Source organism: Ochlerotatus camptorhynchus, unplaced genomic scaffold (genome assembly GCF_037179485.1).
Source record: "Ochlerotatus camptorhynchus isolate MF236.1 unplaced genomic scaffold, CSIRO-AGI_Acam_v1.1 ptg000187l, whole genome shotgun sequence".
NCBI classification, from domain to species: Eukaryota; Metazoa; Arthropoda; class Insecta; order Diptera; family Culicidae; genus Ochlerotatus; species Ochlerotatus camptorhynchus.
In genome coordinates this window covers 157,892-229,980 of record NW_027040677.1, presented here as the reverse complement: position 1 = coordinate 229,980, position 72,089 = coordinate 157,892, and the positions used below count along the sequence as shown (strand labels likewise).

At 39.7% G+C, this 72,089-nt stretch overlaps 2 protein-coding genes across 2 annotated transcripts; both read right to left on the bottom strand.

Annotated features, from left to right (window-relative positions):
- Window positions 1-40,843: 40,843 nt before the first annotated feature.
- On the bottom strand, window positions 40,844-41,314 carry LOC135702207 (uncharacterized). The gene has a single exon (XM_065223231.1). It carries the CDS (start codon window positions 41,312-41,314, stop codon window positions 40,844-40,846), a length of 471 nt encoding a protein of 156 aa, XP_065079303.1.
- An 11,078-nt stretch (window positions 41,315-52,392) lies between these two features.
- LOC135702206 (salivary glue protein Sgs-3-like) lies at window positions 52,393-63,697 on the bottom strand. The gene is made up of 2 exons (XM_065223230.1): window positions 63,556-63,697; window positions 52,393-52,811 (listed from the first exon to the last, which is right to left on the bottom strand). The coding sequence occupies exons 1-2, from the start codon at window positions 63,695-63,697 to the stop codon at window positions 52,393-52,395; spliced, it is 561 nt and encodes a 186-aa protein (XP_065079302.1).
- Window positions 63,698-72,089: the final 8,392 nt, after the last annotated feature.

Sequence of the window (72,089 nt, the reverse complement as noted above, 5' to 3'; positions counted from 1 at the left end):
ACAACAAACGCACCGAGAAATGTTAATCCAAGGGAGTTATATCAAAAGAGAAAATCGACGAAGAGAATCGATCATCGCGCTTACGCCCTTATGCATGCTCACTGTCAAAATGTTTCATACAACTGCGTAGAAGTTACTTCTTCTTCTATTATCTGTGACCGTGCAGCGCTTGCTGCCAGCTGATGGCGAAGAATATTACTGCCAACATTGAAAAGAAGACACATCACATCACCCAGCTTTTAAGCTAGTTAATAACTCGGCTCAAAAACCATGTGCGGCTGTTCTTATCATAAAATACTCTTAGTAATACTTTCTTTTAACAGACTTTGTAGAAAAAGTAGTCTGAAATATCAATGCAGCCAAGCTACTAACGAAAGAAAGAGTCGATGAAAAGAATCTATTTGAAAAGGGACGCGAGAAATGCTCTCTAAACTTTTGAAAAACACTCGATAACTGCGGAATGGCAAATCATAGTAGGCCCCGTGGAGAATAGAATAACTATGAAAGTGATGATGGTTTTAAAATTTTGCACGATGAAAATTTAAAATGAATTTAGGGTTTTTGATCTAATTTCCGTCCTACTAAGCACACCCCGCGCTTCACTTCACTCTTCTGAACGAGTTTAAACAAAAAATGGAATATTTCTGTCAAAAATGACTTCTAAATTTATTCACCTTTCCATAAGTACCGTTGGATTTGATAAAGAGTCACCAATTGTTGAGATATTGATTAAAATCTAACACTGCTTCTTGATTCTAAATTCGTTCTACGAGTTTCAATTCCGTCCTAACGCATTGAAACGCCATTAGATTTTCTTCGTCCTACGGAAAAACGTAGAAAAAGGGGATTCGCAGGGAGTGCTTCTTTTGTTTTGAGAACAATGAGCGTAAATATTCATACAATGCGCTCTAACCAGGTTTATGTTGTAGCTAATCAACTAACGCATCGGAACAAACATATTATTTATTTGTGCACGGTGAAATAATTGATATTATTGATCTTTTCTGATCGATAGAACGGAAATGGGCGATTACGACGAAGTAGCGCTCTACCCTATCTTGCGAACAAATTATTTAAATAAATTCTGGTTGATGCCTTCCATTGAAAACGCACATGATTTTCATCCATAATCAAAATTAATGGAATTCATCTGAATTACACATAACATTAATGCAATCACATTATTTGTATGTGATTTTTCATATGAATTTCATCGACCTCATAATATTCATGTGATTTTGTGGTGGGATTTGCTGCTATGTGATCACAGAAAAGCTATGTGAAATTCACATGGATTTCATCCATTAGATATGTGATAAATTTTTTGAGTGTACGTTAATAAAAAACTTATATGTCCTCGCGGAATATATACGTCCTTGCGGAAAATTTCTAAATGATCATCACTTTCATAGTTCTACTATTCTACACGGAAGTCAACTTTGAGTGTTCGCTTTGAGAATCGTTCGAGAACGGTTGTGTGTTTGCTCTGCTGCGTGCTTTTATTTTATTTTATTTTTTTAGTTCGGGCTGTCTATGTGCTAGCGTGGAGTTTTTCGGTGCTCGCATTTGAATAGTTTTGTGTCCCGGGCGCGATAATCTGATTATTTCCTGGTGTGCTCTCACTTCCCTTTGTTGCCGGTGTGACTCGACCGCGCTAATCTATTGTTAGGTTTTTGCGATGTGCATTGCTTTTGTGCACAGAGTGAGATTAAAGAGAAAAGTGATATTTAACTATTGTGTGGAATTAGTTAAACATGACAAAAGAAAAATAAGCATCGAAAATGCGCTCCCGGATACATTGATTTGGTGAGTACGTTCCAGTTGAACATTGTCTTTCATATTTCTCGATTACATTTTCAAGGGGACGCGTCCGTCCGGATGTGTGTCTGCTTTTGTGGGCAGTGCGTTTGATGGTTGGTTTGATGTGGCTGGTGGCTCACCCATGCGTGCTGGCGCCACTATCGGATAGGGGAAAATGCGTGGGCGGGATGCCGGTTGCGCCGGATTGTGGATCGGATGCATTTTTTTCGGAAGCGAATGTGTCCCTTCGGGGGAGTAATCAAGATTTATTTAAATCGTTTCCCATTTGCCATACACCCAACCGTGGGATGTAAGATTCGCTTACAATTATGTGGGATTCATCGTCAGAGGATGTTAGTGGAGACTGCATGAACCAAGGATGCGATCTACCGAGCTGCGTTTCAATGCAAGGAAATTGGGAATAAAAAATGTGGAATTTATTGGTGAGTGAAATTAATCATGTCGAATAAAAAGGTTCCCGACTGTGGGGACCTCGAACCACGAACGTTGCGATTACTAGACCTGTGCCTTCTCCACTGCTCTCTCTATCCTTTGGGATATGGATAGGCTAAAAGCAATGAAGATGCGCTCATTTCGTCGCATACTCAACTTCGTTTGATTTTTCAACTGGAAAGAATCGAGGCAACTGTATGCGTCGTTCTACCATGTTATACATAACAATCAAGGCAAATGTTTGCTTGTGTAGGTTAAAGCATCTACAAAACACGGAATAAAAAAAAGATTAAAAATCATTGCATCATCTGCAAGGTCAACTTCTAACATTCGCTGCAATGTTCATGAACAGAGGATGATAGTAAATGGAACTAACATTCATTGTAATATTTTTTTGGTTTACGTGTAGCTCCATTATTAAATTTCATTGCATTGCTTTACAATATTGATGTATAAAGGTGAATACAGTCAGCAAAATAGCTCTTATACCACTATGCGTCCATGTTTTGATTGCATGCTTTGTAAATCTTCTATATATATATATATATATATATATATATATATATATATATATATATATAAATAAATTTCTGTCTGTCTGTCTGTCTGTCTGACCCTTTTAAAACTCGGAATCTACCCGGCAGAGAATGAACACAAAATGAAAACTAAATTTTATATTTTGATATAAGCGTTCGTGATAACATATTTTGCCTACTCTACTGTCGAGTTAACAGTAATCATAACAAAAATGAAATCTAAATGGTTTATGAAGGATATTAAAAATATAACAAATCGTGTTTTTTGATACAAACCCATGTATGCGTTTTGATATTAGTAATTTCGTCAATAATAAACAAATTAAGTAATCAATATGTTATTATAACTATGGTAGCAAAACAAAAAAATTAAAAACAAACTTGATTAGTTATAATTTTGATATAATGATATAAAATTTAGTAATCTGAATGTTTTGAAATCTGTTGATTCAAAATCAAAAAAAGTTGTCAAGAAAGAACGAATGGTGCCATATTAAAGTACAGTACAGAACGAATGGTGCCATATTGAAGTAAAGAACAGAAATAATCATCTAATGGAACAAATTACAAGAAAGTGTATAATGAATCGCTTTTGCATGCATTAATTATGTCACGCTAAATCGAGCAAAAAATTACCCCCCCCCCCCTACGTGACGTTTTTCCTATACCTAATGCATTGCTTGTCACACAATCTTAGACCCCCCTCCCTCCTTAAGAGCGTGACATAATATATGCATCAACCCTCATAGACAAATAAAAAAAGTTAAAATATGACGAACGATTGAAGTTTATTAGATCCAATAGCATTGAAATAGACGATGTGAAGTTTTTACATTTGAGCGGTTCCATATCATTAAAGCAACGGGTAATTTTCATCTTTTTTGATTTGCATGAAACCTTGGTTTTTGTGTTTTGAACTAAAATATAAATTTTCCCCTTAAAGTGACATGTCAATAATTTTATTATCCTTATGTTATAGCTGACTGAAAATGCTATCTAGTGCACAGCAGGTTGTTCTGGAGAAAAAATTGTTTTTTAAAAAAATACAATTTTCAAAAAAGCTATTAAGAAAAGTCAAAAAAGTTTGTCACCCTAATTTTATGAAAGTACATCAAATTTGCAAACAAAAAGTACTTAGTTAACATTTTTCTAAGATGCACCGTTTAGAAGATATTACTGATTTAATATTGTTTTTTTTGATAACTTAATAAGTTTTGGCCCTTTTCGGATGTACTCCGTGTTTTTCCAGTTTCAAAGGTATTTTTTTCGGAAAGATTGGAAAATTTTGAGTTAAAATGACACTGACAGATTAAAGATTCGAGTGAAATTCTCTGCCTTAAAAGTATTTTGAAAAACAAGTTACAAAATCCCACTATCAGGAACAATGATTTCTTCAAGTGATTTTTGGTGCGTTGTGCTGAAAATGTGCATTCAACTCTTGCATATCGCCTAATGATGAAAACCCTATTTTTACATTGACGTACATTTCATTAAAGCGATTAAAAGCTTCTCTCAATGTCATCATTAACAATCATCTAACAATCAAATCCAATTGATTTTAGTTTTTGGATGATACCATCCGTGAGATATCGCAGCTCTTTCGAACACTGAATGTCTTTGAATGGGCGAATACATCTTATTTTACTCATTTTGTAATCTGTAACATAGAAAATATTTTCCAATTGTTAGTTTTGTACGAAAATATCACAAAACATATAATTAAAATGTGTATTTAAAACTTACCTTTGCACCAAAACGTGTTACACTTTCCTTTACAATTATTATGTTATCAAACAACACTGGATCTCGTTCAAAAACACAGGATTATGAGCTGAAATTACTATAATCACTATGCTACTAGCAACCTTTCTGCATTTACTGTTTGGTTTTCCCTAGTAGATACTGGATGAATTCAGAACCGAGTCAGACATTATTATACAGCTCACGGGTAGAAATCATAGAATGCTGGGTAAAGACTGTTGGAAGATAGGTAGAGTTGAACGCTCAGGTATCGTCGAACCTTCAGGTACGAGTTTGGAGAGTTGGAGAGAGGTAGATTTGCTGGCGTAGGTATATTGTTATTGAAAAAGATTGTAAATTGTATATACCTGGAATGAATAAAGAGTGCGGCGGTTGTTGATTGAGGTATCAGTCGGCAGCCCTCTAGTTTGATGGAAGGTGACTACTGCGTTCTTTTTATTTATTATTAAGGAACGGTCAACGACGGAGCTAGCCTCGTTATGGCCAGCGTGGCCATGGTGGACTAGTTCCAACAAAGACCATGTTTACAATCACCAACTGTACGTAGTACAGCTAACTGGTATCTGATTACCTGGATCTAATACTTGTTAGCACGTTTTCAGCACAACGCACCAAAAATCATTTGAAGAAATCATTGTTCCTGATAGTGGAATTTTGTAACTTGTTTTTCAAAATACTTTTAAGGCAGAGAATTTCACTCGAATCTTTAAGCTGTCAGTGTCATTTTAACTCAAAATTTTCCAATATTTCCGAAAAAAATACTTTTGAAACTGGAAAAACACGGAGTACATCCGAAAAGGGCCAAAACTTATTAAGTTATAAAAAAAAACAATATTAAATCAGTAATATCTTCTAAACGGTGCATTTAGAAAAATGTTACCGAAGTACTTTTTGTTTGCAAATTTGATGTACTTTCATAAAATTAGGGTGACAAACTTTTTTGACTTTTCTTAATAGCTTTTTTGAAAATTGTATTTTTTTAAAAAACAATTTTTTTCATCGTAACCTATTTTTCTCCAGAACAACCTACTGTGCACTAGATAGCATTTTCAGTCAGCTATAACATAAGGATAATAAAAAAATTATTGACATGTCACTTTAAAGGGAAAATTTATATTTTAGTTCAAAACACAAATACCAAACTTTTTTTTACCGTGCATATTTTTTCCATATAACACCAACAATTGTCTAAAACTTAGCTCAAGACACCAAACCAATCGGACAAACCGTTTCCGAGATACAATTTTTTGAAGATATCATGTGCATTTTTCATAGGCCCTTCTCATAAGTAAGGCTAGATTCAAAATGGCGAACCAAGTATGCAAAACGGCGTTTTTCTTCCCCAAAAACTTGTATGCAAGGTTTCATGCAAATCAAAAAATACAAAAAATAAAAACTGGAAAAATTTCCCACTTGTTCGTGGAACCGCTCATTTAGAGTTTCGTTTTCATGACAAATTCTAGTGGAATTATCTTCAATATAGGACACACGAATCATGTAAAAATTAGTCAACGATGACTCTTATATTATTAAGAATGATCAGTTCTTTCGCATCGAACATATTTTAACAGACATGAATGATGATATTTATTTTGTTGGGAGAGAACTGATACTTAATGAGATTTATGACAACATGTTTGAATATGAGCTAAGAAATTGACTAAGCCTACGAAAGTTAAATTACAATATTTGACAATGTATTAGTATAAGTATTACAGACGAACAGGACGAAATCGATTTTATATCGATTTGTAAATACAATTCGCTGGTAGATCAATATCAATAAATGATGTAAAACAACACTATTAAAATCATAATTGTCTTTGTGATGTTCATAAAGAAAACAGCAAGCATCCTGATTGACTTGTAAGAAGAAAAAATATAAATAAATGTAGATTTATAGTGATAAATGTGGATGCTCTTTTTATAAAATATCAAATTTTGTTTTAATTATATTTTTACAAATATCAAAATAATATCAAAATATGAATTCAACCTAAATTAAAAAATAGCATATCGAAATATGTTATCAACATGATTTCAAAAACAAAATTAGATAGTTGAAGATGCTAATTTCAAATAACAGACTGTAGTGGTAATTTTTATACGATAGATGGAGTAGATGAAAGCATAGAGTTGATAGTTCCGTTAGAGTACGGCAGTGTGAAGATTGTATATAGATATTAGAGAAGCGAGCTAGGACAACTTTTAAGGAAGGTACAAATCGGTTTTTTCATCTCTCTTTACCAAACTCTTCCTTTGGAGAGGGATGGTGAGGGGTGTCCCCCCCCCCGCCACCACTGGCAAAAAGAGATGAAAACCGACCCGCTCAAGTACCAACTGTGTGTTTTTTTGAAACAGTTCTACCGATTTTTTACCGCACTTCAGTTGTTATTTGAAGGAAGGCATCCAGTCGTAGGTTTGGAAATTGCAACTATTGTTTACCCCTACCACGATATGTGCTCCTGTCATCGTCGACTTGACGATCTCGAGGGGACACGGGTGGGGTAGGTGCTGCTACTGTACCTTTCGACCATTGACAGTAATTGATGGTATGCTCCCATCCAGAGTTATGTATTTTGACTATATGTTTTTAGTATTACTTCTACGTGAAGTCAACGATTTACATAGTTGAAGATGCTAATTTCAAATAACAGACTGTAGTGGTAATTTTTAAACGATAGATGGAGTAGATGAAAGATTATTAGATATTATTTTTTATTAGAAATTAGATATCATTTTGATAGTATTTTGATATCCAACTTTGCTCGGGTACTGCACCGATCGGCGTGAAAATTTGTATACAGGAGTTTTCGGGGCAGGGAAAGGTTCTTATGATGGCTCGAGACCCCTCCCCTCTCTTTAAGGGGAGGCTCCCATACAAATGAAACATAAATTTCTGCATAACTCGAGAACTTATCAAGCAAAAGGAACCAAATTTGGCATGTGTAGGTCATAGGGGGTAGCCCCTTAGATAAGAGGGGGGCTACGTACAATATAGCATGCTTTTTTTAAATGGCGCATAAACTCAAGCTAATTTTGAATCCCGAGCAAGGCCGGGCACACTCAGCTAGTGCTTTATAAACGACGTTTTAGATTCATTATTCCACAACACTGGTTCCGTCTAACAACAAGACAAAATCAGTAGAGTAGTGGCTACCGTTTCCGCGTTCCAACTACAAGGTTGCGAGTTCAATCCCAAGCTCAACCCTTTTTATATATTTGTGTTCTAAATGTTAATCATCGATCACATCACTCACGACAACAAATTTATTGATTTCGTTAGATAACCCCCCCTTTTCCTTGAAAATTGGAGGTGTGAAGAGGTAGAATTGGTTTCATGTCACCATGTCATGTTGTTCACATTGGGACGATAGGGAGTGGTGATAGGTATTCAGATTCAAGCAAGCAAGCAACCTGAATATTGAGCAGCCTACACTGAGGCAAATAGACCTTAGAATTTCATAAGGCTCAACTTATGAACAACATAGGGGAATTTACGTATTCTCGTCAATCTAAGCAGCGTCCGAACTTCTATTAGCGATTTCTCAGCGTCACACACATACATGACAGGTTTGTTTGTTGACATTTATCTGCTGCTTCCTGTTCTACCAATTCCAATCGACAGAATTGATCAAAACGGGTTGAACATGTTTTTACAACGCTCCAAACTTCTCAGGTGAGTGAGACTATTGTCGGCAGTCTCTTTTTCTTCGGCATCCTTTCCATTTGAACTGCGTGTTAACCAGCTGTTCTATTATCGGCAACTCGAAATCAGCCGTATTTTGTGGTGTGTATATTTCATTTAAAGAAAAATATGGCATAACAGGATTGCACAGTCGTAAAAATGTAATCAGGTTGAAGCTGAAAAGGTAAGGAATCGGCTTTATACATTCAGCGAAGAGTTTTGATGGGAAAATACAGTGAAATTAACGTTTAAATTTCGGTTGCCGAAAACAGTCAATGGGTGCCGAAGCCATAATTTACCCTATATGAATTTCATAAGAGTAACTTATGAATGACTTTCGGGTAACATGAGGTAGCTCTTATACGCCTTTAACCATTTCATTTTCCCAAGCGTTGAAAGACGAGTGGTGAACACACGGGCCCCCTAACCTCAACGTCCATTTTCCGGTTCCAGTCTGCTGCGATTTATTATTTTTTGTCAACACTATTTTTCATAAGACAAATCAATGACCTTCACACTCATTTCTTATGGCTAAAATTCATAAGTGTTTCATATGGAATTATTACGTTCTTTTACCTGCGCGTAGGATAGCTCAGATGGCAAGGCAAGCGGCTGGTGATCGGGAAGGTGCATGGTTCGGAACCCGTGCAACGGACATGTAAATGTTTGTAATAAACTTTCTAGCATCTGTGTGGTGCGTGCCTCGTCAGAAATAATGAAAACAATCACTAAAAGGGGAAAAACAATGCTTGTCTGTCGGTCTTTACGTTCTTTATTTTCGGGATAATTTTCCTGCAGTTGAATAATCGTTTAAAAAATTATAATAGAGTCTAATTTAAACGTTACTTCAAATGATAATCAAGCGTATAGATCATCGCTATGTAAGGAAGAAGATGTCTAATAAACGCTGAATATTAAAAAAAATGATCAAATAAGCTCTGTTAAAACTCAAGGAAGTCGAATAAAAGCTTCTCAACAACAACAACAAACATACCTTAGCCAACACCATGTTGTGTTTGAATTAGTTCTCCAGATTTGTGTGAACAAAGCCTGAACAGAAGTTATTATTAAAAATTGTCAAGATGTCCTTTCTTCAATAGGCGATTGTTTGTTGGGTATGTTCCTCGGTTTTTACGGTTAGGTGCATACGAATAATGCATTGCGTTTTTTCATGTTGAAGCATGATTCGTTAAGAAAATAAATGTCGCGATCGGACATGCAAGCTCGGCACTTGACCGATTAATTTTTGATGTGTTGTTAGGTATGTGGCGGTCATCACGGCTTGGCTAGAAAAATGCCTCCGAACACTTTCGAGTACTGTTGAAGAATACTTTATTCAATTTTGGAAAGCTTATTTCTACCCTGCTTATTTCGACTACTACGTCTACACATATGCTATGTAATTGTCAGGTGCCTGGACTACTTGATCCCTAGTGTGAGTTCCATGTACATAGTAAGAATGCAACATGTGTGTAAAGTGGTTCTGGTCGCACGGTGGTCTATTGGGCTAGCAAGTCGGTCGGTAATCTGACTCTTTGCTTGCGTTGTTAACTTGGTGCGATGCACTTTGTGTGGTGTCAATGATTTATCGATTGGCACCAAGAAGTGTATTGCAACCATATGTTGGAAGAATTGAAACGTGGGAAAAGGCTGTGCTTGCATTGTCGCACCACAGGTATGTCCTTAACACGATCATAAGGGCCGCGGTTAAAAACTAACGGTAGTTACGGCGGGTCGTGTTTGATTGTGTATTTTTGTGGTTTTGATGCGGTAGTTTGATGCGGTAGTTTGATGCATAATCGGGGCGGTCTAGTGAAATATGCATTGTCACCGTCAGGGCCGGGTTTGAATAGCTGCAATAACAACGCTTGTATGATGTGATATGAGGGGATTAGTGGCCTTAGAGCGATCATTTTTACTTACTGAGTAGAACATCATGAGTCTAATCTCGAGCCCCTCCACATTAAAGATTCGTTAATCGCTTTATTTGTCAATGTGATTACATTGGAATAACGACAAATCGATCATCGGTGTGTTGTAATAAAATAAGCTCGTCTTCCTAGTGGCAAACGTTTTTGCTTATTGAGCAGAAGACCGTGGGTTCAATCCCAAGCTCCTTTGCGTTATTTATTTTTTTTTTATTGAAAAATTCAACTAACAATTATTGTTTAAATTAATAAAACTTAAACTAAATAGTTGCAATCAATGGTACGGAAAAGGCCAAGTAACCGAAACAAGAGTGAATCACGTTTGCTGATAGGTACATTGAAACCTAACATATAAAAGAAGTTGTTGAATTGCCAGATAATTGCTCGAATTGGCCTCTCGGAGACGGCAACGCTCCTCGTACGGTGGCAAGTCTGTTGGGTTACGCCAGTTGAGGAAATGAAGAGCGAATCTCACAAACTTGCGTTGAACGGATTCAATTCTAGTGATCCAGCTAGCATGGAAAGGGCACCAAACAACTAAACTTGACTCCAATAAGGATCGCACAAACGAGCAGTAAAGTGACCTGAGGCATAGCGGGTCACGGAACTCGTCGGCAATTTTGAAAATAAAGCCCACTTGTCGATTAGCTCTGGAGATGATGTCATTGTAGTGGATTCAGGAAGTGAGTCTGCAGTCCAAGGTAACGCCGAGATCCTTTATGTGCTAATCATGAGCAAGACAGCGTCCGTAGAGAACACAGTCAAACATGATTGGTTAGATTTTTCGGTGATAGGAAATAATGTTACATTTTTCGATGCTTAGACTCATAAAATTTCTTGAGCACCAGTCAGCAAAAATACTTAACATATTCTGGAGATCCCAACAGTCCGAGAGACTTTTAATAATTTTGTAGATTTTCGTATCGTCTGCATAGAAAACGCGGCAGCTTGATGGTATCAGAAAGGCGACGTCGTTTAAAAAGATCGAAAACAGTAGCGGTACTAGGTTACTGCCTTGCGGGACTCCTGAGTTGTTTTAGAAAACATCAGATTCCGACGCGCCAATCTTAATCCGTGTATAGCGATTCACCAAGAAAGATCTGAAAAAATCCACAGCCGTTGACGAGACGCCAAGTATCTCCAGCTTGGCAAGCAAGATATTATGGTCCACCGTGTCAAATGCAGCTTTTAGATCCATATACGCAGCATCGCCTTGCCATCCTGAATCCATGCATCTCAAACAGTTAGAAGTAAACTGCATTTATGATAATCTCGAACAGTTTTGAGCAGGCACACAGGGAGGTTATTCCACGATAATTAGCGACATTCCGTTTATCTCCTTTTTTGTAGACTGGGAACAAATAAGAAATTTTCCAGCGGCAGGGGAACTCACATTTGTTTCCGTGCGAGCAAACAAGTCGCATTTTTCCCTTTCGCTATTAGCCGAGTCTTTCCCGAGAAGTAGGATATTGGAACGTTAGGATATTAACCCCATTGGTAAGTGAGTTTCAGAAATTCAGTCAGCTTGGTCATATTTTATTAAAATATAGTGAAGATTTATCTGAATTTAAAATTATGTTCAAACCAGCCCAGGGCTAAAAGTCTCCTAAATAAAAAAAAAATTAAAAAAAAAAATGTTGGAATTGTCCAAATTGATCCATAATAACAAGCTATTGGAAGCGGCGTCGCCCTAACCTCGATCTACCTGTTCAACACCTCTCAAATCGTAAGCTATTGCTGCTAATATTGCTACCAATGCACAGTGGTGCAAAATGTCAAATCCACGAACTTTTGTCATTAGCACCTTTCACAGTGGCTTTTTCAATAGGGTGTTTTCAGAAGATTTTTTTTATAAATGACAAGACCCATTGAATGAAGTTAAATTTTAGTTCGGAACTTCACCACAGGGGGCGCTGAAGACTCTAAATTTTTAGTTTGACCATATAGAGAAATAAAAACTTCAGCTAAGTTGTAGGTTGCTTCATAACTAAAAACTTTGTAGAGGACGCCATGTCTCTATCTGCTTGTGATTTTGAGTTATGAAGCGTTTTTTATAAAAGAACCTCAAAAATATTATTTGTAAATATTTTCAAAATTATTTGTTTTAGATGACTATAATGTACTAGTGTACTACAATGACTATAAATACACAACTTTACTGAAGACAAAAAGGTCCTAACTGCAAAACAGAAAATGTTATAGGCAATATCAGCTCAAAAATAACCTAATTTCAAGCATCAACAAACTTCAAATAGGCAAAAAGGGGCAGACGGCTCCTAAATATTATGAAACAATAGTGAAAATACTATCATTTCATCTAGCAGTCATGTGTATCCCGTTGTACCCACAGGCCGCAGATAAAAAAATTTAATATTGATATTTTATTCCATTGATTATTATTATATTATATTTATTTTCATTACCCTGATAAAGAATCTCCCGTTGAATGAATTATTTTAATATCAACCTTGTTCAATTGGAATCACTATTTTTGTTTGACTCCAAATCAGTGTCTTCCAGCTGGTGAATTGATTGTATATTCAACATATTTCTAGCATCCTCAACCAAATCCATCTATCGCTTGTCGCTAACATGTCTTAAAAAAGAAATGAAAGGATCTGACGATTCTAGGAGCCGATGGATCAAATCTTCATTCACTGTCGTCCTAGATATCTTCCTGGTATGATCGATTCAGTAGCTTTAAAATATGTTCATAATAGTTACGCAATATTAATAGAATATATCTACCTTTATTACTATTTATTTACTGATGGACTCTTTCGTGTAATATCATGCACAATATTCCGCGGAATGGTGTATACCCTCCTCTCTTAGTTTCGTTTTAGTAGCATATGCTAACTCAGCCGTTGGATATTTGTTCCTTAAATCCGATGTCTTCCGTCTTTTTACAACTTCGCTGCTGTCTTCGAATGCCAGTAGCTTTCTGTCACGATTAGCAGATGGATGACGAAGGAATGTCATTACTAGTTTTTGAAGGAACTTTAAACGGGCTGGTAAAGTAATCATTGCTATATACTTCTTCTTCGGTTCGGTTATGTTTTTGCCATAGCTTTTTAAATCTACACATCGATATTATAATTTGTTTAGCTTCTATGGCAGCTGCTACCATAAGCTCAGGTTCAATTCCATAATGAGTGAAAACTTCGTTGCAAACGAAGGCAACCCCTTTTCATCTCCTATAAAGTTTTTCCAAATGGAAAACAGGTTTCGTTTACCGATTTTAACTGAAATAGAGAATCGATAATCTCATTTTATTGTTGTTCAGTATATTTGACTGGCACTTGCTCAAAAACCATTCACCAACAATAAAACACAAAAATTAAATGAATGCAGCATATCTAGAAAACAAAACGCAATACCATTCATATATGTAAAAAAAATTGACTTACCTTCTGTGCAGTAGGACATATTATCACAATTTTCAGAATGTTATTTGCAAATGAATTTTTACTCTGATGAATGCAAATGCAACGAACGTTTTGTACTATAACGCTCGAATGACAGTTGAAAACTAGTAATCATGGGTTGCTTTGGCATGTCAAAAACTAACAAACAAAACATGATTGGTGGTTGGAATGCTGTTGATAAAACCTTGGTCAGCTCACATGGGTACAACGGGATACAAATGGCTACTAGATGAAATGATAGTATTTTGACTATAGTTTCATCATATTGATGAGTCGTCTGCCCCTTTTTGCCTCTTTGAAGTTTGTGGATGCTTGAAATTTGGCTATTTTTGAGCTGATATTGTTTATAACATTTTTTGTTTTGCAGATAGAACGTTTTGTATTGAGTAATGTTGTGTATTTTATTAATTATTAAAAAGTTGCTTAGCTTAGCTGAAGTCTTTATATCTCTATCTATTCAAACTAAAAATTTAGATTCTGCAGTGCCACCTGCGGTGAAGCTCCGAACTAAAATTTAACTTCATTCAATGGGTCTTGTCATTTATAAAAAATCTTCTGAATCCCCTATTGAAAAAAAAAACCAATGTGAAAGGTGCTAATAAAAAAGTGCATGGATTTGGCCTTTTGCATCACTGTGCAATGTATACAAATCAGCTTAAATAGAAGACCCTGTATCTTTTGAAACTGATTAGAATGTTAACATTGCCCTAAATCTCGTTTTCAAAATTACAGGAAAAGTTAAAAAGATTGGTCACGCGCCGCCCGTTGCCTGTTTGTTAGCTATTGTTTGCTTACTTGTAATAGCTGTCATACCGACTTTTTAATAATTATTGTAGCACTACAGAAATTATTTCTGTTTGCCACGATGATGATGATTAGTTTTAAATATTTGATTCAACAGTAGTAGATTTAAAAAAAAAAGTAGACTCCAAAGGTTTGAGCCTCGCACGCGTATCATGGATATAGAGGACTGAATTTAAAATGTGATAAAAAATACAATTTTGAAGCTTATTTGGAAGATACCTTGAGTTAGTTGTAAGTTTTCTGGCAAGTTCGTGAGGTTCGTGAGAATTCCTTACTTTGATGAAAATTATGATAGCATCAGATTGCGGGGTTGCTAGTGTAATATGATGCTTTGTTGATTGTTTATTAACCCTTGATCGCTTGTAATACTTATGAATATTTTAGGTGGACAAAAAGATTAACTTAAAGGTGGACGCCTGAGCTTTTCTGCATTTATATCGCTGTGAAGCAAATGTAAACTCCAGAAGGAATTTATATCTGTAACTCATATTTAATTATCTTAAAAATAAATCGTCCAGCTCAAACCATTGTACGGGTAAGAGGTGGGACCATCATCATCATCATCAAAAATGACTTGAATTTCTAATTATTGAATATATATTCGATCATTCAAATAACTGTTCAACCAAATTAGCAGACGCATTTAAATTTTCTTGAACTAATGTAAATCTCGAAACGGGATCTTACTTTCTTACTTCAAAATCATTTTTTAATTTTACTTCAATTTCAGTCAAAAAAAAAACTGTTTAGGGCAATTGGGCGATGATCATCATTTATTTTCATGGCTACTTTGGTTTTTTCAAGCCATTAGGGTAGTTATTTAATAATTCACTTTGTAAATTTTTTTCATGAAATTTAGGCACTGTCAAACTAGTTAGAAAGCTCTAACCTAGGTCACTTCCTTTGATCGATTTTTGCGTTTTTTGGCTATTTTAAGGTTTCAAGATGGTTATCAGAGCTGTGGTTTTCAAGATAATTTTAGGAGGTGACAGGGTGGTTCAAATATGTTAAGGTAATTTTGACGTTTTAAAAGCTTTTCTTGGCCATTTTAGTAATTTATCACCTTTTTGGAAACAGGCCATTTTAAATGACATTACTTTTTGTGATTTGACGTATTCAAGGCTATTTTTGCGTTTTCAAGATTATATTATAAAATTTCAGTACATATTTAAATGACATTTCGGCGTACAAGATCTTTCTTTTTATGATGTTAGGCCATCCCGAGTAGGTGAGAATAGCAAAATAATAGCAAGTTTTGCTATTAAAAATAGGATATCAGAACATCTCAACTTGTTATTAGTTTGATTGAAATAAGAGTTAAAATATCAAAAATAATAACGGAAACCGTTCGGGAGAAAAACTAGATAATAGCAAATCTTGTTACTGTAATATCAAACTAAGCACAACAAAATCAAAAGTCTAACACATATTTAGCTATTATTGAGATATTGAGAACTTATCAATTGCAAAATTAATAACACAGTAACACACACACTAATAAAAACTAATTAAGAATAAATTGAATTGTTCGGATTGAATAACAAAATAATAGCAGCTTAAGGGGGGAAATACAAGTAAAAATTTTTTTATCGATTTTTTTTTTATATTTTACCTTATTTTTTTTAAATGCTCCGAGTACGAGGAAGGAGTGATTTATGGCCCCGCTATCGCAGATTAACCGAAAATTCCAGAAATCATGTTTTTACACAACTGTAAAGTCCGTACTGGACTTTAACTTCTTGACTGTGATATTTCACGGGCGTACGAAGCAATACGTTTTCTTTGCTGGTTATAGCTGGAATGAGTTTATTGTCTTCTCGAATTTATTACAAACTCCTAGCTGGAGACACTTGAAGCACCGATATGAAAAATGCTATGTACACGATCACCAATCAGCGATCGTTGTCCATGCGGGAAAAGGAAAGATAGAAATCCATCGCTGTACACTCGGTAACAGCATGGTTCAATAAATTAGTAATGCGACACTTCTGTTTGTCGCCATAAACGCTGACAGATATTTTACAGGCATTGAACTGAAGGTTCAATGCCGGGTAGAATTATCCTTCTCAGCATGTTCCCACTAGTGTGGTCTGCTGGGTGCATAATGGAAAAGCATGGGAAATGACATGTGGGATGCACATGTCACACCATTCCCCTACGGGCCAAAATGTTAACGGTAAAGATTCGGTTTAGCTTCAAATGCCTCTCACAATTTTGTTTGCTTTCACTGAATGTATTTATCTGCTTTTTTTTTGTTAATTTGTTGGTATGTAAAATGTCTATTGATTTCACTACTTTCACCCCTTCCTAATAGCGGGGGATGATCATTGTATGTATGTATTTTGATTATTGTTACTTTTTTTCACTTTTTTTTACTAACCTTGTTTTATGTACTTCTGCTCTTTTTCCATTTTGATTTATAATTATAGCATTTGATTCTTTTAGTTGTTCAATCTGATAGGGACCACTATAAATCGGTTGTAATTTATGCCTATTTTCGATTTGTAAATATACTGTATCACCTATTTGTAATTCTGTTGGTGTAATTGTTCTGTTCATACTATTTGTTCTTTTGTCCTTTCTGTTTAATATTGTTTGCATGACATTAGCGTGAGTGATTTGTAATCTGAATTTTAGTTCTTTTTGGTAAGAATCTAGATTATATAATGGGTCTACTTGCTGGTTTTCACAAAAATCAAAAGCGTTAATTTTTTTTCCAAAAATAATTTCAAAGGGAGTGAAGTTATGGTCTGTGCTTGGGGTTGTATTGTAAGCAAAACAATAAAATGGTAACCACTCGTCCCAATCGTCTGTGCGTTCGTTAGCGAACATTCTCAAATACTCGTTTAAGCATTTGTGATTGCGCTCTAACGCACCGATTGTTTGGGGGTGGTATGCCGTCGAACAGGTATGATTTAATTGTAGTAAATTGCATATTTCGTCGAATACTCCTTTGTATTCTGTTCTTTGGTCAGTTTTGATGCATTTCATGGGACCATATATCAGAATGCATTTTTCTACAACTGCTTTGGCAATTGAAACAGCTGTTTTATCTGGTACTGGAATTGCAATCACGTATTTGGAAAGATCACATTGCAGTGTTACTGCATAGCGGTTTCCTTTTTCAGTGAGTGTGAACGGTCCGATGGTGTCAATGGACACTACATCAAAGGTTTTGTTGGGTGTGGTAGTAACGATAACTGGTGTTTTCACCGGTATCGCGTGTTTATTTATTTTGCAAAGTTCGCATGATCTGACATAATCTGAAACTATTTGTTTCATATTAGGCCAGCTGTAAAGGGATTTGAGTTTCTTATATAGCCTTTTTATACCAATATGACCTCCAACTGCAGAGTCATGGTATTGTTTTAATATATTAGTCATTTCTTCCTTTGCTTTGATTTCAACGGGTTTTTCGTAAATTATTATGGCAGCGTTCCTAAGAACAGCGTTACCGAAATTTTTAAATGAATTTAAATCAATATGTTTGAATAAAATGTCGTTTGTTTGTATTGCTAGCTTCTTTGGAAATGTTCCTTCCATATTTGTACTATCGGCAGGCCTGCCATCGATTATTTCAAGCGCTTTTCCTAATTATAATTTAAAATTTTCAGGATTTTCTAATGCGAGTGCTAACGTTGGGGTTAGTCTCTTCCCAAAATTTTTATTATATATTATCAAATTTATAAATGTTTTATCTCTATTATATGAAAACGTTAATTTTGGCAAGTCAAATGCCTCCAAATTACTGACAGCTTCGTACACATGGAGTTGATCAGACTCCTGCGATGGAAGGTCAGGTATTTTGGTTAAATTTTTCCTCGTCATCGATCTTGTTACTATATACATTTGTTTCAGTGTTTCAGTGGTAATTTGTATCCTAGACAATGCATCTGATAGCACGTTGGATTTACCTTTGATATATTCCACTTCAAAATTATATTCTTCTAAATCCCATCGCATACGGGTTAGTTTAGAAGTTGGTTTCTTAAGTGAAAATAAATATATCAATGGGCGGTGGTCGGTACGTATGGTAAATTTCCGACCGTAAATGTATGGCCTGAAATAGTTTACCACCCAGTGGATCGCAGTCAGCTCTTGTTCTATCGTTGACTTGTTCGATTCACCTTTCGTAAATGCTTTGCTAGCAAATGCGACTGGTAACTCGATACCATCGTAAAGCTGAGCTAGTACTGCTCCACAGGCTACTTTTGACGCATCTGTTATAATAATGAATTCTTTTTGATAATCAGGAAACTGCAAAATCTGGGGGGATAGCAATTTCATTTTCAAAGTTTCGAAAGATGATTGACATTTTTCATCCCAGTTGAAAACTGTCTCTTTGCGTAGTAATTTGTTCAGTGGGTAAGTTATATCGGCAAAATTTCTGATGAATCGACGATAATAATTGCAAAAAGCAACGAATCGTCGTACTTCATCTGCATTCTTTGGAACTGGATAGTTCACAATTGCCGAATATTTATTTTTATCGGGCTGTATACCATCCTTCGAGATATGATGTCCTAGGTAGGTTACCTCATTCTTGAAGAAATGGCATTTAGATGGATTTAATTTTAAGTTAAACTTTCGTAATTGTAAAAACACTTTACGTAAATTTTCGATGTGGTGCTTAACAGAACATCCTACAACGATAATGTCGTCTATATAAAGAAATGCGCAATGTGGCGGTAAGCCACTTAACGCGATCGACATCATTCGTTGAAATGAGTTCGGGCTAATATTTAATCCGAACGGGAGTCTATTAAACTGAAAATGACCCTGTTCCGTGGAGAAGGCTGTGTATTGTTTTGAAACTTCATCTAAAGGAATTTGATGAAATCCTGACATGAGGTCGAGTGTTGTAAAGTACTTCGCTCGACCTAAGTGGTCTAAAATTTCATCAATTCGGAGAAGCGGAAATTTGTCGAGAATAATTTGTTTGTTGAGTTGCCTGAAATCAATTACTAAGCGCCATCTTTTCTCATCGCTAAAAGATTTCTTCAGCACTAGCAAAATTGGCGAATTAAATGGGGATATTGAGTGCTCAATGATACCTTCATTCAAGGTTGCAAATACTCATTTCAGCTAAAATAATGTTTTTCGGAATAATAAAACCAAAAGATGGTATGATGGTATGTTTTACTTGTAACTTACAAGAAGAGGCTACAAAGTATGCGTTTGAAATATAAAACCTGTAAATTTTGCTTTCTATGAGTCACAATCAGCGATTTTCTGATCGCTGAGTGAGTGAGTGAGTGAGTTAGTGAGTTTGTGAAAAATCGCTGATTGTGACTCTCATGAAGTGAAATAAGCAGGTTTAATATGTCAAACACATTATTTGCAACCTCCTCTTGTATCCTACCAATTCAAAATATGATCATGACATCTAATTATTTCATAATTTAAAAAAACATTGTTTTATCTGAAATGAGTATTTGCAACCTTGCCTTCATTGAGCATTTTCTCAACTTGAGTGTTTATTTCTGTTTTTTGGGATTCGGGGGTTCGATAATTCTTGATATATACCGGTTTTTGTTGATTTAGTTGTATGTTCTGTTCATAAAAATTGTTATGAGTTAGAACATCGTTTTGTAACGAGAAAATGTCATTAAATTCTACACATAGAGATTCTATATGCTCTTTGATTTTTGGTTCTAAACTCTGCGTATTGATTTCTTCTTTTAATTTTTGTTCTCTTTCTGGGTTATACAATTTTCCGTTAATTGGTTGATAATCATACTTATTTAGTGGGTCATAATTTGGTTTGAAAGTTTTTGGTAATTTAAAATTATTGTCCGTGGTATTTATAAATTTAACAAAACAGTTGTCTTTTTTCACAATTGAATTTGCACAGAAAATTCCTGGTGCCACTTCTTGTGAAAAAATAACACTGTCTTCGGTTAAATTTATATTTGTTATTTGTTTGACAATTTCACATCTGGCTGGAAGTATAATTGGTCTTTCGCCATTATTTATTATTGGTATCTCTAACGTTTCGAAATCTATAGTTACTTTGAGTAACCAAGACTCGTAATCAATTTTGCATCTGTAGTTAATCAAAAAGTCTCTACCGATGATTCCATCGGTAGGGATTGGGAAATTTTCATCTACGATGTGAAATTTATGTGGTATTTTAATACCATTCAGTAGTATGTTCGTGTACGTAGTTCCAATTGTACTAATATTACCTTGTCCTATCCCAAAAATATTACATTTCTCCGAGGGGTAATGAATTTGTGAGCCTTTTATTTTATTGCCTTTTATGATCGATATGTCAGATCCGCAGTCCACAATAAAAAGATTTGGCGTATCTGACATTTCGAGCATAAGTCGAACATAATTTGTGGCAGATACATTTATTGTGTATGCTGCCTGAGCGGTACCCCTAAAGGGTGGATATTTCCATTATTTGGTAAATTTTGAGTTTGCTGCACAAACTGTTGTTGTGGTTGTCCCTGCTGTGGGGGCATTTGATGGTTTATATTTTGTGGAGGATTTTGGTTTTGCACGTAATACGTATTATGGTTCATTCCTCTTCCTCGAGACCTCCCGTTTCCACGGTGGTGGTATGAGTGTTCGCGATTGTAATTTTGGTAATTACCGCGAGAATTGTGACCACGTCTATTATTTCCTCTTCCACGAGACTGATAATTTCCTCTGCCAGGTGTGTAACCGCCTCTTCTGGCATACATGATTTGAGACGTGCTCGAGTTGCTTCCTGCCGATTCATTTTCTGTAATTTTTTCAACTGCAGCTGACAGTGTATTAAACTGTCCTGCTTTCAGTAATAATCGTGTTTCGCTGTTTTTTACCCCACCTGCTAGGGCTTTAACACCTGCCTTAACGGCCATACGTAATGCCGTATCGACTGGTATTTCCTCGCTTATATAAGCTCGTTCTAATTCCATAGTGAGTTTTTCAATTTGCTCAGTGAACTTGACGATATCGCCCGTCTGCTTGGTGGCGTTTAATTTCGCAACGACGGTTTCAGGTGCAATTGTTATTTTGCATTTTCGTTTTAAACTTTCAATGATTGCATCGACTGTCTGTGGGTTGTCTCCCACTGCCGATCTTGCTTTACCTTCAAGGCGCGAAAGCACTATTTGAATCGCTACGGCTCTGTTTGCGTCCGTAATAAGGGTGTTTAATGCCGCCAATGCGGATAATATCGACGGTAATTTATCGCCTGACCCATCATATTGTGGGACCAGAGACGATACAATTTTAATTATTTCGGCAATGCTAGCCATTTTATTTTGTTTGCAAGTAAGTTTATGCTTTAATTTAATGTAGTAAAGTACTGCTAGAGCAGTACTTTTTAGACTAATCGGAGGATCCTTTGCATATACAAGTTTTTGCTCAATGTGTAGTGAAATAATTTCATATTTTTGACGTAGTCCCTTTATGTAAAATGTTAGTTCTGCTGATGTTAGCTTTGTTTCATGTGTTACAAGAATGTTGTTTACTTTTTTATATAAATCTTTTGATTTTTCCTTTAGTTTAAGTAAGAATCTCCTTGTGTAGTTCCTGTTAGGAGCTTTATTGAAGTTCGTTAAGATATTATTTAATTTGGCAATGCAAACATCAATTTCTAGTTTAGCTTGTTCAATATCCATAGAAATGGCTTAGATTTTTAAATTATTTTTTTTTTTTGGCAGTATTCATTACAATTTAATTTAAAATTTAAAAGCAGCATTCATGAAAATATTTATAATTGTAACTGTTACCTTTTCTAAGTAGGACGGCATCCTGGCGTTTGATGTTCTGTTCGATTTCTTGAAGATTCTTGCTGTTCGGCGGGTCTCTATCCTTAGCAACGGTATGCCTTTCGGTTTGACATCTAGGGCTGGTTTCTCTGTTGCTCAATCTCACTGCATACAGCGGAGACCCACTCCTCAACGCTGTTATCCTTATCGATACGCATAAAACTGATTACTGTTGCACTATCATTTTCGTTGCGGTGGTGGCATTGTAGTCTCGCACTCCGGCACTCCGAGATCGAATATTGACAAATTTCGACTGTTTTTGGACACAACACCTAACGGTAGCGATCACACTCTTTCGTAAAAGGTATTTGGATTCTGTGGTTAGTTCTTTTCATGTTATGAGTACACAACTTTTGCATCTGATGTCTTTGAATAGTCACTTAAACAGTGTCTAATTGATTTAGGGATTTTGCTAATTGTAGCGTTTTACGCTTGATCCTCTTTTGAAGGATCTTGTACCCTAGGTACATCACCTGAATGCTCACTAAACACAATATAAGCCAGAGTTTTAGTTCATGTTGCTCATGGTGCTCTGAATGCAACTCTTGTGTGCTTATTATCACCGTATCCTTATCCCCTTGAATTTCTGCACTTGGGGTAGATTTTTTATTTCCCATTTTTTTACTTCTCACTCTGTACAGTTTTACACAACACTATAGAGCACTATCTTTTCGTTGGCGAAATTTTGTCTTTTCCAAGACTAAAGTTTTACTTCGCATCCAACACTATGCATATCGCGGGACACTTAAAGACTTTTCCGAGTCAGCGTATGCAGGTGCCGGCCACTTGGCGCGGTCAGCCATGTAAAGTCCGTACTGGACTTTAACTTCTTGACTGTGATATTTCACGGTCGTACGAAGCAATACGTTTTCTTTGCTGGTTAAAACTGGAATGAGTTTATTGTCTTCTCGAATTTATTACAAACTCCTAGCTGGAGACACTTGAAGCACCGATATGAAAAATGCTATGTACACGATCACCAATCAGCGATCGTTGTCCATGCGGGAAAAGGAAAGATAGAAATCCATCGCTGTACACTCGGTAACAGCATGGTTCAATAAATTAGTAATGCGACACTTCTGTTTGTCGCCATAAACGCTGACAGATATTTTACAGGCATTGAACTGAAGGTTCAATGCCGGGTAGAATTATCCTTCTCAGCATGTTCCCACTAGTGTGGTCTGCTGGAAGTGCATAATGGAAAAGCATGGGAAATGACATGTGGGATGCACATGTCACACAACCCAAAACTTTAAACGCGTTTTTCTCGAAACGGTGCTTTCCAAATTGGCGGTTTGGTTCTCATCCAAATGACTTGAAACCTGGCGCATCTTTAAGAAAATAGATTTTTACTCCATGTGAACACTGATATATCATGAAAAAAATATCAATAAATAATTTTCAGGTCTGCCCAAAGTGAAAAAACAACAGTTTTTTCAGATATATTTTTTAAATTCTTCTCTGAATAAGGTCCAATTGACAATCCGATGTGACCCCAAGGAGCCACAGAGGTCATGAAAAAAATCTCAAATGTAGAGGAAGATTTAAGCAATTTAATGCAGAAAACCCCAAAAATTTGCACACAATTTTTTTTTATTAAAATATGTTTTTTACGCATTTGGAAGGAACATTTTGTTTACAGCTTATTTTCGACACAGTCCTTACTGAAGAGTATCGATTAGTCGTTCAGTTTTTTAGATTATTTTCAAACATTCAAAGCAACATTCTTTTTAATGATGGCAAGCATCATGAAAGGTTTGTTTTTGCTTTTTTTCAGTTAATAAACGGACAATTGTGTAGCTGCCAATGCAAACTACAGTCAACTCTCCGCAACTCGATTTCCACTAACTCAAAATTGAGTTATAGAACTAAAATTAATTCCATGGCTGCTGTGTTAGCTATTTTGTATGGGATTGTTTTTCTATAGCTCGATAATTCTATAACTCGATGGTCCCTTGAATATCGCTTTGTAGAGAGTTCACTGTAATTCATTCGAGGAGCAGCCATATCTGTCAGTGTGTCGTTTTTCATTATTACACAACCCACCTCCCCACTCCCCCTCCCCAAACCAAAAAAAAAAAACGGTCGGGTGGCGCGAGACGTGATCCCAAAAGCTTTCTTAATCCCATTTTTCGCATTCGAATGAACAAGCGTTGATAAGATTTGCCTGCTCTGCGGAATGGATGTTTCTTGTTGACATGGGCTCGACGCAGCAGCAGCGACCTAAGGGTAGGGAATGCCGGCGTCGGTGGACGCGCGTCGTTAGTTGAGAGACGCGCTCTGTAGGCTTCGACAAATACTTTCATTTGTTGTTTTGGTGAACGACAATCAATTTCGTTTCTTATTCGGATGACATGGGTAGCTTTTGCTATCGTTTTTTTTTCTCTCATCCGCAATCTGGAATCAAAAGGCCAGATCAGATCGCGAGGTTCAGGATTGGATTGCGTTGTGGATGTGAACCGTTTGTTTGAGATACCACATGAATCATGTTTATTCCATTTCGAGAACATAACGCAAAAACCAGTCAGCTAGAATATCTGAATTAATTAATTGAAATCATCATTCGTTTGTTGGAATGCTATCTCAACTCATCTACCGACTGCCGTTTGAAAGGTTTAAAGCTATCAATCTATAGTATTTCATGCTAAACAGACAAAATATGGATTGTCAAGGCTGGCTGACGAATCACTGTTTTTAATGGGACAGAATATGTAGTGTTTAGAGTGAAATGTAGCGCCTATCGATACGAATCCCCAGCTGCGTCTATTTAAAAATTCCTGCTTCTAAAGAAATACCCAACAAACAAATTTAGCTGCAGTTTAGCTTATACAGGCAAACATTAGCTGCATAAGGCAAATTTTGGCTGTATAAGCTAATTTGCAGCTAAAATTGTTTGTTGGGTAAGATCTGCTCCAATAGGAGTTTTTGTTTTACTGCGTCGTTTTCGTTCTAGTGAAAATGTTATATATGTACAATTTCATTTTTAAAAAGTGTTAATTTGAAAGTACAGAAGTGATGTTGAAAAGTGCATTAAGTGAAAATTTTCAAATTCTTAACCGTTGCATGTGGTGGCGACTGTTCTAACGTACGCGTAGTTACGCTCAGCTAAGTTTATTTACCTTTTGTTCCTCTGCCCTCGATAGGAAATATCCATCTAATTCAAGAAGATCATTTCAAAACTTACTAAATACGCGTCAATCAAGTATTGCACTACTCTAGGCACTACTGCTTGATTTATTTATTTATTTCTGTATTTATTTATTTGAGAGGGAAAAGCCCACTTCAGATGGACCAAACTTGCCCCTTCACAAGTGGGCGGAAAACCTCTTCTTTTCGTATCAACAGATAACATAAAATCCTACAGATACATATATACTTAAATTTAATCAGGAAACATTTATCTTTACTTAATCAGGATGACAAAACATTATAAAATATATACTTAAGGCTAGCACGGGAAGCATTGAAGTCAAAAAGTTATAACATTTATTGAAAATTTTACACATGCTAGTAATTGGTTCGTTTGCAGCATAGTTTGTGCGAGAAGTCGGGATCGTAAAGAAAGAGTGGGTTCGCAAATTGACTCGTCTTATATTAATGTTAAGCTGTGGACAACAGTCAATGTCCGAACGCAGGAGATCGGCGATGAAGACAGCCTTAGCGACGTCACGGCGAGCACTGAGAAGTTGTAGGCTCAGCAAGTTACAACGACTTTCATAATTAGGGAGGTTTACAGGGTCTCTCCAGGGTAGCCAACGAAGAGCATAGCGAACAAATGTCCTCTGAATAGACTCAAGTCGATTCATGGCATTGTTGTAAAACGGCGCACAGTGGTTTGAATGCTCAATATCACGAGCTTTTTTATTTGCGCCTTCAATGTCGGTTTTTTTCACTATGGTGTCTTTAAAAGAGTTTTTGTATAAAATAAGGCGCAAAGACAAGTTATAGGTTTTAGTTCGGAACTCCACCACAGGCGGCGCTGCAAAATCTAACTTTTTACATTTACAAGATATTAGGTATAAGGTGTCTTCAGCAAAGTTGTAGATAATGTTACTACAAAAATCTTTGCTGAACACACAAATCCTATATATTCCTTTGTTTTTGAGATACGTAGCGTTTAATATGACTGTTCAACAAAATTTAATTTTTTTCAGTTTTTATAACGTATTTCAAAAACTATAGGTTTTAGAAGACTATAATGTTCAACAAATAATTGTATTTTATTACAATAAAAACTTTGTTCAAGACATCCAAAAGGTATCGATTACACAGGCTGAGCTATTCACAAATTTAGTAAAACATTTTTACATATTTTGTGCCCTCACAGACAAAAATCCGGCAAAATCCGGCAGGTGAATCTTGAATAGGATGAAAGCTTGTTCAAAAGTGATCTCAAATTCCATTGAAACATTTGTCCCTTTTAGTATTCTCGTTGATTATTTTGCATTTCAAAAAGGTCTTGACCACGGACATCAGAGTAATTGCCATAATCATAAATCACTGTAGTCTACTTGAAAGTATTATATAATTTTGAGTTAGCTATTATTATATTATAATTAAATGATTTAACGTATTACGTTATACATCATTGTATGTATGTTTATATAAATATTCCATAAATATAAACAAAGGTTACACAATATTGTTATCAAAAACATTTTCATCTTTCTCTTCCACATCAAGCATGTATTTTGCATCGCTACAGAGGTCATTAATCGGCTTGTCTCGGCGAGCCTTAGATGCTGATGAGAGGATCAGAAAATGTTCCCATTTGATTCCAATTTGATCGGCACAATGGATGTAACCAACATATTTGCATCGGATTTAGTTTCGTCATCATCGCCAAGTGCTTGCTTGTGTTCACTTAATCCAGTTGTGTCATCAAATCCCCACTTAATCGTCATTTTCTCCAATTCGTCATCACTAAACTTTTCCAGCATGCACGCATTTGCATCAACAATCCTCATTTCCGTGTGCTCCAAGAGATCCTTTAGTTTCACTTCTGCAGACGTTTCCGAAACTACTAACACTGTATTGGGATAACAGCACTTTTTAGCTTACAGCACTTTGTAGTAGGACGGATACAATGGCACATTCCGATCCAGAGCTCCATTACGAAGCTTTTCGTATTGGTCTTTCGATAAATTAAGATCCAATATTAACGGAAGAGCTTCCGTCTCCGAATAGGGTACAAAGCCATTTTTGGATGATTGCATAGCCGAACCCATTTTCACGGCTCTTGTCGGAGACGTCTTGCGTCTCTTAACAACCTCGCTGCTTTCTTCGAACGCCAAAGATTTTCTTCCACGACGGGAAGATCCAGAAGTACAAGGGAAACGATCAACAACTTTCTGTGATAGTTTGAAGCCCCTATAGAAATAACCACGACTGCTTTCAAGCATAGTCCGGTTGTGGGTTTCCCACAGTTTTTTTTTTAAATATTTGCATGTCGCCTTCACAAAATGGTTGACTTAAGCTGCCACTTGTGTCCAGAGAAGTTTTGACTGCTACGGCATTGATTATGTTTCAATGCCGTAACAGTCAAAAACTTCTCTCGACACAACGTTTGATTTATCAATGTCGTTTCCCTTAAATTCTTTCCACAGTTTAAAAAGCTTTCGCCTGTCGATTTCAACTGAAATTTTATTTGATAACTTATAATTTAAACTATTTTTGAAATTGTCACAAACAAATAACTTGCATAGAGAACTCATTTATATCATGAATTGGAAAATATCGCTAAATACCTTATTAACAACATGGTTGTACTTACCTTCATTGTTGAAAGACATGGTTTTTTCACTTTTGGGATCTGCTACGGAAATGTTGAAAAAATAACCTTCACTTCACTATAAAAGGATTATTTTCTAAGTAATATGCGTTTACTGCTGCAAAACCGATCAATGTGTGACCAAACTTTGGTATATTATCACTGAGCCTACTTTGATTTAGTCTTTGACAAATGCGCGCTGTCGCTGAACTACGGAACGACCTTTTAAAAATACAAAACAATCAACGAGGATACTAAAAGGGACAAATGTTTCAATGGAATTTGAGATCACTTTTGAACAAGCTTTCATCCTATTCAAGATTCACCTGCCGGATTTTGCCGGATTTTTGTCTGTGAGGGCACAAAATATGTAAAAAAAATTACCAAATTTGTGAATAACTCGATACCTTTTGGACGTCTTGAACAAAGTTTTGTATTGTAATGAAATACAAATATTTGTAGAACATTATAGTCTTCTAAAACCTATAGTTTTTTAAATATGTTATAAAAACTGAAAAAAAATTAATTTTGTTGAACAGTCATATTACACGCTACGTATCTCAAAAACTATTTGTATATGTGAGTATTTGTCTGTTGAGCAAAGATTGTTGTAGTAAAATTATCTACAACTTTACTGAAGACACCACATACCTATCTTGTAAATGTAAAAAGTTAGATTTGGCAGCGCCGCCTGTGGTGGAGTTATGAACTAAAACCTATCACTAGTCTTTGCGCCTTATTTTATACAAAAAACTCTTTTAAAGACATCATAGTGAAAAAACTGACATTGAAGGCGCAAATAAAAAAGTTCGTGATATTTAGCATTCAAACCACTGTGCGGCGCCCAAACTACTGAACAGTATTCCAGTGTCGAACGGACTAGTGAACAAAAAAGCGTTTTCAAGCACGAAGTGTCTCTGAAATCTTTAGGAAAGCGAAAAATAAAGCCAAGCTGAGAAGATGCTTTACTGGCGACATATGACACATGCTCCTTGAAGGTTAGTTGACAATCTAACATGACTCCTAAGTCTTTGACTGTAGTCTCCCAATTAAGTGTCTGACCATGAAGGCTGTACGTAAAGCAGGTGGGTGATTTTTTTTCTGCAGAAAGTGATGATGGAACATTTGGAAGCATTCAATACCATCATATTCTTGTGACACCAAGTAGCAAACACGTCCAGGTGTTGTTGAAGGAAAACTGAATCACTACGATCCTTTACGACAAAATACAGTTTAAAATCATCCGCATAAGATAGCTTCGGACACCTGATTGAATAGTGAATGTCATTCAAATACAGCAGAAATACGAACGGCCCAATATGACTACCTTGGGGTACACCAGAAGAAACCGGAAACGACTGAGAAATACGGTCACCTATTTTCACTGACATTTGACGACCGGTGAGGTAAGAACGAAGCCAATTAAGAAGGGGACCATGGAAGCCTAATCGCTCTAATTTGGCAACAGCAATCTTGTGGTTCATTTTATCAAACGCAGCAGAGAGATCCGTGTAGATAGCATCAACTTGTTCGCCTTTTTCAAGCTCGCGAATTATAAAAGATGTGTATTGCACGAGATTTGATGCAGTGGATCTCTTCTGCATAAATCCATGTTGTTCGGAGGCAACGTAACTGGAGCAAGTGTGTTTAAAATAATCCAAAACTATCAGCTCAAAACGTTTTGAAACTGCGCACAGAGCCGCAATGCCTCGATAGTTGATCACTGACTGTTTATCGCCTTTCTTGAAGACAGGAAAAACAAAAGAATTCTTCCAGCCATCAGGGAAGATTCCAGAATTCAACGAGAGGTTGAATATAAATGCTAGTGGTGCGCTCAAGGCTCCTATACAGTTTTTCATCACCACAGGTGGAATTCCATCCGGGCCAATACTGGAAGATTTTTTTAAGCGAAGGCCTGCTGTTTGAACGTTATCTCTCGATAAAGGTGGATGAGATTCAACGACTGAACGCATGGGAGCCTCACTTGCTGCATCTGAAACGTGTTCGTCAGAGAGCTCCTCGTTGACGAAAAAACTGCAGAAATGTGATCTGAATAGATCCGCGATACCATCCACATTAGACATTTCTCGATCCCCGCTGAACATTGTAGAGGGCAGACCCGATTCCTTTCGTTGATCTTTCACGTGATTCCAGCAGCTTTTAGGATTAGTTTTGAGCTTATTTTGTAGTTGACGCTGGATTGAAAGTTTCAGTACATTATGTATTAGAGCGGGGCTTATCATGTGTGAAAGTGGCTTCGGAATGCTTGCGTTCTTGAAATGGGCTATTGTAGCTTCTTGCATTCATAAGAAATGATTGCAGGCAGATTTTTATCCATAATGCCACTGCCAGACAGTGGGAGTTAGGATGTTAAGAGGTAGTAATTAATCACAAATTACTATCTAACAGCAACGGATGAAGGTGGGTCTCCTTCTTAACAACAGTTTGGAGCTCGTACCACCTACGACATTATGCAACCTGGTTTATGCTTTGCTATGCTATGCTAGAAATAAGATCTGCTCCAACAACTTTGGGACAATAAACGTGGTCAAATTGATTGAAAAAGCAGAATATGAACTAAAAAAAAACAAACAATTATGTTCTACAGATTAATAATAAAACTATATGCAAATGAAAATAATCACTGGTTTGATTCTGTTTAGGTTTTTTGAAATCGCTTTAAAAAAGTATCTTCTCCATTCTTGATGTTATAGATTTTCCTGTAATATAATATGTAAACTGCGAGTACAGTTCCTTCACCCTTGGAAGGCAATCGTTTTTAAAATGTTTCGATTATTTATATACAGATAAGTTGAATACAAGATAAACCCACGCTCCCGCAAACTGAACAAACATAGAACACGAAATTCCAGAGGCAAAACCTAAAAAGTCAAGTTCATCTATTGAGATATCCATTTACCATGAGAATGAAAATTCAAAAGATAAGCGAGAAGTATAATGGTTTGGCAAATAATCCCTTATACAGTGCTCACATAAAGCTCGTTCCGTCCAGAATTATCATATTATATCTTTTAAATTGAGATGTACTACACCCAACAAAACATGCACCCTCACGCATGCCTGGGAGACTGGTAAAAGCGGTGAAAGAAAACGAACTCTTTTGTTCAAACGTGAAAAAGAGGAATCGAAGCGATGGTTCCATTAAAAATCAACAAAAGTTTATTATTTTGTACGAGCGAAACTGGTACATAAGCCATTATTATCAATTTTGATTTTTTTTTTTGCATACACGAAGGGAGAATAAGAAACCAATGAAACCAAATCCTATTTGGACATGTAGGGTTAACTACCCCATTTCCGGCCTATTAAGCACAACCCGCACTTAGTCTTTCTTAATATAGCGCAGTTTAGCACCAAACGGAATGTTATTAAAACTTATGGCTTCTAAATTTATTTACCTTTCCGTACGTACCGTAAGATTTGATAAAGTGAAACAAATTGTTGAGATATTGTTAAAAGTCTAACACTGCTTCTTGACGCTAAACTCGGCCTACGGATTCCAAACTCCGCCTAACGCATTGTAACACCATTGAAACGCCAATGAATTCACTTCGGCCTATCGGATGAAGATAAAAATTGATTCGGTAGGAGCGCTTCTTTTGTTTTTGGGAATAATGGGTGCAAACCTCCATATCACGCGTTCTCATTCACTTCGTTCGGTAGCTTATTAACTAAAGTATCGTACCAAACGCATAATTGACTTGTTAACTCTGAAATCATGGATTTATTTGAAGTTTTCTGCTCGATAGACCGAAGTAGTTCTCTACCCTACAATTTTTCCTCGCAACGAAATGGCCATTGTGATGAGTAGCAAAAATTAAATTGTCCATAACATGTGTTTAAATTCAGTGATAACTCGGCTGTCGACAGATGCAGGTCACTCTCGATGCGTGTCAAACGAACTTCTGTTTACTCAGCAGCAAGCATTGTGTGGTCTTCTGCATTGTTCTTCATCACCAGTTCTTTCGGTCGATGCGTCATCGACTTTGAAAACAATCGTTTCGTGATGAGTGTGTGAGAGCTGACCACGTTTTGCGTCCATTGCTGCAATGGAAGCGCTCTGCCCCCTGTTGGCGATACTGCCACTGGAAGTGGATCCCGTTCTGATGGAGGATGGTTTTTGGATAGCGGAAGATAAAGTGTTTATTGTTTTGACTATAAAGGGTGTCCACGATGAAATTGCCACACACAAAATTGATTCGGAAAATTCGAGTTTTCATCCGATTGCCATCAAATTTTCAGGGATTGAAAAATAACTATTAAACTTCATTTTACCATTTTACTCGTATTTTATTTACAGTCCATACGCAAATGCCCGCACCTTGGCCTTAACCCCGGCCATAAGATTCTGCACAACCTGTGAATCAACCGTTTTTTGCATGTAAACCCATACTTTCTTCAGTTCCTCGACTGTCTTCACTACCTTAGGTCGTTTAAGAAGGTGCTGCTTCATAATCGCCCAGTACTTCTCGATGGGGCGGAGCTCCGGAGTGTTGGGAGGGTTGAACATTTTCGGCACGAAATTGACCTTATTGTCCGCATACCACTTCAGCACGTCCTTGGAGTAGTGGCATGAGGCCAAATCCGGCCAGAAGATTGTTGGGACGTTGTGGGCCTTCAGGAGAGGAAGCAGCCGCTTCTGGAGGCACTCTTTTATGTACACCTGTCCGTTCATCGTGTCCTGGGTCACGAAAGGTGCACTCCGCTTCCCGCACGTGCAGATGGCTTGCCAAACCAGGAATTTCTTCGCAAATTTGGACATCTTCTGAGTGCGGACATGCTCCGGAACGCTGAACTTATCCTTGGCCGTGAAAAACAGGTTGCCGGGGATCTGTTTGAAGTCGGCCTTCACATATGTTTCGTCGTCCATGATGCAGCATTCAACTTTCGTCAGCATGTTGAGGTACAACTTCCTGGCACGGGTTTTGGCGGACTTGTTCTGCTTCTCGTCGCGATTAGGGGCCTTTTGTACCTTGAACGTTCGAAGCCCAGCCTTAGTTTTGGCCTTCTGGACAAAACTTCGGCTTAGGTGCAGCTTCTTAGCCACATCCCTAACGGAGGCGTTCGGATTTCGGTTGAAGGCCCCAACTACGCGGTTGTGATTTTTGGTGTTGTACGGAATACTTTTTCCTTCACTTCTGGGCTTCCGATCGGTGGTCAACCGTTCCTCGAACCGCTTAATCACTCGCGACACCGATCGCGATTCCCAACGTTTTAGCGATGGAACGATGCGAGAGATCCTTGTTCTCGTGATGAATGCGCAAGATTTTATCACGCACGAGCTGTTCTTTCGACTCCATTTCCGCGAGTTTTGATCACAGGACTTTAAAACTTGCAGGATGTAAATAATGCACTATGAACTAAATCCACCCAAATTTTCATTAAATTCTACCCAACGGATAAAAAGTTAGAGCAATTTCACAGTGTGGCAATTTCATCGTGGACACCCTTTAGTTTTAAGATGTTTTGTATACACGCAAACCAAAAATTTACTACCAAGAATGTTAGTTCCATTTCCTATCATCCTCTGTTCATGAACATCACAGCGAATGTTAGAAGTTGACCTTACAGATGATGCATTGATTTTTAATATTTTTTTATTCCATGTTCTGTATATGCTTTCATCTACACAAGCAAGCATTTGCCTTGATTTGTATGTATAACATGGTAGAACGGCGCGCACACTAGCCTCGATTCTCTCCAGCATAAAAGCAAACGAAATCGAATTTGCAAGGAAATGAGCGCTTCTTGTTTGCTTTTAGCCTATCCATATCCTGAAGCATGTAGAGAGCAGTGGAGAAAGCACAGGTCTGATAGTCACAATGTTCGTGGTTCGAGTCTCCCATTCTGCAACGTTTTTTTCAACATATTAATTTCACTCACTACTACCAACCGGTGGAAACTAACGATTTTAAATTGGCTCACTACTTGACTAGCCTATTGGTCCCAAGCAAATCGATTAACGTACCCCGTTCTAGTCGAAATTCTATTACTACACTATGTTTGTTTTGATTCACTAAGAAAGTTTGACAGATAAAATGAGGGGTTCGTGGATTTTCCTATGTTTCTAGCAAGGTTGCAAAGACTCATTTCAGCTAAAATAATGTTTTTCGGAATAATAAAACCAAAAGATGGTATGATGGCATGTTTTACTTGTAACTTACAAGAAGAGGTTACAAAGTATGCGTTGGAAACATAAAACCTGTAAATTTTGCTTTCTATGAGTCACAATCAGCGATTTGCTGATCGCTGAGTGAGTGAGTGAGTGAGTGAGTGAGTTTGTGAAAAATCGCTGATTGTGACTCTCATGAAGTGAAATAAACAGGTTTAATATGTCAAACACATTCTTTGCAACCCCTTCTTGTATCCTACCAATTCAAAATTTGATCATGGCATCTAATTATTTCATAATTTAGAAAAACATTGTTTTAGCTGAAATGAGTCTTTGCAACCTTGGTTTCTAGGGGTGCATCGATTAGCTTGGGACCGAAGAGATCCAAAATCATTAAGGGGTTTTCTTAAACATCTGATTGAAGTCAACGAACATATTTAGCAAACAAAAAGCGGTTATACTTTTTGTATCTGATACTATCTGCAAAGATGATTCTTCTGGAGAAGGGATTTTTTTCTCTCGAATACATCCTCAATGCTGCTGCTCTTTCACGTTTGAGCTGTTGGAGATGGCTGTTTGACCATGACGGCGATGGACGAGGGCGTGTTGGTGGGACATGTTCACAGAACAACCGGTGTTAGGTGCTGGAGAACGAATCAACTGCTTCATTAACGTCAACAGACTCATACAACCGGGACCAGTCGACGGAGGAGAGAGCCTGGTTTAGAGCTGCATAGTCAGTTCTACTAAAATTGAAGTCTCTGTCGTCATTTCGTTCCCCAAACCTTGTAGGTGGTGAACATTTCAGTAGAACTTGGTTCTGTTTCCTACATTCTTGATAGCAATCAACTGCTATAAACATAATAGTGTCATACCGTCAAATAAAGCATTACTGGAATGGGCAGATTCGTGACGATTCGTTAAAGCCTCCCAAAGATGTATGCCACATAAGGGAAAACTGATTAAAATCCCCAAATAACCTGTGTAATTCCAGCTCTTTAGCTTAGCTCAGAACTCTGAAACCTGATTCGACAAAATTATTGATATTATTTACGTTCCCTGCTTGATCAAGAGGAATAAAACCACTTCTACGTAAATATGTCGTATTCATGCATCGATAACAATTCAAATCTGTTCTGCAGCTTCATCTACCACACGGAGGCGAACCAGCCATAGGCTGAAAGCCGCTATAATAAAGAAAACATAGCTTAACTTCATCTACCACAAAACATTAATTCTACCACTATACATTGATTCAACTGCAAAAGTGTACCCAAGCAACACGGCTTGTCATAAAGAAGTTGAAAATACATTTTAATGACTTACGTAAAGAATTAATAATACTGTAATATACGTCATTAAATACATTTATATAACCTAAGAAACGCAAGTCGCGGAGCTTATACAACTAAATACTGGTCTTATAACATGTTTTGGAAACATCATAAAAACCGGCGGCAAAAAAAAACATCAAAAAAGAACTTGAGCATGGGATTCGATCACTGGTCCTTGGCGTGGTAGACTTACTACTTCCTAACTAGACCAACTCCGCTTGATGAGAGGTTTGTTACAAGTATCTATCATGTTCTTGCCAATGGCATGAAAATTATATTCTCGTTCAACACGCTTTCAATCCGTCATAAAGATGTTTTGTTAGCAGCAAAGCGTACATCTAATTGCCAGAGTGTTATTTTAAAGTATTTTCAACTCCTTATAAGACAACCTGCACATTTTCAGTTATATTAATTTATGAGATGTAATAAACAAGTGTTTTCAACTTTCTTTATAACAAACCTTCGAATACCTCATAAGAAACTGTCAATCACTGCGTGAAGAGACAGTCCGGCTCAATGGCGCCGTCAATGTTTACGTCAATCTGGAAAGTTCAGAATCTCTTCAAGAACTTTATAAATTCAACTAAGATTGATTTTGTATACGACAAGTTTTATAGTGGTATTAAAACAGTAAGATGCACGTTTAAATAACATTTAAAGATAAAAGCAAAAGAAAACTATTTTGGAAAATGTTGAATCTAGGAAGTATGAAAAAAAAACATCTATAAACCTCATATATAACGTGGGATGTTTTCTGCATCACTTATAATACATTTATATAACAAGCCGTTCTAAATATTTTTCAAAAAGATGTTTTATGTGTTACTTGGGTAGGTTGTTGTTGGCCATCCCTAGTTGGCTGCGCATATCCACAATCAAGCAGGCCCCTCGTTTGATCGAGCGAAGGCAACCCTGGCATGCGATCGCCTGTGACGGATAAATGACAATGAGAATATGGTAGGTCTACCATCGATCGAGGTAAGTGCCAGATAACCAAAAACAAAGGCCATATAGCCAAGTAAATCTAAAAGGCCGTGCGGTATAGGATTTGTGCTTAATACTAAATTATGTACATTTTTTCATAAAAGAGATTAATACTAAATAATAGTTTATACTTACATTACTACCTAATCTAGTGAGTATTATTAAATTAAATTGAACCTATAACTATCCTAAACCTGAATTAATAGCTTCTTGGGTACAACTGCTAAATAAAGCTACTATCTAACTTAAAAACTAGCCTACAGAGTTGGAATTGCGGTAAGAAAATAAATAAAATAGATTTTCTTCTAAATCTAAACGATACAAACATTACAGCTTGTCGCATTCTACTCTCAAAAACAGCTAAAATCAAACAACTACAGAAAGGGGACTAAACGTGAGTTAAAATGTAACACTTATTACAAACCAAATTTACAGCTAGAGCTTACACCGATAATGATCGCATACATGCAAATAAAATTATTATAGAACACACTTATAGATATATACAAAACACATTATAAATTAAACTAAGTTACCTATTTACAGGAAAATTATAATATCTCTACGAATTCCTATATTCTGGGTTCTGGTATTAAATTTGCGGAAGAAATCCCCTGTCCACCCGTTGCCTCTCGCAACAGTTGTCATAAATGAGTTGAAATGATAATTTAGATGACGCTTTTAGTACTTTTCAAAACATCTTTGTGATGAGCAAAACGCATTTGCGCTAGTAGGGGAGATGACGACTTCGGCATGGCAGACTATTTTCGGCAACCCAAATTGAAACGCAAATTTCACTGGATTTTCTTACGAAAACACTTCGCTGAATGCATTCAAACGATTCTTTAGGCATTCAGCTTCAATTTGGTTATATTTCTACCACTGAGAAAAACTAATCTAGCAGGGTTCTCTTGAAATGAAACACACGCACTACAAAATGCTGCTGATTTCGAGTTGCCGTTGAAAGCACAGCTGTTTAACACGCAGCTCACGCAGATTGGAGCTTTGTAAAAGCGTTTGAAAACAGTTTTTGACAATTATTTCGACTGAAATTGTTAGAGCAGCTGGCAGCAAAAGATTTTAAACAAACCAATAATGCATATGTGTGCCTTCCTTAGAGAAAAAGACTATAGAAAGTTGATCGCTGCTTAGGTTGCCGAGAATACGTAAATTCCCCTATATGATTTTTCTGCAATTGACGAGAACATCAAAAGATAGTAAGCCGGGACCCTTGCTTGCCCTAAGAGAAGAGGTGACAATACGGGGGCGAAAATGAACCACTTTTCTGTCAAACGTGAACCAGCTCCTGATTGGCCGATTTCATGTGCGTAAGATAGAGATAGAGATAGAGATAGATAAAGATAGAGATAGAGATAGAGATAGAAATAAATGAGAAAGAAGCCAATTGTCACCTCTTCCTCTTAGGACTTGACAATCGAGCGTCTTATTCTTCTAATGTTTTTGAAGATTGCCCTTCGGAAAGCTGTTCGTGGTATTTGATGGAGTTGACCAATGATGCCAGGAATGTAAAATATTTTTTCTATTTTAATTTGAATTTTATTTGGAGTTTCTACCGCAGTTTAGCAGCTTGTACATCATTTTTGCTCAACACAATAAAAACAACCATATACAAACAGCAATATCCATCGTTTAAAACACGCAGTGCACTAAATTTTTCAACTTACCTTTCGCAAATATAAACAACTAACAATGCCACTGCCCAAGAAACACACATGTTCTATAACAGTTTATAAAATTTTTGTATGACTAGTTTAGGTTGTATAACAGTTTACTCAACATAATTCAATGAATTTGTGTTACTTGAGGGACGGCAACATTGATTCCAGCATCACTGCCAGCCAGATTGATGTGATCTCTCTGTCCTTTTTATTCCACAATTGCAACTGTCAAAGCGACCAATCAGAAACTGGCTCGGATTTGACAGCAAATTGGCTCGAAATCGCTACCCGATTGTCAAGTCCCGTCCCAGATAGTGAGTGTTGCCCACCCCGGGAGCTATTTGATAGCTGTCAATGTGATGTCGGGGTACTCTGGTCCTGTCAAATCGAATAATGGTGGAGTAAATTTACAGTTGGTCTTATTTTTAATCAACTCTTTTTTTAACGTTTCTGAGTTTTTCTTTTTTTTATTAAAAATAATTTTCATATTTATTCTAATAGTCTTCCAATCGACTCAGCTTTTTTTTTCCTTGATTGGTTTTCCGTCGATCTTGTTTTCCATGCTGAGCACCAATGCTATCGACGCCAGGAAGGCAGCTCCCACACCTGGACCCATCGACCCATCAACTCATGAACCGGGGACCGACGGTTTTACTTCTCTTCCGAAGGAAGGCGTGATCAGAGATGTTATACCTCAGAACATCCTAACGGTGCCGACTGGGATTGAACCCAGGCCTGCTGGGGTGAGAGGTAATCACGTTTACCACTACACCACCGGCGCCGTTAATCTACTAAGCTTGACGGGATCGAAAACTATCTGTCTGTGTATGTGTGAATTCAGCGCAACAACCACCAAATGAAAGGCACCATGATTCTATAGAATGTTAATCAATAGATTTTCATTCGATTAACTGGTTCCGGAAATATGAACGGAAGGAGAGCTGAAAATCACGAAATTCGGGAGCTAAGTGGTGTTTGTCGGCAACCACATAACCGAATTAAACGATACACCCAGCAAATAAAAAATATTATTATAACATTGAATGCTGTTGAACAAATTTAGAAGCCTTCAACTATTTCCGGAGTATGTATGGGACAAGTTCCGAAAAACATGGCTTTTGGGAATTATGTCGTATTTCTCGGTAACCACTAATGCCAATTGCACGCAACAACCACCAAATGAAAAGTATCATCGTATAGGCTCGCGCATAGAACAGGTTCAGATTCGGTCAACTGGTGCTGGATATGTGACAGGAACGTGTACCGGGGAATGAGAGCCATAATACTTGAACGATAAGGAATAAAACCTATCATGTTACAAAACAAATTACTTCAAAATATCATAAACAGATCTGTTCAATCAGGGACTTAATCGTTTCAAAAGTCGTCGGATAACGCGCACAGAAAGCACTTAAACACGCGGTACTTATTCGGGGTGAATTATGTGGACTGTATTTAATTTTAAGCAAACGACTGTTCCGGTGAAAGGTTTATTGCGGACTAAATTATATAAAATTCTAGGGACCTATTTAAGTGCGTGCGATGTTTTTATCATCGGTTTCCTACCTACACTCGGCCCTACCGTTGATCGTGAAGCGATCGATATGGTACGGGATAGATTGATAAGGAACATTGGGCAGAATAGGTCAACTATATCTCCTACTGTTCACCTACTCGGGTCACTCATGATCGAGTGAGTGATCTTGCAGTGGTATGGTTTTTTTCTAGGTAGAAACCCGTGAAAGTGGTGACCGGTGCGAACATACCGGCCGCCTTGAAATGCCTAGAATAGAAATACCTTGAAATGCCTAGAATTATACATCGATAGCTATACAAAACAAAAATCTCCTATCTCCTAACATGCAAATCAAAACAAACGTATGTACATAAATAACAATAGATATCACTGTACTGCAGCTGCTGGAATGTATGCCTCGTTCGTCTGTCTCGTCATCGCTCACACGGCCTGTGTGGTCGATGGATGGTTGGGGATCGTCCATGGATTCCTCCTCAATTCAACATCGCTAGTTGACCCTTCGACCTCGGATGAGGCTATCTTCGACCGGAATTCTCTAAATAAGATGAAAGGCGATTTTTTAACATTAAATTACAAAGATCAAACGACTTCCCTGGTCCGCGGAGGCCGTCCGCCTCCGCTAGCGCGGTTGCGCTTCCGATGAACCCGTGGAGTAACCATCAGATGATGAAGAATTGCCTTCAGACCGGATATTTCAGGGCTGTCCAAGTGGAATTTGGTTGTTGTTGACACCTTGGTATGACTTCGAGGGTGATCCTTGGTTGACAGTTGATGATGACTGGTAGATGAAGGGCAGAGGAACACGGACATCAGAAATTCGGACGTGCGGCTCCAGCCGCGGCGGTGGAACTGGACTATGGACGACAAAACATTCTCTAAGCTTTTTGACCGTTCATTGAAAAACAAAGACTTAACTGGTACGCGGAGACCCGCGGGCCTCCGCAGCGCTCGAGAGCGCTTGAAAGCGCTCGATGAAGAAGGAACTAATCCTCCTCTTGAGCTGATGTTGCAGTGTCATTGTCCCGTATTGACAGGATACAAATTTTGGATATCGCCCGTAGGAACTCTCCGTCCTTCGTGCGAACCTTAACGACGTGGATGTTGCCGTCCTTTCCCGGGTGGATCTCCACTACTCGTCCCATGCACCACTTTAGGGGTGGTGTGTTATCCTCACATAGCAGCACCATGGTTCCAATGGAGACGTTGTTCCGTTGCCTGGTTCATTTTGTTCGAGCTTGCAGATCAGAAAGGTACTGAGTCGACCAACGCTTCCAGATGTGTTGAAGGAAGTTCTGCACTCGCTGCCATGTCGAAAGCCTGGTCTTCAAGTGACGGTTCTGGAATTTCTGTGAGTGGTCTTCCCACCAGAAAGTGACCAGGAGTCAGGATTTCCATGTCGTTTGGGTCATTCGAGAGTGGCGTAATCGGCCTCGAATTGAGGCAGGCCTCGATTTGCGCCACCAGAGTTGCCATTTCATCAGATGAAATAACCGTGTTTCCAAGGGTACGCTTCAGATGTCCTTTCATCGACTTCACGGCAGCCTCCCAAAGCCCACCAAAATTTGGAGATTTTGGCGGGATGAATTTAAAGTTGATGTTGTCCATTGCCGTCACTTCAGCTACTGTCTTCGCAAATTCCTGGTTATTGAACAGTTTCCGTAGTTCACCCAATTCACGCCGTGCCCCGATGAAATTCGTTGCGTTGTCGCACATGAGGATTTCTGGACGTCCACGGCGTGCGACGAATCTTCTCAACGCAGCGATGAAGGCCTAACTGGTTAGGTCTCCCACGTCCTCCAAGTGAACAGCCTTCACTGCAAGGCACAAAAACACGGCGACAAAGCACCTTATCGGTGCTCCTTTTCTGTACGGTTACTGGATGTAAAACGGACCACAGTAATCCACTCCAACTCGTAAGAAAGGGGAAGCTGGAGTTACTCGTTCCGATGGTAAGTCTGCCATGAGTTGCTCGTGGAGCTTCGGTCGAGCACGAAAGCATTTTACACAGCAATGAATGACCATGCGTGCTAGGTTGCGAGCAGCAATTGGCCAGTATCTTTCCCGCATGCTGGCGGTCAGTAGCTGTTGTCCAGCATAGAGATGCTTGCGGTGATAGTCAGTGGCGATGAGAACAGACAAAGGGTGTTGATTGTCAAGAACAATTGGATGTTTCCGGCCAGCCGAAATGTTGGTATTCGCGAGCCGGCCACCGACCAGGATTAGGCCGTTTACAAAGCGTGGAGTGAGCTGGTTGATCCTCGATGTAGACTTGACTTCACCCTTCTTCTGCAGCTCGGCGAGATCTTCGGGGAAACTTTCCTGTTGGGCAAGAGCTAGCAGCTGACGCAGTGCTTCTTCTCGCTCTTCATATCTGATGAAGCCTACTCTACGATCTAAACGGTTCTTGCAGTTGTGGACGAATCTTCGGATGAGAGCTACCAATCGGAGAAGATCGTTCAAAGACGATCGTAGACCGAAGACTGAACTGGTCTCGATCACAGCGGCTGACACAGTAGTTCTTTCTTCAAGAAGAGAGGGATCCAGGTGTTTAGTAGTGATTGTAGCAGTTGTTGGCCAGGATGTCTTATCCTGCCGAAGCCAGGATGGTCCGTGCCACCACATTTGATAGTCATTCAGTAAATCAGGCGTCATTCCCCGTGATAGAACATCAGCGGGATTCTCTAACCCAGCGATGTGGTTCCAGATTCCTCCACGAGAAATGTGTTGGATCTCTGACACTCTGTTAGCTACGAACATATTCCAGCGAGAGGGTGGAGAAGCGATCCAGCATTTGACGATCATCGAGTCAGTCCAAAAGTATGGTTGAGCAGTTATCTTGATACTTTGGACGACCTTCTCGAACAGATGAACGCCGGTGAGTGCGGATGACAACTCCAATCTCGGTATGGAGGTTTGTTTCCGCTTCTTTTCCAGATCTGAAGCTCTTCGGGAAGAGTATCATTCCAGGAACACTTTGTTCTCCAAAGATCCTGACGAAATACCTTCGCTTGGACTAATGTAGGTCCTACCAGGCCTAAGGGATCGAAAAGCTTTGCAAAATCGGACAATATGATCCTCTTGTTGAGCTCAGTAGCAGGATTCCACTGAGGTACAGTGAATCTGAACACGTCCGATCGAGGTTCCCACTTCAGTCCGAGGGTCTTAACGATGGAATTCGAAGGTTAGAGGTCCAAAGATGAGCGTTCATCCCGCAGATATGTCAGTTTGGGGTATGCCCCAGATGCCCCGGAGAATTAACCAGACCAGACTTGAATTAAAACCCATCATGTGATGCATCAAATTACTTTAAAATTTAATAACAATATCAATGGTGGTAATATTGTGTGCCTTGGATCAAATCGCCCACTTTTAGTCGGGTTCCGGTCAACCTATAAAATAACCATAAAAAGTGCTTAACAACCAGTTCAGATTATTTTCCGAACTATGTGTGATATGGTTAAACCATTTGGGTTACGGTTTGTAATTGGTACAATATTAGGGTGGTGCTATCGGGGTCATTTTTAAGGAGAATATCAGAATCTACAGAAATAAGAAGGATCAGATCACACTACTGGTGGATTAATTGAGGTTTTTTAATTGCGACGTGTACTGAACTATATATCAATATTTTTTTTTACTCTCCGCGGAACAGTATGAGTTTGGTTAGTTTTTTAGTTTTTAGTTTTAGTTTTAGTTTTTAGTTTTCCAATAAATTCCAAGATATAAGGAAAACAATGCAACATAAGTAATACGTCTCACTCAAAATTTATTCTTTCGGCTTTCGGCGTACACTTGAAGGGAAGCAAAAACATGTTATCTTTTGTGAAAAAAGTTGTGCCACCAACGATGGCTGACCCCATTGTTTACGTACGGTGGAAATATCTACAATTTGTAAGTGGGTACGTGAAACTAAGGTTTTCTGTCTAGATACTCGGGGGTTGGTGTTACCGCAAGTCTAACGATCTACCACAGCCCAAGTAGCACACTTTCATCACAATAAGTTACAGCATCTTGTTTATGACTGAAATTAGTCGTATATAAGTTTCTAAAATTGATTTGTAACAAGCGTGCTACTAGGGAGGGCTACAAAATGGTGAGTGACAATCTGGAAGGAGCGATATACATAGCTCCGGTCCTCACAAGTTCCTACCTCACGCCTCCACGAGTCATATGATCACAAAAGACTGCCAGCTGAAACATGGACACCGCTGGTTGGCGTAGCCTGGGCAATGTTGTCAATCCGACAATAGCAGAGTGAGGAGGTGCGACACGAACACTGGCGCGGTAACCATAGCACGGTGATAGAGGAAATGCTTCGCCAACCCAAGCGTCTGTTCACCATGGAGGTGCGGCTCAAACAGCGTCTGACTGGCATCCAGCGGCTGAATAAGAAATTCTCCTTATTCCTACACCTAAGATGGCAGCCCCATCACGGCGGATAGGAGACCTTAGGCCAACCACCTACTGTCTCTGAAACCTATACAATTGTCACAGAAATCAACAAAGAAAGACATCGAACTGATTTAACGGCAACGACTTTTAGCGCAAAACAACGGACACGTTGACGTTATCCCAGCAGGGTAAACTGGCACAACTCGCAAACGAGGCGCGTGGTATGAAGCTAGAAATCCTGGGACTGAGTGAAGTTCGTTGGCCAAACTTTGGAGAACACAAACTGCCGTCGGGACAGGTACTACACCCAACCGGGGGATGTAAGATTCACTTACAATTATGTGGGATTCATCATCAGAGCATGTTAGTGGAGACCGCATGAACCGAGGATGCGATATACCTAGCTGCGATCCAATGTAAGAAAATTGGAGACCGAAAATGTGGAGTGTATTAGTAAGTGAAATTAATTATGTCGAAAAAAAAAAGTGAAAAAAGGTTGCCGACTGGACTCGAGAACCACGAACGTTGTCGTTATCAGACCTGTGATTTCTCCACTGCACTCTCCGTGCTTCTGAATATGGATAGCCTAAAAGCAAACATGAAGCGCTCATTTTCTCGCATACTCGACTTCGTATGCTTTTTTCTGCTGGAGAGATTCGAGGCAAGTGTGTGCGTCGTTGTACAATGTTCTACAATGTGCGTCGTTCTACAAGCTTACTGGTATAGTGGAAAGCGTAGATAGAACACGAAATAAAAAAAAGACAAAAAACCATTACATCGCCTGCATGGTCACTTTCTAACATTCGTTGCGATGTTCATGAACAGAGGATGATAGGAAACGGAACTAACATTCATTGTAATGGATTTTTGGTTTACGTGTACTATACTCTGGTATTCGGGGTGAAAACGCTCCCCGTCATCGTGGAGTTGGTCTCTTACTTAGCGTCCAGGCAAATGCTGCGCTCATCAAGTGGGAGCCTGTTAAGGAGAGGATAATCGTTGCCAGATTTAGAACACGGGTTCGTAACCTTACCATAATCCAATGTTATGCGCCAACCGATGCTGCCGAGCTACAGGACAAGGAGAATTTTTACAGTCAACTGAATGCCGTCGTGGATAAGGTTCCAAAGGGTGACATCAAGATCTACACTGGCGACTTCAATGCGAAGATCGGCTCCGACAACACGGACTATGAGCGTATCATGGGACGCCATGGTCTCGGCGAAATGAGCAAGAACGTGTAACGGGATATAGGAGGGTGGCAAAAGGAAGGAACAAAACAGCCTCCGCTTAAGCGCCAGACAAGTCGAAACCTGCCGCGAAGGAGCGTGCTAAATCTCAAAATCCCGTACCCGGCTGAGACCTCAGGGCGAGTCCTTGTCTTTGACCTCCAACCCAAAACCGAACTTCTGAACACCGCGGTGCTAAGCAACAACTTATAGAACAAAAACGGAACAACTTCAGGGTAGATTGGTGTCCTTTGTAGGTTTGCCAATCCAGAGCCTATACTACTGCGACCCGAACCGAATGTACCCTGTAAAACTACCTCTTTGAAGACCACGCTTTCAGCTTTCTAGAAAAGAATCTACAATCTTGTCATGCTACTTCCATTTTATTCTGTCGAGACATTAACGAAACCCAACTTCCTTTCCTAGCTCTTCTATCTATTCATTGCTATAGCTTAACGACTAGGGTTAGTAAGTTTTAACAATTTTCATTTGCTCAGAATTACTTGCCAATTCTCTTCGCGCGCGCGCATTCCTACGTGGTCACACGACGCAGGACAAGTGCACTTGCTGGGTAGTTCATCTACTCGCCACTCACTCGCTCTCCGGCGGTAGCGTACATACGTGACGGTTCGTGTCCTCGACGACCGTGCGACGTAACGGTAAGGATGGTGGTGAGCTTGTGGCCGAGAACACCGGGGACGATGGTGGTGAGCTTACGATGTCAGTGGAAAAAGCTTCCAAACGTTTGCTGTCACGTCAGCTAATACCGTTCCACGTGTCAGTCACGAATTTCACCACGCCGTGTGCCTTATCGGCCCAAAACAACTGACATACAGTGAAGGTTTCCACGGGGTGTCACTGTGCACGGTTCCGCTAGACTGGTCCTGGGGGGGTACACCTTCGTTTGAAGGGAAATCTTCAAACGGTTTTACAAAAAGCATTAAAACCTAACCTCGAATCATATCTATTATCTTTACCTGTCACTACAGAACCGTAGGTTTAACGTGCTGGTGGTCCCGTGCGTTTAGGATTTCGTGCAAGTGGTTCCACCTAGCAAGAGCTGATTTATAACCCTATTTATTTTTTTTTTTATAATTTATACGGTTTTACACTTCACTTACGTTCATTCGGGCAGCAACGCTGCGTCCTATGGGACACTCAGTCTCCTTGTCAGCGGCTTCTATGACCACTTTTTTTTCCGTAAATATCTTCTCTAGCTTTCACTAATATTCGTTAACAACTTTTTCACGACTTAACTTTTACTTTTACTTAAGTTTTACTCGAGTTATAATTCTCGCACAATGTACGTTTTCGTCTACTTTCCGATGAGCACTATCGAACTTGTCTCTATCGTGGTCAAACTTTAAGAGGCAGCCTTACAAAAGATTGGGATCTATTATCCCCCTTATGTGCGAACGTTTCCCGAAGTCGTTGTGTTAGTGAACGTGGCCTACATCCGTTCTGTCATAGTTCGAAAACCGCCAACTTAGACCCATCTGGTGTTTCATTGCGAATAGGGATCAGAGATAGAGAACGTTTTTTTGATAATAGCGAAGGCTAGTTTTGATAACTGTTCAAATTTAAAAAAGAAATAATTTTTAATTAATTATTTTTTTTTTTCTTTTTGAATAGGATTGGAAGGGTGTCAACAAATTAAGGGATCTTTATATTTTATTAGATTGAAGTCTGTAACCTCGTTACATTTCCCCTTTCCCACGGTTAAAAAAAATGAATGAAGGAAACCTGAATTTATTTTTTTTTTGTTTTAAAAAAAAGTAAACCAAATTTATTGCATTTGTTTGGACTATTAATTTTTTTAAATTAATTTTGAATTATTTGTTTCTAAATAACAAAATTTATTTTTGATGTTGTAACTATATGTAAATTGTGATAAAGTTTATTTTGGAGTAATTGTGAATTCGTTACTGGGTTTATTGCTTTGAGGCTTGTATGTGTTCGGAAACCTCTTAGATCTACAAAATGTACTTAATTAACTCAATGCTTCATTTACTTTCTAATTATAACCTCTATCGAGGACTCTCCAAAACTTTAGGAGTAAATACTGCGATTTACGCGCTCAAACACTTTTCTTAAAGTGGACCCGAGAAACTTCTCAAGAAAATTCATCATTCTTCAAACTGACCTACTTTTTAACTCCCGATTCTTAACGGAAAATATATCCTCATATTCTCCGAATCATCAATTCGAAAGAAAATGCAAAATCATAATTAAAATAATTGGACTTTACAGTTCCAAATGACACTAACTATTTTGGTGTTCCACACATACAAGCTCTACTGTAAATGTGGTGAATTAATCTGATTGGTTGATTGGATGATGAACGTGAATAACAAAGAAAATAGAAACTTAATTATTGTGGCGTAGACAGTGTAAAATAGATTGTAATCAGTACAGAATTCTTCTCCGAAGCAACCCGTCTTTGTGATGTAAGTATTTACTAAAATTCATAAACAGAGCTTAACGTATTTAAAATCTAAACTGCTATTTCAACTTAATAAATTCAATTTTGTTTTTACTGTAGTGATGCTTGATTTAACCCAATATTTACAGGAATTTGCTTGCTTTGACGTAGTCTTGTGAACATTCCATTTCCTGTACCATCTAGAGCTCTGAAGCAGAATCGTTTATCTAGTTCAGTCTCTTTCACATTGCCGTAAGTAAACAACTTTCCTTCCAAAACTAACCTCTCAACTCCATTTCAGGTTTAATCTGTCTCGGAGGAGGTCAACGACCGAGGAGCTGGAAGAGATGCTCGTAAGCGATGGAATCTGTGTTTGGAGACAACCTCTTCCGCTCTACTCTGGATACCAAACGTAAGTTTGTAATTTGGTGGACTAATTCCTTAGTTACTGTGCCTTAATGCAACAGACATAGCTTGAAAAACCAGGATGCGTTTTTTTTTTTTTTTTTTACTTTTTCTGTAAATCGCTCGCATGGAAGATACCTAACCTCTTTCCCTGCAAGTCTTCCAACTCATAACAGGAAGAACCTATAGTGCTAATAACTTTTGCAGGCGAAAAAGGATTAGCTAGTTTTGCTGAAAATTGTTTACTTTTGCTCGATTGGAAGAAGTTTCGTTTCATAACTGTTTCCCCTATTTCGTACGTCGGAGCATGTTTGTTTGACCTTAAATTGTACTGTTTGGAGTACCTATCATAGGCCTTTTTCAAGTTTTCTTTTACGGACTCGTAAATTTTTTTTAGATTTTCGTTTACTTCCGTAGGTTCATAACTTATGTCCTGATTAGTTTCTCGTAAATGTTTATATTCAATTCCTGAGCTAATGTAATTACGTGCATAGTTTATGAAATACGGAGTAAATGCTGTTGATTCGTGCACTGCCGTTCGGATGGCCATGGCTACCTTTTGGATATCCTTATCCCAATCTTTATGTTCATCTTGGAGGTACGTGCGAATCACTGCTGCAATTACCCGATTGACCCGCTCTGTCGGGTTGTTGGCAGGATGGTAACTGGCGTTTCGCCAATGAGTTACGTGATATCGATTTAATAGTTTCTCAAATTCTTTTGATTTGAATTGTGGCCCATTATCGGATATTAGTATTTCTGGTACACCGAATAATAAGAATACCATATCTTCCATGAACTTAGTTAGTGCTGTCGTTTTTGCATCCCGTAGCGGTTGAATTATTACGAACTTCGAAAAATGATCAGTAACTACTAGCAAGACCGAATTTCCTTTCCGTGACCGAGGAAATGGGCCAACAAAATCTACTGAGATAGTTTGCCAAGGTAGTGAAGCTAGTTTTTGCTTACCCATCAGTGGTTTATTATTCGTATTCGGGTACTTAGTCCGTTTACAAGTCTCACAGCCTTGACAATATTTACGGACGTCATTCTCCATCCCTGGCCAATAATATCGTTCTTGTAGTTTTTTATAAGTTTTATTGCGCCCAAAGTGGCAGTTATCGTGTGATTCTTGTAAAATTTTCAGCCTCTCCTGTTTTGGTGGAATATATTTCCACTGAAACCTAGTATCTGTCAGTCCCGAAGATACAAGCTTGTAAATTCGTTCTCTAGTTACTCGGAAGTCCTTGTACTTATTGCTGTTGTTTAAAATTTTTCTTTTTAGATCTTCGTAGTCCCCATCCTGGATTTGTATGGTGTTTACCGCCCTGGATAACGTGTCTGCAGTGATGTTCAGCGAGCCTTTTCGATATAGCAGTTCAAAATCGTACTGCTGCAACTTTAATGCCCAGCGAATTAATTTTGCCGATCCTCCTTCTGCGCTGATTTTCCGTAGCCAAATCAGGCTTTGCGCATCTGTGACTACGGTAAATTTAGACCCCTCGACATAGTGTCTAAATTTTTCGATGGCAAGGATTACCCCGAGGCACTCTTTTTCTGTTGGCGCGTATTTCCGCTGCGATGCTGAAAGCTTCTTGGAGAAAAAGGCTATTGGTCTCCGAACGTTGTCCTGAATCTGCACAAGCACTGCTCCAACTGCAACATCCGAAGCGTCCGATTCAATAATGAATGGATTAGAAAAATCCGGATTTGCTAAGACCTTTGGTGAGGTGAGTACAGATTTTAATTTCAAAAAGGATTCCTCTGCCTCCTTTGTCCAACTCATTTTCACTTTTCCCTTCTTTAACAAATCAGTGATTGGCGATGTCAAGTCACTGTAATGGTCAATGAATTGTTTATAAAAAACTAACCATGCCAATGAACCTCCTTATTTCTTTCTGTGTTCTTGGGGTTGGAAAATCTAAAATTGGCTGAATTTTTCCACTGTCAATCGCTAATCCGTGTTCTGATAGAGTATACCCAAGATAACATATCCTTTTTTGGCAGAACTTGGATTTGTCTATACTAATCGTTAAATTAGCCTTTTTAAGCCTTTCAGCTACAATTTTTAAGAGTCGAAAATGTTCTGATAGTGAATTTGAGATGATAATTATATCATCCAAATATACATACACATTTGGTTCTAGGTCAAATCCTAAAACTCTATTCATGAGTTTGGTCTGTGTGGTAGGGGCACCTTTCAAACCAAAAGGCATAACTTTAAATCTGAACAACTGTTTCCCTGCTCGAAAAGACGTATAATCTCTACTCGCTTCATCCAAAGGAATTTGCCAATACGCCTTAGATAGGTCTATTATAGAAAAATACTTTGACCTTTCTATTCGCCCAAGGATGCCTAACATATCGGGGAATGGGTACGCTTCGTTTTTTGTTATTTCGTTAATTTTACGGCAGTCCAAGCATATTCGCCATTCTCCTGAAGATTTTTTTACTGGAAGTAACGGATTACACCATTCCGAGCAAGACTCTTCAATTATGTCCAATTCCTGCATTCTCTTAACCTCCTTATCCACTTCCTTTTGAATATGCGGCGAACATCTGTATTGAGGTGGTTTCTTCGGTTTTGCTCCTTCCACGAGGTCTATCTTATGTGAGATAACGTTTGTTCGACCTAGTTTTCCTTCGTTTATGGTTTTGAACATCTCGACTATCTCTTTAAGATTTTTATTTTCTTCTGCTGACAACTCGTGTTCTGTATTAATGTTATCTATGTTCTCATTTTCAGGATCTTCTGCATAGGGTAATTCCAGGCTGCTATCTTCTGTGTCATCTTCACGCTCGTCAACTTCTGGTCCCCTAGGTTCAATGAACAGAACGACCGTTTCCTGTTCCGTGAAATAATCCTCTACCAGATGGATGTTTTCTTCAGTTTCGTCCTGGACAAGTTGACGCACGTTTCCATTCTCAGCGATTGCAGGAACTATTTGAAAAGTGTTCCAAAAGTCGACTCCAAGGATCAGTTCTTTAGATACTTGTGGTACTAACAACGTCGGAACAACGTTTGTTTGACCATTGTAAGTATACGGAATTTGTACTAATCCTTCGCAACCGTATGCCGTTCCGTCTGCTGTCTTTATTTGAAGATTAATTGGGTGTACTCGGAATCGATGCTTCTCAATCAACTTTCGGGAGTTTATTATACTTGCACTTGCACCTGAGTCTAATAGGGCGTGAACTGTTGTTCCCAATATATTTACTAAAATATGAGGACATTTTTGGGGTCTCATATTAATATGGAAGGATTGTGCAAACTTGGAATAAGTTTTGGGAGAATCATCAGCAAGAACAGAAAGATCTCTCCCTACGATCTTTCCGTGTGACCGTTTTCCAGTTGAGTTTGGGGAAAACGGTGATCATTAGGACAGTTGGATGTAATATAATTCATCTGGCCACAAAAATGACAGAATATCTTTTTTGGTCGATTACAGTCACGCCAAAAATGACCAAACTGGCGACAGTTCCAACACAAAATATTATTTTGATTATTTACTTCAGTCTTTGGAATAGCTCCTGTTGATTGAGAAGTTGATTCTTTTGATTTTTCAAAATTTTTCTTTCGATTGATTACCTGGGTTATAGCGTTAATCTCTTCCTCACTTTCCTCATCTTGAATATCTAACTGTTCTGTGTCCTCCAAGTTGTTCACTTGAAGAGGTCTATTTCTAGGGAATGTAGCATAACTGCGATACATTGCCTTATCTAACCCGTGGCAGATTGTTAACAGCTCTTCAATTCTGTCGACTCTGTAGATTGTCAGGAATGGCTTATAATTGTCTCTCATGTTTTCCAAAAGAATATCTAATTTTCTAGATTCGGACATAGGCTTTGTTAGCTGTTGAGCTAACTTTTCCACTGCTCCAACAAAAGCATTAAAGGTCTCTTGTGGTAGCTGTCTTCTGTCCAAGATTTGACGCTCTATAACTTTGTCTTTATTGGGAAGTTCAAAACGAAGGCGAAGCTGGTGTTTAAAGCATGTCCAGTTCGTAAATTTATGGCAGAAGGTATAATACCACTCCTCTGCATCTGAACCCTCTTTGAAAAAGAAGTTGGCTTGACTTAACAATTCTTGCTCTGATATTTTATTATTTTTAGCCAATATTTCAACCCTATTAAGGAACTGTGTTACCGTTGGCCCTCTGGAGTCTCCACTAAAATGAATCCTCCATTTACTAATCGGCACTTGCCATTTGTTCCGCCCATCTATCGGTTGACGATTCCATGGTGTCGGAGGGAGCATACCACCAACAGACGAAACATGCGATGCTACTGAGTTTGGATACACATTGTTACGATTCGCGTGATCGGGCCTTCCTCTTGGATACTCAGGTTCGGCTAGTGGCGGTGGTGGCCGTGGGTATGGTGGCTGTGGAAATGGTGGCTGTGGGTGTGGTGGTTGTGGGTATGGTGGTTGTGGAAATGGTGGTTGTGGAAATGGTGGCTGTGGGTATGGTGGCTGTGGAAATGGTGGCTGTGGGTGTGGTGGTTGTGGGTATGGTGGCTGTGGCAATGGTGGCTGTGGAAATGGTAGCTGCGGAGATGGTAGCCGCGGAAATGGTCCAGGTGTCGGTGGGCTTAGAGGGGGTGGTGGTGGTGTTTGAATTGGCGATGGTGGTGTCGGAATTGGTGGCGGTGGAGTTAAAGGTGGTGGCACTGGAAGTGAATCTTGCAAATCCGATATTGTGGGAGTCGATGTTCTTTGGTGGCCCATTCCTGTGTTTAGTTGTGACATCATTGTTCTTAGCTGAGTTGACAACGTTTCTTGGATAAACTTGCTAATTTCATCTTTCCATAGTTCCACTGGTGTTGTTCCTAGAAACGGATGTGGTTGGTTGACGTGCTCCTTTCTCCTTGGTAGCAATGGTTCTTGATTATACTGATTCCGAGGGCTTGGGTGGCCTCCGGCAGCTTCATCTAATAGGTCCTGTTGTTCTGGATCCTGTGAGTAATGGAGACGCAAATTTGGAGGGGGCACACTTTTCCTTCGATCTTCGGGATTTCCGTACCTATCTAACAGATTTTCTATATCTGCTGCTAATTCATTTCGAATTCGTTCTTGTTCTCTTGTAATCGTCTTAGCTCTCAAAATTCTCAATCTGCAGTGCCTCAGACGTGAGATGTGCTTGGGTTCTGGAAATAGTTCCAGGAGATACCTTATGTCCTGTACTTTACGCTTAATAACTCCATACTCCTCCACAATAGATTTTTTTCCCCGTAAAACCCTTGGTTTTCTTACTTCTTCCAATTGAGCGTTCCTCAAAGTATGCCTCTTGTTCTGGATGGGCTCATCCACCGGCAAGCAACGAATTTTCAATTCAAAATCGACTTCGTCAGCAAGCAAATCATTGGGATTTATATATGATTCAAATTGTTCCCAACTTAGTGTATCCATTTTTAATTCTAATTTTGTTTTCTTCTTTGTTTTAGGTTCCTCAAACAACCCCGCAAAGTAATGGATTCCAGCAAATTAAGAAAATTAATGCAAATAAAATATTGTGAATTTATATTACTAACGCAATAATTCAAATTACAATTTCCCCAAATTTAACCCATCCACAATTTCTATGTACTAATAATTCAAGAGAAAATATACTAAACTTATCCAACAAATGCAATAAAAATATATACAAACAAAATTAACAACTATTTACAAATCCGATTGTTGGGCGCCAAATGTAACGGGATATAGGAGGGTGGCAAAAGGAAGGAACAAAACAGCCTCCGCTTAAGCGCCAGACAAGTCGAAACCTGCCGCGAAGGAGCGTGCTAAATCTCAAAATCCCGTACCCGGCTGAGACCTCAGGGCGAGTCCTTGTCTTTGACCTCCAACCCAAAACCGAACTTCTGAACACCGCGGTGCTAAGCAACAACTTATAGAACAAAAACGGAACAACTTCAGGGTAGATTGGTGTCCTTTGTAGGTTTGCCAATCCAGAGCCTATACTACTGCGACCCGAACCGAATGTACCCTGTAAAACTACCTCTTTGAAGACCACGCTTTCAGCTTTCTAGAAAAGAATCTACAATCTTGTCATGCTACTTCCATTTTATTCTGTCGAGACATTAACGAAACCCAACTTCCTTTCCTAGCTCTTCTATCTATTCATTGCTATAGCTTAACGACTAGGGTTAGTAAGTTTTAACAATTTTCATTTGCTCAGAATTACTTGCCAATTCTCTTCGCGCGCGCGCATTCCTACGTGGTCACACGACGCAGGACAAGTGCACTTGCTGGGTAGTTCATCTACTCGCCACTCACTCGCTCTCCGGCGGTAGCGTACATACGTGACGGTTCGTGTCCTCGACGACCGTGCGACGTAACGGTAAGGATGGTGGTGAGCTTGTGGCCGAGAACACCGGGGACGATGGTGGTGAGCTTACGATGTCAGTGGAAAAAGCTTCCAAACGTTTGCTGTCACGTCAGCTAATACCGTTCCACGTGTCAGTCACGAATTTCACCACGCCGTGTGCCTTATCGGCCCAAAACAACTGACATACAGTGAAGGTTTCCACGGGGTGTCACTGTGCACGGTTCCGCTAGACTGGTCCTGGGGGGGTACACCTTCGTTTGAAGGGAAATCTTCAAACGGTTTTACAAAAAGCATTAAAACCTAACCTCGAATCATATCTATTATCTTTACCTGTCACTACAGAACCGTAGGTTTAACGTGCTGGTGGTCCCGTGCGTTTAGGATTTCGTGCAAGTGGTTCCACCTAGCAAGAGCTGATTTATAACCCTATTTATTTTTTTTTTTATAATTTATACGGTTTTACACTTCACTTACGTTCATTCGGGCAGCAACGCTGCGTCCTATGGGACACTCAGTCTCCTTGTCAGCGGCTTCTATGACCACTTTTTTTTCCGTAAATATCTTCTCTAGCTTTCACTAATATTCGTTAACAACTTTTTCACGACTTAACTTTTACTTTTACTTAAGTTTTACTCGAGTTATAATTCTCGCACAATGTACGTTTTCGTCTACTTTCCGATGAGCACTATCGAACTTGTCTCTATCGTGGTCAAACTTTAAGAGGCAGCCTTACAAAAGATTGGGATCTATTATCCCCCTTATGTGCGAACGTTTCCCGAAGTCGTTGTGTTAGTGAACGTGGCCTACATCCGTTCTGTCATAGTTCGAAAACCGCCAACTTAGACCCATCTGGTGTTTCATTGCGAATAGGGATCAGAGATAGAGAACGTTTTTTTGATAATAGCGAAGGCTAGTTTTGATAACTGTTCAAATTTAAAAAAGAAATAATTTTTAATTAATTATTTTTTTTTTTCTTTTTGAATAGGATTGGAAGGGTGTCAACAAATTAAGGGATCTTTATATTTTATTAGATTGAAGTCTGTAACCTCGTTACAAACGGTGAGCTGTTTGCAGAATTTTGTGGCAATAACGACATGGTGATCGGGGGCTCGCTCTTCCCCCATTGGCCAGTGCACAAAGTTACGTGGGTTTCCTGTGATGGACATACCGAAAATCAGATCGACCACATCTGCATCAGCCGAAAATGGAGACGGAGCCTTCTTGATGTCCGGAATAAACGCAGTGCCGACATCGCGTCTGACCATCACCTTCTAATCGGCGAAATCCGCCTACGCATGGCGCGGATCCAGCGACGGGAGGAGAGACTCGGGCGGCGGTTCAACACACGCTGACTTGAAGATCCAGCAGTAAAAAGGTCTTTTGTTGAAGAACTTGAGACTTGAGCTGTGAACGTTCCAGAAGGTGGCAGCGTAGAAGAACAATGGACGGCCATCAAGAATGCCGTTATAGAAACAAGCGAGAACAACTTGGGTGAGCTGCGCACCCAGAGGAAAGAGTGGATCCCAGATGAAACCTGGTGGAAGATTGAGGAGCGTAGAGAAGCAAAAGCCGCGATAGAGCGGGGGAGAACCAGAGGAGCCAAGAACGAAGCCCGTCAACGGTACTCGGCTCTAGAGAAGAAAGTCAAGCGCTCTTGCAGACGGGACAAGCGAGCGTGGGTGAACTCCCTGGCCGACGAAGGGGAGAAAGCCGCAAACACTGGCGATATACGCCTCCTCACGATATCTTACGACGCCTGAGTGGAGCAAGGATGAACCCGAGGATGCCAGTGAAGGACACGACTGGACAATTGCTTACCGACCCCACTGACCAGCTGAAACGCTGGTTTGAGAACTTCGAACAACTTCTTCAAGTTTCGACGGCCAACCAGTCATCAACATCTCGGCATGATCCGCCTAGGGCGGCGCATCACTCGCGTCAATTCCGAGGCCCCATCACTGCAGGAGATTGAAGCAGCTATCCGAAGCATAAAATCTAACAAGGCTCCAGGGGTCGATCGCATATCAGCAGAGATGCTCAAAGCTGACCCCATGCTATCCGCACAAATGTTGCATCAACTATTCTGTAATATCTGGGACCCCACGACTTTTCCGGCCGATTGGATGCAGGGCATCTTAGTGAAGGTCCCAAAGAAGGGGGATCTGACTGTGTGCGACAATTGTCGAGGCATCATGTTACTGTGTATTGTTCTCAAAGTTCTGTGCAAAGTTATCCTGAATCGGATACAGGAGAAGATCGACGCGACTCTCCGACGGCAGCAGGCAGGATTCCGTGCCGGAAGATCTTGTGTGGACCATATTGTCACGCTCTGCATCATCCTGGAGCAGGTCAATGAAGTCCAAGAGTCCCTTTATTTGGTATTCATTGACAACGAAAAAGCTTTCGACCGTCTCAATCACGAGAATCTGTGGGGCGCCCTGAGACGCAAGGGAGTCCCGGATAAAATCGTCAACCTCATCGAAGCGCAGTATGAGCCTTTCACGTGCAGAGTTCTGCATAACGGAGCCTTGTCCGACCCTATCCGGGTAGTCGCTGGTGTGAGACAAGGATGTATACTATCACCGCTACTGTTTCTGATCGTAATCGACGAGATCATGGTAGGTGCAATTGACCGTGTACCGAACCATGGGCTGCTTTGGCAGCCTATCACGATGGAGCATCTCAACGACTTCGATTTGGCTGATGATGTTGCTCTACTAGCACAACGGCGCTCTGATATGCAGAGTAAGCTAAATGACCTAGCCGAACGCTCCTCTGCGGCGGTTCTCACCATCAATGTCAACAAGACCAAATCGTTGGATATCAACACGGGCAACCCTTCCAACTTTACGGTAGCGGGGCAAGCAGTGGAGAAGGTCGAAAGTTTCCACTATCTTGGCAGCCAAATAGCGTCGGACGGCGGGACCAAGAGCGACATAGGTGCACGAATCAAGAAGGCTAGGGCTGCCTTTGCGAGTTTAAGAAACGTATGGAGATCCAACCAGACAAGTCAACGCACCAAAATTCGAATTTTCAGCTCGAACGTGAAATCTGTTGTTATACGCCAGTGAGACGTGGTGTGTATCAGCGGAGAACACTCAAAAACTGCAGGTCTTCATCAACCGATGCCTGCGGTATATAATTCGTGCCTGGTGGTCTCACAACTGGATCTCGAATGTTACAATGGATTTACCCTTGCTTGTATAGAGGTTGTGTTAAAAGTGGCCACATATCTTATAGTGTTTCAATACGGCTTTAGGCTGTAAAAACGAAATTGATTACATAGGGAATATGTTTGTAATGTCCGCCTAAGTGTCCCTAATTTGGGCCTATACATAAATTCAGCAATCGACTAAATTTTCAATAGCAACCAAAAATATCCATTAGTACCGTCCCAATGACGCGTTCATCTAGATACAATTGATAAATAGCAGATTTTTAGCGATGGGCCCAATCTTAGATCCATAGGCTAGACTGAAAATGTTTTTTTATCTCTGTTCGGGACCTAAAATCACTGCGACCATCAATGTGATCTATTAGTACATACCGTCTCCTTAGTTTAGTGCATGTCGTATTACTCCATCACTATTGAGAAATGATAAAGTATTCGATTTTTTTACAGTTGTCATTCTTGCATTTATCGCAAGGATTCGACTTTAATTGAAAGGTCCCGCTATTTTTAGAGCCATCGAAGTGTTGAAACAACCTCCAAAGGCACGCCCCTTTGTCAGCATTTTAAACACCTTTACGATAAGTTGTGTTACTTAGGGAGTCTGCGGTCAGGTTTACTCTTTTGAGATAGCATTATGGTGAAAGAAAGTGGGTACCAAAATCAAGGAGAGGTAGATGGTTTATGCATGACATTTGTCAATCACACCATGGCCCTGATGTAAGGGTTTTTTGATAAACGACAAATCTACGTTGTCATCATTTGCTATATATAACGGCGCCGGTGGTGTAGTGGTAAGCGTGATTACCTCTCACCCCAGCAGGCCTGGGTTCAATCCCAGTCGGCGCCGTCGGGATGTTCCGAGGCATAACATCTCTGATCACGCCTTCCTTCGGAAGGGAAGTAAAGCCGTTGGTCCCCGGTTCATGAGTTTGATGGGTCGATAGGTAGGGTCCAGGTGTGGGAGCTGCCTTCCTGGCACGTCGGTAGCATTGGTGCTCAGCACGGAAAACAAGATCGACGGAAAAAAAAAAACAAACCAAAGGATCATTTGCTATGTCGGTTTAGATTTGATAAAATTCATGTCCCGTTTAACTTTTTCGTCCCTAAACATATTCTCAGTGCTCGTGAAAAAAATCTAGGAGAAGGTGGTTTTCTTCATCAGTCACAGACATATGTATGTACGTTTTTCAATGCTCAACTCGAGTAGCGACCGGAGAATCACGACAATGACAACGAAGCCAACGTCTAGGATAGGTATGATGATGGCGATTTCGTTAAGCTCTACAAGCAAGGCTAGCTATAGCTGTATATATTCCAAGCGTAGAAAGATTGGATCGCTGAGATTGCGACTTGTTTGCTTCGGATTGCGACTGGTAAGCTCCTAGTGTACTTCTATTGGAGCAGAATTTAATGCAAATCAGTCCTCGAAATTGATTGTTCGGTGGATGAAACTGGAAAAGAGTGGACTTTGTGGAGAGGATTCTGATCATTTCCTCGTTTTCGTTACAATGGATTTATTATGCCACTACTTACGTATCTTCCGCATTTGTACAACGAGGATTTTCGATGGCGAAGGTAAATATAGATCATAGTCAGAGCGGCGGAAAACTATTATCCCGGAACAAGTGATTTGTTGGCAGATTGCAAAGAATAGTATAAGTTTATAGCTCTAGAAAATGGGATAGGTGATTCAAGAATAATTGAATCATCCCCAACGAGGATTGGTCATCGGACATTTTCTCTAAAGATCTGAGTCAAACCACAACTTACGAGCTGATTTGGAAGCTTTATCCCTCCACACATCAGTGAAACTGCAGCACATAAAAAGTTTGCTCTTCTAGAAAAAAATGAGACCCGGTGCAGCTTTCACCTCTTGTTATGAAAAGCAGCAATTTCGTAAGGTTTTGGTGGTAGCGTTCAACAGCAAAACTATCATGATTTATGTTTACGATCCATCCCCATTCGCATGGCTTATTTTTCTGACCTTCACTTCAAACAAGCAAAAACCAAAAATCTTCCAGCCAATGCCACAATACCGCAACCAACCGTACGTTTACTGTGCAGGGTAGGATAGTCCAAAACGGACCTCGGGGGTACAATGTCCCCCGCGGTATTTCGTAGCTTTCCAAGTATTGACCAATTACTTAATTTAAAAACCAAATCATGAAATCGCAGAGTAGGTTATGGGAAAGCAAAGCAAACCACGTTGGGCCATTTTACCCCAGGAGTGCATTATGGACTGTTCTCTCCTGCCACTGCTATGCAGGGGGCATAAAAACAACGAGATGAACTATGTTCACGTATCTTCACATTTAGCAGCGTGCTACGGTTGTATGTGCTAGTATTCAGGAGACTTTCCAATTTTTCCTTTGCTCATGGTCCGAATTGGCCTCCCATTCTCCATGGATGATGGTTGCCGTTGGTTTTCGTCGTCACTAGACGCTGGATGTCGTTTGTGGGGTGTGATAGAAATCACTATAAAACATTATAGTGCTAATAAAACCTAATTTGCTCGGTTTTTTTGGCTTTGTCATACATATCATCCACAAGATTAATGGCAAAAAAGAATCCCAGGAATGGACGGAACATACCAACTGAAAAAGAAAACCTTGGAGGACTCTAATGAGATAAGCTCCAATTCCATGCAGACATTAAAACAATGACCTGCTGACATCCTACAGAAAGCAAAGTAATTCCAGAACCAGGAGCGTTTCTAAGAAGCTAAAGATTATGTAATGGCCCTCGCCAGTTCAGGCAAGATGATACTACAATACGTTGGTATATGTGTCATTTCACCAATTTATTGGGGTTATAGGCGACCGGCCTCCAACACAGTCGGGCAATGGGTGTGGAAAGGATTTCACTGGACTTCCTCCTCGTCCAGTTCCATTATAAGTGGAAAAACGCTCAGACACTTGCTAAGCAGTTCAAGAGTGTGCATAATTTAAATTTTGGTCTAACTTGTCCTATTGAGAATCAGGCTGCTTGGGGTTATCTGAATTTTTTCATTCGGGAAAATATATTTGATGATTGACGATGATGGGGGACTGACTTGGACGAAGAAAGGACTATAAATAAAAAGTTTCAAAATAGGAAAGCTCCGGGTGATCATGGAATTTCCTATATTCTCATCAAAAATACTCCCAGAGTGTCTTGTTTTTCTTGATAAAATTATTTTAAAAATGTTTCCATTTGGCATACTTTCCTGATAAGGCCAGAACAAATCACAAGTTTTTCTTTAGTCACTCTATGCTCACACCAGTTGAAGAGGGGCGGGGGGGGGGGGGGCGATAAAAAATAGGCCAAAAAAATAAAACATTCAAACATCTAAACCGAATACTTCGAACGTTTACATTAGTTCTTAGCACTAATTCATAACAGGAGCCACAAATGTTGACATTGTTATGTGTAACACTCGGGGTTATCAACAAGACATTTCGCGCATAAGTTTTTGTATCCTTTCAAGGAAGAACATTGGTAATAATTGGATCAAAGCAACTGATTTTTGGGTTTTGATAAATTCCGGGTAAACCATCAAGAGAAATACCACAAACGTAATAGTTCTTCTGTTTTCGATAGTTCAAATATTCAAATATAACATAGCAGAACAGGAAACTGAAACCTACCTATTTTGTGAATTTAAACCCAGTTTTCTCAACAAGTGTGCGTGCTTCAAAAAATCGTATGGATTCAGGAAGGTATATTTAACAAAATCCAAGCCTAATATTCAAAGCAAGGAGCCAAAATCAATCTTGGCTGAATAAAAACCAAATTTTTATAAAAATACGTACTTTTTTCAATTAAAACTGTCTTTGTGTGTGCTTAAAAAAAATCATCCCGTATGAATTCAGAAAGGACCATTCTATAAAATCCATGCATAACTTTCAAAAGGAAACCCAAATTTATAACAAAAAATATACTTTTCAAATTACAAACCCGGTTCAACCTTCACGCATGGACTCAGCAAGGTCAATTTTATAAAATACGAGCCTATTTTTCAAATATTTGAGCCGAAATTGAATTCAGCAGAACAAAAATACCAAATGTCTTTGAAAATACGTACTTTTGTGAATATTAACCAAGTTCGTCCTTCACGCATGGATTCAGCAAGTTCAATTCTATAAAATCTATAAACCTACACTGAAAATGTATTTTCGTTATTTCTCTGAAAACCGTTTCGTAAAAATGAATATCGTACATACAACACATCTTTCATAAATGGTACGAAACATTCGTTTTTCCTGTCATCTGGCGCAATGTCAATATTACGCCTTTTTCGTATAATATACAAATACATCTTCGTACAATCAAACCAACAACTTTTAGAAATATTGTCGGTTTGACCAATACATGCAAGCTACCACAATAAATCAAATTACTCGTCGCGGTGGTTTTATGTTAGAGAACAAAAATACATGCAAGCAGCAGAAAAAGCAAGAGAAATCGAAGTACCGCAAGCACTCATGGTGCTTCTTATTTGTCTTTAGCTATACCATTTCTCATAGCACAGATAGAGCGATGGACAAAGCACAGATCTAACGATCGCAAGGTACATGAGTTCGAGTCCGGTCTGAGGCCTATTTTTATTCTTTGTCATATTTATTCCTTCCAATGATGAAGTTATTTTTACCCAGCCTCACTAACACACTCCACAAAAGAAGGTATATTCATAGCAATTTAGGTTTCCTGAATTTCGGCCCCTTCCTTTGAACATAGGCGTGGATTTTATAGAATCCATGCGTATTTTTGTACACTGAAAATAAAATTTCGTTTATACAACGAAATCGCTCGTTTGTTCTACGAATTTATTCGTTGTTTTCTGCAACGAAATGGATTTGTACATTGTATGAAGCTAGTTTCGTTAGAACTGCCACACTCGCTATCGCTACGCTGGTTGTGGAACCGGTTTCCACAACCAGCGTAGCGATAGCGAGTGTGGCAGTTCTAACGAAACTAGCTTCATACAATGTACAAATCCATTTCGTTGCAGAAAACAACGAATAAATTCGTAGAACAAACGAGCGATTTCGTTGTATAAACGAAATTTTATTTTCAGTGTACAAAAATACGCATGGATTCTATAAAATCCACGCCTATGTTCAAAGGAAGGGGCCAAAATTCAGGAAACCTAAATTGCTATGAATATACCTTCTTTTAAGAGTTTAAGCCCAGTTTTCTAAAAAAATTGTGCATGCTTCAAAAAATGTACCATCACGTTTAGATTCAGCAAGGTGCATTAAATAAAATCTTAGTCTATTTATCAAAGGACGGAGCCAAAATCCAATTTGGCTTAACAGGAAACGCGAACTCATACAAATACTTGATTTTCCCAAAAATTAAAAAAATTCAAACCTGACGTATAGATTCAGCAAGGTCCATTCTATAAATTGAAGTTTTTTTTTTCAAAGATCAGAGACGAAATTCAACTTGGCAGAACAGGAAATCAAAGTTTCTATAAAAAAAAACGTACTCTTGTGAACTCGGTTATCTCAAAAATTAAAAAATTCAACCATTACGTTTGGATTCAGCAAGTTCCCAAGTAACCATAGGCACGTTGTTTTGCCTTTTTGGCTATATACGGGCCTCATCAGAACTAACAAGCTGTTGCCGGGACAACTAGGGTTAGGAATCAAGGCACCTCTTTTTAGAGTAGTTTAACTTACTTTAAGCTGTTAATATTTATTGTTAGCTTACGTTTCACAGGTAAATAATAGGTCGCATAATTACATTTAGTGTTTAAATAGAATTTCACTAGTTTTTAGCAAGAAATACAAAAATTTTAAGGAATGCAATTCAATCACTTTATACGTTGCAAATTACTGTTCATCTTTTTTCTATTCATTAAATCTTCAACGATTGACAGTTGCGTTGACGGCTGCAGCGATGACAAGCGGTGGTAGGGCTTCCAGCAACTTTGCTCGTCCGTCCGTTACGAGTTCAAGGGGACTGCAGATGGATCGTAGCAGTGCCAACGTTCTGGTTCTCTCCACTAGCCTCAACCTTACCATCCTCAGCTACCTCGATCACGGCGAGCTTCACCGCTGGTTGGCGGATGACCCCTGCTTCCGTACGAACCAAGGCCTGACTGGCTACCCCATCCTTTCCACGGATAACCTCGACGACCCGATCTCCACTGACCTCCACCATGTATTCCTCTGGTTCTAATTGGCGACAAAAACTAAGTTGCCTACTTCAATTGGTTTGGTGTCACGGAACCATTTCGTTCGCCTGGCGATTGTGGGAAGGTACTCGCGCAACCATCTCATCGATCTCACCAGTCGATCCCCCCAGTCGATCCCCCACACCCCACCCATGTGGGGAGCCACCGGAGGGTTAAAATACCATTTGGTCGTGGTATTGGTGAAGGTATCGGCACACAACTGGATTTGGTCATGAAACTCATTCGCTGCACCGCGAAAGTTGGTGCCGTTATCTGAGTATATCTCGGATGGGGCACCTCTTCTGGCGATGAATCTACGGATGCACATCTTGTTAAACTATGCGCCACCTCCAAGTGTGTAGCTCGAATTGTCAGGTACGTGAATAAGGCGACCCTCCTCTTAACGTGTTTGCGGCCGACTTTGACAGTAACTGTTCCGAAGTAGTCCAGCCCAGTGTATGTGAACGGGCGAAGAAATGCTTCCAGCCTGGCCCTCGGTAACGGGTCCATCTTCGGCGATCCCAACGATGCATTGTAAACCTTGCACATCTGATATCTAGCGGAGACTTTGCGTACCAGTTTTCGAACACTCGGAATGTAGACCTGTTGACGAAGTTCGTTGACTACCGTCTCCTGGTTACGGTGGTGACATCAATGATGGTAGAAATCTACGAAGAGAAAGGTTATTGGATGGTTCGGAGCTAGTATAACGGGATACTTAGCTTCGATTGGCAGGTTGGGAGCGGCGCCGATACGACCATCCATTCGCACCAATCCCTCTTCATCGATGAAAGCTGATAAGTTATACAACGGGATCGATACCGGCACCACCCCCAAAGGCTTTGTAGAATTTCTACTCTGTAACGCAGCTAGCTCCTCAGGAAACGTCTCCAGCTAGACCATCCTCCACAGTTTCACTTCCGCTTTGCGCAGTAGTTCGGAATCGGTATTTCCAACGCCGTATCTTCGCTCGTCGCTCCTCGGAATTTGAGAACGTACGCCACCGTTCGCCGCAGCTTTTCCCATCTCGAGAAACGTTTTACATCGATCCAAGGCTGTATGTTCCCCAGTCGGTTAACGAGTACTGGGCGTAGTTCTTCTGCTGCATCTGTTCCTCTCCAATTTTGCTCTGGCCAAAACTCTTCAGCACCCCATAGGAACTGTGGACCTCGATTCCATGGATCTTCAGGATCAAAGCACGGTCCCATTTCGTTGCCTTGTCCGCTACGTTCTGTATCGTAGGTACCTTCTTCCATTCGCTTGGGTTGGTTGATATCAAAATCTCTCCAATTCTGCAAGCAACGTACGGTCGATATCTACGGGAATCAGAATTGATCCAATGAAGAACCGTCGATGAATCGGTCCAATAGAATCGTTGATGAATGCTTGCAATTCAAGGCTTAGGATTGATAACGTTTTAATTGGAGCGACCTTGACTTTCGCTCCTAAATACCAGTGCACAATGCGGCTGACCAGCGTAGGTAAAGCGATTGTATACTACGCAAGCGTATGCAGTGCTGCTTCCGTCGACGAACGTATGAAGTTGCAGTGGCTGGCAATCTTCTAGAACAGCGTCTTTAAAATACGACATTGGAATACGGATATCGTTCAGCTTTGGCAACAACTTTATCCACCGCTTCCAATCTCCGAAAATCACATCATCTATCAGTCATCCCAGTCACAGTTGGCTCGCCACAAGTCTTGAATGATGATTTTCCCTTGGATCACGTACGTGGCAAGAAATCCGAGTGGGTCATACAGACTCATAACCGTTCTCAAGATTTGGCGCATCGTAGGACGAATTGAACCCTCTAACAAACCCTCTGCTGCACCAGGCATGTAACAAGAGAATGTCAGCACGTCTGATTGTGGCAACCAACCGATACCAAGGACTGATTCAGCAACGTTTGACTCCTCCGAACTCCACATCTTCTCCTTCGCTGCATTTCGCTCCCCAAGTGCTTCAAGTACTTCTCGGCAATTTGACATAAAGTTTCGAATTTCAAATCCACCTTGGCTATGGACGTATCTGACATCGTCAGTCAAACAAATGACCTCCTCCAAGTATTTCTGCTATCCAGAAAATCGTCCACATAGTGTCAATTGACGATTGTTCAGCTGCATTCGGGAATTCTAGTTCATGCTCTTTCGCATTAAGATTTTTAATATACTGTGCTGAGCATGGAGAACAAGCAGCTCCAAAAATTCCCATATTCATTACATAAATGACTGGTTCTTTGGAGGAGTCTCTTCGTTACAGGAACATCTGCGACTTCTGGTCCCTCTTCACGATCTTGTATTGATGATACATTTCCGTTATATTCCCAGTAACCGCGACACGTCGCTGCCGGAATCGGTACTGCACACTCGTCAGTGGAGTCAGCAAATCAGGACCCTTCAGCATCTTGGAATTAAACGATGTACCTTTGACTTGAGCGGCAGCGTCCCAAATTAATCGCAGCTTCTGTGGTTTCTTGTGGTTGATTACTATACCCAATGGTCAAAACTATAGTCGATCTTGATCTTCGGAGCACAGATCCTCCTCCGTTGCAATACGTGCGTATATCCCTTTTCCAAATATGCGTCCACCTGGTCTTCGACTCATTTAGCCAGTTCTGGAACCTTTTGAATCTTCCGCTCCAAACTCTTCAGCCTACTTAAAGCCATAGGATAGCTGTTAGGGAAATGAACCTCATCACACCTCCAAAGCAGGCCACTATCGAATCCACCTGGTACACGTCGAGTTGTTGATTCGAGAATTTGCCTGGCCCTTTTGTCTTCTGTCGATTCAGGCTCAGTAGTCAATGGTTTGACATCAAGGCTGTCTGTCAAAAAGTACTTCTTCACCAACTCGTGCAAATCCCCATCTTCAGTCAGCCGGCTAACGTGGAAAACTCCTCGGTAATCTTCTGGTTTGTATGACACTCCTCAGTAGACGCACCACCCTAATCTTGTCTTAGTGGCTATTGGTTGACCCCGTGGTCCCTCACAAATCTTTAGCGGAGTAGACATATAGAGATTTTCCAGGTCGATCAGTAGTTGCGGACGAGCTTCATCGTATCCATCAATAGGCAATCTTTTGAGGTACGGAAAACTATTCATTAGCTCACCTGGGTTGATCGACTGAACAGGAAGTTCTAAGTCTTCGACGGTACGTGCGTTGACGACATTGAAACGTCGTTTCTCCCTCTTTCCGGAAATATCCAGCTTCACCACGCAAGACTGATCCTCTACCCGGGACACGTTCCCAGTCCAGCGAAGATGCAAAGGATCTGACGATCCCTTGAGACCCAGTTTGTCAGCCAAAACTCTTCTCTATCATGGTAACCTCAGAAGCCTCGTCGAGTAACGCAAATGTGTTGATGATACCAGAAGCACCGTGAACCGTAACAGGGAGAATGCGATATATTACGGTCTGACTGACGGTATGGAAGTTTTGTGGGCTAGCTGTTGGTGATTTCCCATGCAGGATCTGCACAAGTTGTGCTGCCGCACCATCTTCCATCGTTCATCAGAATTCAATGCTTTGAACTTACCGCAACTATCCACTGCATGTGGTGTTTGTTTCACCTGGTCATCATCTGACGCACGGGAATCGCTGTGGTGATTGACGAATCCTCGGGCCTTGGAATAACCACTTTTCTTCATTTCATCTTTCGATACCTTCGCCAATGGTCGATACGTTGTCACTTCGCTTGCTTTCCGCACAATATCCGCCATAAACTGCCCAAAAGTATCCAGACTAACCCTCGGTACAGCGTCCTTGAAGTCAATCCACTTGAGCTTGATCTCCGACGGAAGCTTCACAACAAGTTCATGCAGCAACGATGGATTGGACAAATGTACTTCGAGATTCGCCACAATTAGGTGGTCGCAATAGTTCTGCACCGCCATGCGGTAAGCAATAAGTGTATCCAACCTTCCTTCCTTCGGTGACTGTGTATTTCGGATCTTGACCAAAAGTGAATTGATCAAAATCTCCGGTCTGCAAAAGAGCATTCTCAGAGTATGGATCACACGTGGGACTGCAGCAGGAAGTAGAAGCCGACTCCGTACTGCTTCAAGTGCATCGCCTTTCAAGCAGCGCTGCAAGCGGATAAGGTTTTCTGCGTTGGAATACCCACATTCTGCAGTCGAGTTTTTGCTAATGAAAGCTGGCCAGTCCTCCAGGTTTCCGGAAAATCTGGGTAAATCCTTTGGCAAAACCTGGCAGGCTGCCAGATGTGAAGCTGTCAGGTCAGATGCTCTACGATTGGGTTGAGTAGGAGCCCGTATTTGATGTGGGCGTGTTCCTACCCTTGGAGCATTTAAACCTGGATTTGTTCCCGGTTGATTTTCTTCGGGAATCCGGGATAGAACCGGTGGCCTCAATAGAATGTTGCGAGGAAGATCAGTTTGCCTCACTTCAGGACAATGAGAGATCCGTGGCCAGGCACACCACATATGTGGAAGCTGTTCTCGGTTGTCCACCCATCCTGCTGCCCTTAGTTTGCGAGAATCGTACAATGTGTTATACTTCTCTGTAAAACCCATCTACTCCAACTTCTTCCGGCATACTTCACGACGTTTCTCCTCTTCCAGCCGATGCGTATACATATCCAGCCGATGCATATACAGGCGTTCCCGTTCGGTGTTTTCTGCATTCTTCTCACGATCCTTTTCTCGACGATCTTCTCTTATCGTCTGCTGCTAGTCCGAAAGGGCTTTTGCTCCATCACACGAACGACCGCAACTAATGCTGCTGATCAAACTGCTCCTACCAGCTGCTCCCTCCAGTTGGGCGTTTAAAATCCGGTACTTTTCGGCGAGATACTGCTCCTCCAGCTTTCGAAGCAGGTCTGAACGGGATTTCTCATCGTCCAGTTTCTTCTTTACCAGTGCTTGTTCCTGCTCCAGCTGTCGGCGATCGTTTTCCAGCCGTTTTCGTTCCAGTTCCGCCTCCTTTTCGCGTTGCAACCTTTCTTGATCCTACTGACGACGATCTTCTGCCAAGCGACAGCGTTCGAGTTCTGCCTCCTTCTCACGTTGCATCTTCTCCTGCTCGATGCGAGCTTTCTCCAACTCTGCTTCTTGCTTCCGACGCTCTTCCTCCTCGAGAACTCGCTTTAACTCCAATCGCTTCCGATCCTCCAACTGCTGCAATTCCAAAGCAGCTCTAGCTGCCCGAGTTGATCCAGTGGTGCTTACCGTGATTGACGACCTCCGTGAGGAAACAGTCTTCTTTGGTTTACTAACAGGTGTACTGGTCGCAAGCAGCTCTTTGTTGCAACCAGGACAGGTCCAAGATCGATCAGCCACAGAATCTCCCACATGGACACACTTGTAGTGGTACCACATATCGCATAGATCGCATGCGACCATATATTCGTCCTACGAATCATCACACAGACCACAATGAAGAGCCCTCGTCTTCGGCATCTTGTCCGGTTCGTTCGGAAACTACCGAAATTCACTTGATTCCGTAAATCTTAAAGTATTTTGCCGGGACAACTAGGGTTAGGAATCAAGGCACCTCTTTTTAGCGTACGTGATCATCTCAGAGAGAAAGCAGTACCACTTTGAATGTAACAACTCAAGGCGGGAGTAGCCGTCAACAATGCTGTTGATGGTACAGCACGCAACAACCACCCTACTGCCTTCTCTCTGAGATGATCACGTTAGTCATGACGAGAGGAGCAACACAATAGTTGGGTAAAGAAGAACTGCATTATAACACACCATCGACTGGAAATGCTCTCGCAACGTGGGGCTTTAGGTAGTGATGAAAACGTCGCTAGAACTATTCCACAGCCGCAGTCAGTTTATGAGCAAAAAGAGGGACGCACATTTTTGCCTGTGGACTTGGAGACATACTTCAAGTCCCCGCGTACATCGTACGGGTTAGGCAAAAATGTGCGTCGATCTTTAAAAACTGTCGCATTAATGGCCCTTCGCTCATTTTCAACTTCTATTCAATTTTCATACTGCCGTACTCTAACGGAACTATCCACCTACCCTCTTCTAAAGATCATTCTCTAGCTAATAAATCATCACACTAAAGCTTCATGTTAGCATTTCCAACCAACTCTGAAATGCCGGCGCCGGTGGTGTAGTGGTAAGCGTGACTGCTTTCTAACACCCCAATGGGTCTGGGTTCAATCCCAGCCGAGGTCGTTGGGATTTTTCTGAGGCATAAAAATCTCTGGTCACGTCTTCCTTCGGAAGGGAAGTAAAGCCGTTGGTCCCGGCCCATGTGTGTTGTGAATGGGTGCGATATCCTACGCAGGTGTGGAAGCTGCCTTCCTGCACATTCGATTGCCCGTCAATGGATGGCAATCGATGTCCGTCGGTGATTGGCACTAGATTGCGGAACAGAGACCGACGTTAAATAAAGGAAAGAAGAAGAACCAACTCTGAAAATCGTTAACTTCGCGTATGAAGTAACATAAAAAACACTTTGAACACTTCTAATATTTAAACAGGTTTAAGATCGGCCCTGGTTTATGCTGTGCCAATACGGTCTAGCTGTTACACTATTTACCTGAAAAAAGTACTTCCAATAATTCAAAACAAAGTTTTGAAGATGATTTTGAAGTTGCCTTTCAGGTACAGTACTACTGTGGTACATAGAATGTTGAGATTTTAGAACAAATGTCCAACAAAATAACTAGGCAAAAATTGTTGAAACCCTAAATTGCAACGATTCATTCCCGTTATACTTAGATAAGATTTAGATTTAGATTGTATTTTAGGATTCCAATTGTTATACTGATATGCAGGTTAAAAAACCTGATTTAAATACTGAATTGCCAAGGCAGGTACAATGTAAAAACACTTTGATATATATCATAACAATTAAGGCTGCTAAGTTGCTGTACTAGCTGGAGCATCTAGGTATTTTTTCCTCTGTTCGGGACCAGTAATTTGATCTATTGCAGTATATCCCTTGTCCTTAGTTTAGTGCATGTCGTTTTACTCCATCACTATTGAGAAATGATGAATTTTTCGATTTTTTTACAGTTATCATTCTTGCATTTATCGCAAGGTTCCCAATCTTATTGAAAGGTCCCGCTCTTTATACCCTTCGGACTGTTGAAACACCCTCCATAGGCGCGCCTCTTTGTCAGTCAAAATTGGATTCCTTAGCAACAAAGTTAAGGAATGACACCGATAATGACCATGCATCAGAACCCTAGTCTTAACCACTGCAAAATAGGGAACAACGAATAGAAGATTGGGAATCACATAGATGAAGACTAACTAACTAACTAATTTTCCTTGTTTCAAAATCATCCTCGGTCAACAAACCCGAGTCTTGTCACTATCAACAAGGCATACAAAGTAACAAGGACTAAGATGTGTTCCTTGGATTACTGAAAAATGCTGTTCCCCTAGTTTGAAGTAGTCAGACTAGAAATCGGTGGTAGATCTTACATCCCGTAACGTACCACGAAAAGGTGATCTACCTAACGTGGCAGCATCGAGGTTAAAATTAAATGTAATTTAATTTAAATTTGGAACAAATAAAGAGCTAAAAAAATCAGGATAAACAAATCAGCAAATCACAAATAGCATAGGTTTGTGCGTTCTTCGTACCTGTTTAGATGAAAACACGTATCAAGTCATCAATAGGAATCCAACGTGGAGTCATAAACGGACAATTTCAAAGAATGTATGCCATAAACCACAACGGTAAAACGTGTTGAACAACATCAAAGCTCACTTCGGTCATACATTGACATAGAAGAATCATTAACAAACGATTTCTGCAAAGGGTTTGAAACCCCTCACTACGGTACTGACCCCCTCTGAAGTCACATACGGCACTTGCTGTGAGTGTACCAATAATCGGGATCCTTCCGCTGCTGGGACAAAAGGATAACTAGGATAAGCAATTTGTTCTGCTACCCATAATTGTGGTTATAAAAACCTATCAAAACGATATTAGTCAGAGTGAGCGAACCGCACTGGGTGGGCTTGGAAAGGATGATCCAAGCGGAAACTAGCCATCCCATAGAACAAAAGCTCGAGCTTTTAGCAGCGAATCGATGATGGGAAAGGATAAAATTATGTCTCGGTGAAGATTCGGTGGCTCCATTTGGTTCATTTCCTTTGCCTCGCCCACTCGTATTACTAACTCATCGATGAACATAAATATTTGATAACAATCGACAGGAAGCGCTTTTAGTGGACGGGTTAGCTTTGATTCGAGTTTATCGTGCTTGACAGGATGATAGGCTATTAGTGTAATTGAGTCATGATACGGAACGACAACTCGTTAGAGGTAGCTTCTAGGCGATATCTTTCGTCGTCTACAAAATAATTCCGACTTCGAATTTTCAGTTCCAAAATGCAGCTGTAGCACAAAGAAACAATTTCGTCCAGAATCCTCTCTTTATT

What these genes read in the sequence shown, in the direction of transcription:
- LOC135702207 (XM_065223231.1), bottom strand. Translation starts at nt 41,314, where the DNA reads ATGTGCGACAACGCAACGAATTTCATCGGGGCACGGCGTGAATTGGGT.
- LOC135702206 (XM_065223230.1), bottom strand. Translation starts at nt 63,697, where the DNA reads ATGGTGGAGGTCAGTGGAGATCGGGTCGTCGAGGTTATCCGTGGAAAG. An exon ending in GATCGAGGTAGCTGAGGATG is followed by an intron (nt 52,812 to 63,555) that starts GTAAGGTTGAGG and finishes TTGTCAACTCAG; the next exon opens with CTAAGAACAATGATGTCACA.